This window comes from Pelophylax lessonae, assembly GCF_965119305.1.
Source record: "Pelophylax lessonae genome assembly, chromosome: 2".
Lineage (NCBI taxonomy): Eukaryota > Metazoa > Chordata > Amphibia > Anura > Ranidae > Pelophylax > Pelophylax lessonae.
Window position 1 is genome coordinate 612305211 of NC_138769.1, and position 60948 is coordinate 612366158.

Below are 60948 nucleotides of genomic sequence, written 5' to 3' on the forward strand. Positions count from 1 at the left end.
GGAGCAAAGGGGACAGCAAATCTTCCCTATCCTCCAAACTGGTGAAGCTTTATCCCTTCAAAGCTGAAGATGTAGCTCGCCTGGAATCTGCTCCCCTGGTAGATGCTGCAGTCACAAGACTGGCAAAGCACGTTACACTGCCCCTGGATGACGCGGTTTCCTTTAAGGATCCCCTGCCTGGATAGGAAAATAGACTTGGACCTGAAGAGAGTCTATGTTACGGCTGGGGCAGCCTGTAAGCCTGTTATGGTGCTAGCAGCCATGTCCAAAGCCATGGAGGTCTGGGTGTCTGATATCGAGGCCAAACTAGGGAGCATTTTAGATGAAGCAGTTGAGAACTCTCCCATCCATGAGCTCAAACTGGCATTCGTTTTTTTGGGAGAAACATCCATCAATGTTCTTCGCCTCTTGTCCAGGTCAATGCTGTCTTCGGTTACAGCGAAGCGGGCCTTGTGGCTGCGTCCCTGGCTTGCTGATCCAGCCTCCAAACAGGCATGGTGTAAAATCCCCTTTGAGGGGACATCTCTCTTTGGTAATAAATTGGACAGCGCCATAGCGAAGGCCACTGGCGGGAAATCGGGCTTCCTACCTCAAGATAGATGCTTGTTTGGCCAGAAGAAGCCTCAACCTAGGAGGCAATACTCTGAGAGATTAAGAGACGCTCGCTCCTACAAGCTGGACTTTCTGAGAAATTGGAGAGGAGGCCAATCATCCTCTCCAAGATTGTCCAGGAATCCAGCCCCCTCTGGGCAGGAGACCACTAAGTCTTTTTGAGATTGGGCCCGTTCAGACATGCCAGGTGGGGGCACTTCTACTCCACTTCCGGCATGTCTGGGTGGTCTCAATCTCGGACTTCTGGACCGTCAGAGCGGTCTCTACAGGTCACAAGTGGTCTTTTCTGGCGGCTCCCGTTCCCCGGTTTATTCCAACTCACTTGCCTTATCAAGAAGAGAGAAAAGAAGTCTTCCTCACTTATGTAGATGCTTTGGTGTCTCAAGGAGCAGTGGTCTCGGTACCCGATCAGGAGAAATTTCAGGGCGTATACTAACCCCTCTTCCTGGTACAGATGAAAAACGGTTCCTGGAGGCCCGTCATAGATCTCCCATATCTGAACAAGTTCATAAAGAACGAAAAGTTAAAGATGGAGACTCTCTCCACCATCCAAAAGGCGGTGCTGCCAGGAGACTGGCTCACCTCAATAGACCTCAAGGATGCGTATTTTCATGTGCCTGTAGCAGAAGACTTTCACAAATATCTCCTCTTCTGTGTCATGAACCGACATCTTTAGTTCACATGTCTTCCTTTCGGCCTCTCTACCTCTCCGAGAGTATTCTCCTGGCTGTTGTGGCTCACATAAGATTAAGAGGTATACGTCTACACCATTACCTAGACGATCTTCTACTTTTGTCTCAGGACAAAGATCAGTTACTGACACACAGGGATCAGGTCATGATGACCCTCATGGAGTTCGGCTGGCTGTTGAACCTGCAGAAGAGCCAGCTGGAGCCCACTCAATGCCTAGTCTATCTAGGGGCTCAGTTCAACACCGTCAAGAGTACAATCTCTCTCCCTGCGGAGAAGATACCGGTAGTGCGGGAGAGAATCCTCCCAGCCCTTTCTTCCTCCTGGCTAAGAGCCTCCCAGTGCCTCAAAATCATTGGCACCATGGTGTCCACGGCTCCCATGGTCAAATGGGCTCTTTGGCGAATGCAGCCTTTTCAGAGAGGTTTCCTACAGCAATGGAATCCGGAAAAGCAAGAGCAATTCATCCACATCTCCTCCAGCATGAGGACCAGTCTTCTTTGGTGGCTACAATGCAAGAATCTGCTCAATTGCCACTCTTTGATCCCAGCTTTGTGGACCATAATCACAACAAATGCCAGCAACTCGGACTGGGGAGCCCATTGTCTGTCGGAAGTGGCTCAAGGGAGGTGGTCTCCTCAAAGACACACTCCGGTGTCCAACATCTTGGAACTCCGAGCAGCCTATCACGCTCTTCGAGCCTTCCAACACCTTGTGGAAGGAAGATCTGTCATGCTCCGGATGGACAACACCACAGCAGTGTCTTATGTGAAGAGACAGGGTGGGACGCGGAGCCTTCCCCTTCTACGGGAATTAGACCAAATTGTGACTTGGGCTCAGGCTCATCTAGTCAACATATCGGCAGTTTACATTCCAGGACCTCAGAACGTCCAGGTAGATTTTCTGTCCAGGGTCCATTTGAACCACAATGAATGCTCTCTTCATGCAGAGTCGTTCAACTGGATTCTGTCTCTGGGAGTTTCTCCCGAAATCGACCTGTTCGCCTCTCCTTGCAACCACAAGCTGGAGAAGTATGTCACAAGAGGCAAATGCCATCAGGCCTACGGAACAGATGCACTAACCGACAGGTGGGAGTTCAGCAGGGTATATGCCTTTCCTCTGGTACCCATCATTGTCAAGTTCCTACAGAGACTTCAAGCGGAAGATGTCGAGGTCGTGATGGTGGCTCCCTTCTGGCCGAACAGGCCATGGTTTCCGCTTCTCCTACAGCTCAGCTATCGGGACCCAGTCCCTCTTCCCCTCAGACCAGACCTTCTCCTTCAGGGATCATCAGTGCACCCCTGTCTTGCAATACTCCGGTTGACGGTCTGGTTCTTGAGAGGGAAAGTTGGAATCGCTCGGCTGTCCACCAACAGCCATTCCCACTCTAATGAGCTCTAGAAAATCAAGCACAAATGTGGTATACCGCAGAGTCTAGACAAAATTTATGAAATCTGCATATCCGGAGGGAATGTCTTCCCCAGTCCCTGGGATTCAAGAAGTCTTAAAATTTCTTCAGATTGGCCTGGATATGCCCCTTTCAGTAGGCACTTTAAGAGTTCAAGTGTCGGCATTAACCGCCTTCTCCGGTGTCATGTGGGCCAAACACCCACTTATTCAACAGTTCTTTAAAGGAGCAGCCAGACTCAGGCCTCAGAGAAAACCCAGAATCCTGAAATGGGATCTTCCTCTTGTCTTGAATGCCTTCTCAAAATCTGGCCTAGTGTCCTCTTCTTCCATCAAAGACCTTACCATCCGGACAGTTTTCCTGGTAGCCATCACATCGGCTAAAAGGGTCTCTGAGATAGCTTCCCTTGGTTATAGAGAACCTTTTCTAACTTTCTTTCCGGATCGGGTTGTTCTGATACCCATGTTGAATTCAAACCCGAAAGTTACCTCGGTTTTTCACGAAAATCAAGAGATCGTTCTTCCTACTTTCCGGTCTTCTGATGAGACTAGTCTTCATCCACTGGATGTTGGTGAATCCTTGAGGATCTATCTTCAAGCGACTACATCGTTCAGACAGTCAGACAACCTCTTTATCTTATTCCTAGGAAAAAACAGAGGGAAGCGTGCTTCATCCAGAACCATTGCATCATGGATCGTTGCAGCTATCCAACAGGCCTATAGGGCAGAGGGTTTGGCTCCTCCAGAGGTGGTGACGGCTCATTCTACAAGGAGTATATCTATGTCCTGGGCGGCCTCGCGACAAGTGGCTCCAGATGTGATCTGCGGAGCGGCTTCCTGGTCTTCGGTCAATACTTTTATGACCCATTATTGTGTGGAGCCTGCTTCGCTGTCTTCAGTTAATTTTGGTCTGACTGTTTTGTCTGCTAACAGCATGAATTAAAGTTTCTTTGTTAAAGCATTCCCACCCATGTGGCGCGAGCTAGTTATTTCCCACACGTAGGCTGTCATGGAGACTGTCAGAAAAACGGAAAATTCCTATCAAATACTTACCGTAATTTTCCTTTCCTGATGGTCTCCATGGCAGCCGGAGTTCCCACCCTCTCGTCTTGGATTCGGCTAAGATATGGAACACTGGCTGTACCTGAGAGCTGAAATTTATGGGAGGGGGGTCCTATACCCTTGGAGTGGAGGCAGAATTAACCCACACGTAGGCTGCCATGGAGACCATCAGGAAAGGAAAATTACGGTAAGTATTTGATAGGAATTTTCCGTTTTCTCTTCAAGGTCCATGCTGTTCTCGGTCCACACTCTGTTCTCTAATTTCTTGACTGATTTGAAGCTATTTCTGATTTGGTGGAGATACCTCATTCTAGAGATTGAGAGGTACAGAGGTTTTTAAAAATGGAAGAGGTAAGTGGAGGTGATGACAAAGAAGAATCACTTCTTCTGCTATAAGTTGTGGATTAGAGGTTTAACATCACCTGATAACACTGTGTTCGGGGAGAACATGGGTGTCCCAGCCTTGATCCCCAAAGTCTAGTTCATTCCCTTGCCTTTGTAACTGTGAATCTGAATATAATGGAACTCCAAAACTTGGGGAGAGAACACCCTATATTACACTTAAAAATGGCAATGAAAAAGAACTAACGTAAGCATTACAATGGATGGTGTTTTCAGAATAAATGTTAATTTAATTCCACTTGATCACAGGTTCAATGATAAATGAACTTCTGTAAGGCTGCATTCACACCTGAGCATATCGTTTTCAGGCGTTTTTTGGGCGTTTTTGTAGGCGTTTTTTGAGCGTCTTTTGAGCGTTTCTCTGGCGTTTGTTTTGCATTATATGAGCGTTTTTTGGGGCGTTTTTTTTGCAGGCGTTTTGATTTATGTTAAAAAATGGGTGTGTTAAAAGGGGTAGAGAAAAAATAAGAAAAGGGTGGAGACCACCTGTGTGTTTAAAAAACGCCCCTGAAACACCTGTGAAACGCCGATAACGGCGTTTTAATGCATTCCTATGGGACCAGAACAGCTCTTGATCAGCCCAAAATCAAGCTCCTGTACTTTTTTGAGATACAGGCGTTTTGCTTCAGGGGACAAAACGCTCAGATGTGAACAGGGGCCATTGAAATTAATGGAATTTTGATTGTTGGGCGTTCTGGATTTTCACAGATGAGCGTTTTATGGGCTGAAATACGCTCAGGTGGGAACAGGGCCTACAGGAATTGGAGAATTCCCACCTGTAAAATCTACAGGGACAGCGAGGGCAGCTTTCAGACAGACCCTAGATGCTAAATATACAGAATATGTATCAGTAAGTTGTAGACTAGATCTTGTGTGTCTTGGTCCCAGAGCTCTCAGGAAGTGGACTGGTAAGTGCACCCTTAAGCTGGCAAAACATTATACTATTTTCGTGTATGATTTCTGTACAATTTCCTTTAGATTTACCTTCAAGTATGTAGTGCAAGGGCCTGCCTGGTTGGATACAAATTGAAAGTGTTGTTTAGGTTTGACCTCATATTTAATATTTTTTGGTAAATCTAAAGGAAAATTGTACAAGAAAATTGTATAATCTATGGCCAGCCTTAGTTTGTACAGATACTCTCTGTCTGAAATTGCCTATTGCAAAAATACCCATCTCACATAATATGATCTGAGGCTTTACATACACTTATTGGAGACCGCCCATTCTTAGATCAACAGTGACAACCATCTAACCAAGTCTTTCTTGATATTTTAAAATGGAGGAAATCATGAAGTAACTTTCTGATCTCAGGGAACCCCTCCTAATAATCCCTATATCTACAATTTACAGTATAGTACTTTGATAGTGATTAGCAAGAATTCTCCCTACCCTCTTGCAGAGAGCTAAAAATATCATTGGTGACAGTGGTTACTGATCTAAGAGGTAGAATATACTCATTACTCAAGCAACCTGGAGGAACCCTAGGGTTCCACAGAACTCTGGTTGAGAAAGACTGATCTAACATATCTAGGTACATTTAAATTACTTTTATTCACTGTCCAGTTGTTGTCGGACTATTACACAAAAGGTGAGTATCTCCAGTTAGAATGTTGGAACTGTTGAAATACTTGCTCCTGAAGCCTCCCCAGAGCTAGGATTTTGCTAAATGTATTGTGACGTACACAATATTCTGTGTTTGTGTGTACCTAGCCATTATTCATGTATTAGTTTGGCAAACCTCCCAGCTGTCAAGTGTCTAACATTAAAAAAATTATTCTGCATATAGTATAAGACATGACCGCAGTAACAATAGCTGACCTGCACTTCTGTATTGTTAGGAGATATTTAGATCTTGTAACATCCCAAAATAATAACTCCTAATGAGAACACTTAGTGACGTGAACTGTTTTTAATGTCGCACCTTTGTGATTAATTCCATTGTTCATCTCCATGTATTGTTGGAATAAAATGATTTGCTAATAGTGAGCTGTCCTTACATGAAGAGTTCTGAATGGTGGATGAAAACAGCTAATTACATAATGTATCCTACCAAGTGTTACAAATGTAACAATCAATGCACAGGGCAATGACAATGTGAAGAGTGTAATTGCCCATAGCAACCAATCAGATTTAGGCCTTTTATCTTTAGGCTGGGTTCAAAGTGGCTCACAGCAGGGTTCCTGTTCACCGTTTCAGGTCCGGTTTCAGTGCAAATTATTGGCTGAATTCAGACCTGAAACGGACCAGAAGTCGCACAGAACTCCTGTCCAATTCACACTGGAGATGCTTCGGAGATATGTGAGCCGGCTCCATAGAGAGCCAGTCACAATCTCCTGACATACAGTGGGTACGGAAAGTATTCAGACCCCCTTAAATTTTTCACTCTTTGTTATATTGCAGCCATTTGCTAAAATCATTTAGGTTCTTTCTTCTTCCTCATGAATGTACACATAGCACCCCATACTGACAGAAAAACACAGAATTGTTGACATTGTTGCAGATTTATTAAAAAAGAAAAACTGAAATATCACATGGTCCTAAGTATTCAGACCCTTTGCTGTGACACTCATATATTTAACTCAGGTGCTTTCCATTTCTTCTGATCATCCTTGAGATGGTTCTACACCTTCATTTGAGTCCAGCTGTGTTTGATTATACTGATTGGACTTGATTAGGAAAGCCACACACCTGTCTATATAATACCTTCCAGATCACAATGCATGTCAGAGCAAATGAGAATCATGAGGTCAAAGGAACTGCCTGAAGAGCTCAGAGACAGAATTGTGGCAAGGCACAGATCTGGCCAAGGTTACAAAAAGATTTCTGCTGCACTTAAGGTTCCCAAGAGCACAGTGGCCTCCATAATCCTCAAATGGAAGACGTTTGGGACGACCAGAACCCTTCCTAGAGCTGGCCGTCCGGCCAAACTGAGCTATCGGGGGAGAAGAGCCTTGGTGAGAGAGGTAAAGAAGAACCCAAAGATCACTGTGGCTGAGCTCCAGAGATGCAGTCAGGAGATGGGAGAAAGTTGTAGAAAGTCAACCATCACTGCAGCCCTCCACCAGTCGGGGCTTTATGGCAGAGTGGCCCGACGGAAGCCTCTCCTCAGTGTAAGACACATGAAAGCCCGCATGGAGTTTGCTAAAAAACACCTGAAGGACTCCAAGATGGTGAGAAATAAGATTCTCTGGTCTGATGAGACCAAAATAGAACTTTTTGGCCTTAATTCTAAGCGGTATGTGTGGAGAAAACCAGGCACTGCTCATCACCTGTCCAATACAGTCCCAACAGTGAAGCTTGGTGGTGGCAGCATCATGCTGTGGGGGTGTTTTTCAGCTGCAGGACGACTGGTTGCAATCGAGGGAAAGATGAATGCGGCCAAGTACAGGGATATCCTGGACAAAACCTTCTCCAGAGTGCTCTGGACCTCAGACTCAAAATAACGAAGGAGTGGCTTCACAACAACTCCGTGACTGTTCTTGAATGGCCCAGCCAGAGCCCTGACTTAAACCCAATTGAGCATCTCTGGAGAGACCTAAAAATGGCTGTCCACCAACGTTTACCATCCAACCTGACAGAACTGGAGAGGATCTGCAAGGAGGAATGGCAGAGGATCCCCAAATCCAGGTGTGAAAGACTTGTTGCATCTTTCCCAAAAAGACTCCTGGCTGTATTAGATCAAAAGGGGGCTTCTACTAAATACTGAGCAAAGGGTCTGAATACTTAGGACCATGTGATATTTCAGTTTTTCTTTTTTAATAAATCTGCAACAATGTCAACAATTCTGTGTTTTTCTGTCAGTATGGGGTGCTATGTGTACATTCATGAGGAAGAAGAATGAACCTAAATGATTTTAGCAAATGGCTGCAATATAACAAAGAGTGAAAAATTTAAGGGGGTCTGAATACTTTCCATACCCACTGTATGAATCAGATGCATCCAATTCGCAATAGTGTGAACCCAGCCTAAAAGGGCAAATGAAAAATATATCTCTGGTTCTTTGTAACTACATTAGCATTGCTCTTCTTTATGTAACAGGATTTTCAGGCATTGGGTATGATGTGGGTCTGCCATTGTTACCGGTAACACTTCCAACACATTTAAGTTGAAAACACAAGTGTGAGAGCTGAGACAATGACTATTCTGGCATCTTTGGTTTGTTTTGTTTATTTTGTGATGGGGATGGGAGAAGGGAATAAGTGGGATCCTCCTCTGGCTCAACTAGGTTTAACTGGGACACTTTGTAGAAAAATGCCTGTTTGCGGTTTTCTGACGCTGAATGCCGACCAACGCTTCCTGGCGCTTGAAAATACTGTTTTGCTAAAATGTGCTGAAACTTCAACTTTAACTCCTTGTTTAACTCAGAAGATCCAGGACTGTAGTAACTCTTGAGTCTTGCACTCTGTCTAGCTCAAAAGTCCTGCGAATGGCTCCCTCCAGCCCTTCACTGACTGAGGTAGCTCCTTGTAACTGCTTGTGCTGCAGCAACCCTTAACACTGTACACTTGACTCTTCAGGGCCCAACCGCTGGCGCCCTCTCTACACTTTCAGGGTCCTCTGACTAGGCACCCCCTCTAACACTTCAGGGTCCTCTGACTAGGCACCCCCTTTACACTAGCTGGCTCCTGGATCCCTGGGACCTTCACCGGAGGGGTCTCCTCTACACTAGGCAGACCCTCAGGGGCAATTCACAGTACTCACGAACTTGGAATGCTTTCCTGGAACTGAACCCCTCTATCTCCGCTGGTCCTCGGCACACCGGATCCTCTCTGCAGCTCAGCTCTCTCTGTACTCTCAGGCAGCCACCCGAGACACCCGATCCTTCTGGCAGGAGGAGAGACAGCCGTACTCTCCCTCCTGGGACTCTGCTTCCCGCCAAAGAGGCTGTGTCATGCACTCCCCTCAAACTTATACCCACTCCCAGAAAGCTGGGGTAGATACAAGCCTGGACGTGCCATTGGCTGGATTTCCTCCACTGTCCAATGAGAGCCCTCTCACTGAGCAGTGGGGAGACTCCCCAGTCTCAACAGCCACACCTGGGAACCATGACAACCTGACTAAAAATCATGGCCCTGCTGTTAAGCAGACAAGGCCCACTATACTTTACCTAGCACGTACCTTGTAGGGTGCTACATTTATAAATATGCACAAAGAGCTATCTATTTTATAATGCACTGATGTGAAACTTGAAAAAAAAACATTGTCCAGGCTGGTCTGCTTAGCTGATGGACAGAAAAGTGTTGGGACATAAGAAAGAAAGGTGTGTCACCATTTCATGATGTTCTTTAACCTGCCATTCTGCCTGCTGCATTCATAGCTCTCTGCTTTAAAGCTGAAGTTTAGTATTTTTTATACAGCTTTATTAGTTCTATCTTATGAACAAACCTGTAAAGTTTGATGAGACCTTACTGGACATTTTGTAATCTCATTCAACCCAACATAGGACCATAGTCAACACAACCAAATTTAAAGACTACAGACTAGGGATAGACTGATTATCAGCAAGGCCGATATATGGAGGGCCAATATGCACTTTCCCTGACTTATCGGTGTCGGCCCCAGAACTGGCCGATATTGCCGATATTTTTGTGAGGTCATTCTGCCTTCTTAGGCCGCCTCCCTCGCCTTGGACAGCCTCGTCTGGAGTCAGGACTAGTCTCGCGGGAGTGTATCACAGCCATACACCCACCCACAGCAGCCCGGTGCCAGCCAGCCACCCACATCCACAGGCCCTGTACCAGCCAGCCACAGGCACTGTACCAGCGAGCCAGCCAGCCACCCACAGGCCCTGTACCAGTCAACCACCCACAGGCCCTGTACCTACCAGCCACAGGCACTGTACCAACCAGCCAGCCACCCACAGCCCTTGTGCAAGCCTCCCACCTACCACAGGGTGTCAGCCAGCCACCCACCCACCCACCACAGGGTGCCAGCCAGCCATCCACCACAGGGTGCCAGCCATCCAGCCACCTACCACAGGGTGCCAGCCATCCACCACAGGGTGTCAGCAAGCCAGCCGCCCAACACAGGGTGCCAGACAGCCAGCCACCCACCAAAGGGTGCCAGCAAGCCAGCCATTAGCATTAAACAAAAATTATAGTGCTGGATATGTGTAGCGCTTAACCCATAAAAATATGTATCAATAACAACTCATATGTTCCAACAAATAATATCAACCAAATCAATAGTGATCACCAATAAGTCGATAAATAGTCCCAATATAGTGAATATACACATGGAAAAAATAAAAAAGCAAAAAACACCAAAAAATATATATATAAATTGTCCCTGCGACTAAGTGTTGCTAAATGTGAAAATGCCAATGTAGCAAGTTCCAATAAGTGGATGTTGTTCTCTATGGCGACTTTTAAAGCGATTTTTAGTAAACAGGGCTGCTTACCAAATGTAGTTGGTCTTCCAAATTAAAGAACAGACCATGGCTCACTTTAAAGAAGAAAATGGCAGGATCCACTCAGACTCCACACCAGTATGAGGGAGGAGAGCTCTCAATGGCAGGTGTTCGGATACCATGTATGGCAGATATATGAAAAAAATACCTTGAGGAATACGAGGACTCTCTGTATTCTGGGATCCCGCTTTCCGAATGTCCATATACCGCAATACTATACCTGGAGTATCCTTCGAGTGTCCACAATGCCTGGTGAGGTCTATCCCTTGATTGGGTGACCGTGCACATCTGGTAAGCGGCTCATTCAGCTGTTTTCTCTTGGTGATTATTCACGGGTGTACATTTGTTTTACAAGTGCCTAGTGTATGCTGTTTGCCATCTATCGGGATCTGTGGTTCTCCTTTCTTTGATTGTGGTTAGCAGTGATACACGGTATGAACAGGGATTACATGTGAGTGCAATTCTCTACCTCCTTTCCTTTTCCATTGCATATGCGGTATCACACTATGTTTTTTTCATATATCTGCCTTACATGGTATCCGAACACCTGCCATTGAGAGCCCTCCTCCCTCATACTGGTGTGAAGTCTAATGAGTGGATCCTGCCATTTTCTTCTTTAACTACCTCAATACTGGGCACTTAAACCCCCTTCCTTCCCAGACCAATTTTCAGCTTTTAGCGCTGTTGCATTTTGAATGACAATTGCGCAGTCATGCAACACTGTACCTAAACCAAATTTGTGTCATTTTTTCCCCACAAATAGAGCTTTCTTTTGGTGGTATTTGATCACCGCCAGGTTTTTTCTTTTTTGGTGCACAAATAAAAAAAAAAAGAAAAAAAAAGTTATTTTGTTTAGGTTATACAATTTTGTAAATAGATACGTTTTTTCCTGCACTGATGACGCCGCACTGACAGGCACTGATGAGGAGACACTGATGGGGTGGCACTGATATGCAGCACTGATAGGTAGCACTGATATGCAGCACTAATGGGCACTGATAGCACTGATATGCAGCATTGGTGGGCACTGATAGGCAGCGCTGATGGGCACTGATGGGCGGCACTGATGGGCAATAATGGGCACTGGTGGGCGGCACTGATAGATGGCAATAATGGGCACTGGTGGGCAGCACTGATAGATGGCATTGGTGGGCAGCACTGAGAGGGAGGGCACCACTGGCAGGCTCTCTGAGCCCTGTTTGCCATCCCTGGTGATCATAGGTGGGCATCCCTGGTGGCTCTAGTGGCACCCCCCCCAGGGGTGCACTGGTAATCAATGTTCTGATTACCAGCACAGACCCCCCCTGTGATCAGTGAGTAATTAGAAATACTCACTGATCCTCCGGCTGCAGTAGAGATCATCCCTCTTCTCCTCACTGACAGGATCTGTAAGGAGGAGAAGAGTTCAAAGCCGTTACAATGGCTGTGTTTACATTACATGACAGCTGTGATTGGACACAGCCGTCATGTGATCAGGAGGGCCAATCACAGGGCCCTCCTGCCGCAACTTGTTGCTCTGTGTCCGAGGGACACAGGCACATCGAGATCGCGCCGCTGCGCGTGCCCGCGGCGGTGCGATCTCGCTCCTTCTGAAGGACGTTCCGGAACGTCCGATCAGAAGGACGAGACTCCCACCCGGCTGTATATGTACAGTGGCCAGATGGGAGGTGGTTAAAGTGAGCCAAGGTCTGTCCATTAATTTGGAACACCAACTACATTTGGTAAGCAGCCCTGTTTACGAAAAATCACTTTAAAAGTCGCCATAGAGAACAACATCCACTTATTTGAACTTGCTACATTGGGATTTTCACATTTAGCGACACTTAGTCCCAGGGACATTTTATATATATTTTTTGCTTTTTTATTTTTTCATGTGTATATTCACTATATTGGGACTATTTTATGGACTTATTGGTGATCACTATTGATTTGGTTGATATTATTTGTTGGAACATAGGAGTTGTTATTGATACATATTTTTGTGGGTTAAGCGCTACACATATCCAGCACTATTACTTTGGGATTTTCTATATGTCCATGTGTGCAGCTTTCCACTTTAATCACAAGGTTATTTATTTTATATCTATCACAGTCACTATTTGTCACTAGGGATGATCGAAAGGTTCGGGTCGACCATTGGTTCGACCCGAACATTGACTGTTCGAAATTCGGCCGAATTTCAAACTTTTTGCTGAAAAAGTTCGGAATTCGGCAACCAGAACCGACCAAAATGCAATGGGACAGGAACTGGGCTTTAAAAGCCCGTGATTGGACCAGAACCATCAGTAAAAGCCAATTGAGGGGGCAGGAGGATTCTAGGAATGTAATTGGAGTGACTAGGGGGTCCAGAGGCCAATCAGTAGTGAATACGCCCCCCAGTATATAACATAGCCCCACCAAATCTCTAGCATAGTAATACAGGGACGTGGAAGAGAGTGGAAGCAGTTCTGTTACTCCTGCTTCAAAGTGTCATTTAGCAATTATTAGTGTGAGGAAAGGGATATCTAGTGTAGTTAGGGTACTATTTTCCACTATAGTTAGATTCAAAAATATAGTTTCTGTAGGGAAAGTGTTAAGTGTCAGGGTGACCATAGTGTAGTGTAGGGTTAACTGACTCTGACTGCTATGGCAGGGTGACAAAACCCTTCCATGTCAGGGTGACCGCCTTAGAAAAAAGATAATTTTTATTAGAATTGCAGTAGAACAGGATAGTGGCTTCGCTACTTTCACACCTGGCTGTTTTTGTAGCAGGTGTTTATTGGGCTTTTTTGTGGACGTGTTTGGAGGCAGGCATGACATCTGACCTTCTGTGTAGGGGTTTATATATACACACACACACACACGTATGTATATATACACATACACATATATAGGTGTGAAAGTAGCAGAACCCTATGCCTGCGCTAATGAAATAATTAGCAGGCATAGGATTTCGCTCCTATCACACCTATATGTGTGTATGTGTATAAATACATATATGTGTGTGTATATATATACCCCTATACAGAAGTTCAGATGTTATGCCTGCCTCCAAAGACTCCCAAAAAATGCCCAAAAAAACGCCTGCAACAACACACCTGGGAGTTTTTGTAGCAGGCGTTTTTTTGGGCGTCTTTGGAGGCAGGCATAACATCAGAACTTCTGTGTAGGGGTATATATACACACACACACACACATATGTATTTATACACATACACACATATAGGTGTGAAAGTAGCAGAACCCTATGCCTGCGCTAATGAAATAATTAGCAGGCATAGGACTTCGCTCCTATCACACCTATATGTGTGTATGTGTATAAATACATATATGTGTGTGTGTATATATACCCCTATACAGAAGTTCAGATGTTATGCCTGCCTCCAAAGAGGCCCAAAAAATACGCCTACAACAACACACCTGGGCGTTTTTGTAGCAGCCGTTTTTTTGGGCATTTTTGGAGGCAGGCATGACATCTGAACTTCTGTATAGGGGTATATATATACACACACACTTATATGTATTTATACACATACACACATATAGGTGTGATAGGAGCGTAGCCCTATGCCTGCAAATTATTTCATTAGCGCAGGCATAGGGTTCTGCTACTTTCACACCTAAATATGTGTGTGTGTGTGTATATATATATATATATATATATATATATATATATATATATATATATATATATACACCCCTACACAGAAGTTCTGATGTTATGCCTGCCTCCAAAGACGCCTGCTACAAAAGAACCCAGGTGTGTTGTTGCAGGCGTTTTTTTTTGGGCATTTTTTGGGCGTCTTTGGAGGCAGGCATAACATCTGAACTTCTGTATAGGGGTATATATATATATATATACACACACACACACATATATGTATTTATACACATACACACATATAGGTGTGATAGGAGCGAAGTCCTATGCCTGCTAATTATTTCATTAGCGCAGGCATAGGGTTCTGCTACTTTCACACCTATATATGTGTATGTGTATAAATACATATATGTGTGTGATCAGAGATCAGATGGTGACAGTAATAAAAATGATTTTGGTTTTAGTGGAGTAGAGCAAGGGTAGACCCTTGTCAGATTTTCTTCTCTTCTTTTGGGGCTGCTCACTCACTCCTGTCAAATTCTGACAAGCAGCTATGTCTGTGCAACCACTGCATGATGTGATACAGCCCTACATCAGGAAATCCAAGCCCTCCTGCAGTTTTAGGCAGGTCTATGATGACTTTATTAATTTGTGTGCCAATATTAATTTAGAGAAAAGGCAGTGTGTATTTGGTGGAAAAAACATCTGTGGGATAAATACAGGTAGCGCGCCTATATGAAGTATAACATTTTGGGTAATATATTAATTTTAATAATATTATACCTCCCAAGCCAGAAGAATGTGCCTGAACTCCATGGCTCCAGCTGCCATTAATCTGCTTTGTGAGGAGGGAGAGAGCCACTGTTATCAGGCACAGCGCTGGCTTGAGATTGGGCCCAGGAAAGTATAAGGGGGGGGGGGGGGGTTTGGGGGATACTCTGCACAGGTGTTTTTTTACCTTAATGCAAAGAACGATAATTAGAGACATAAAAAAAATTATCTTTTCTAATATAATTAGAGACATGAAATTTAGAGACATAAAAATATTCTTTATTATAAATTCATATTAAAAACCGTACATAGACATCTGTACATTTGCAGCAGCAGTTGAAGGAGATACGGTCATATAAAATAGTGCTGAATATTCTTCATATTTCTCAATACAGTATACATCGTTATAGTTTTGGAGAACAGCAAAACGAAAGAGCACTAATCGTTCATCATGGACAAATGTAACAGGTTTTCTTTCATTCCCAGGTTTCCCTTCCATGTCATTCAGTGCTGAGAGCTGAAGAAAATTCCCAGTACTTCTAGTTATGGAGGCAAATGAGAGTCACTCCATGTGAAAGCCCTGGGCCAATCAGCACTGTCACAGCGGAGTTCATAGCCCTGTGTAACCTATGACTTTGATGACTCTTAAGGCTTGTGCACACTAGAAGAAAATCAGGGGAACATTTATGTCTGAGGAACTTTCCTACGATTTTGGTAGTGTGAACACAACTTTCTAGACCCAATTCCAACTTTCTGAACAAAAATTCCCAAAGGGACAAGCTCCAAAATTATTTTTCGTACGGGAACATGTGTACTGTTTTTGTACGAGAAAAATCAGAAATGAAAGACTGTGTATGATCATAAACGATCAAAAAAAAATTTGTGGTACAATAATTTTCTTAAGAATGTTCCTTTAATCATTCGCCCAATTTTTTTATAGTGTGTACCCCACTTTAGCTTACCCAAAACGTTCAATTCACTCTCAGCCACTAAATGGAGAAGAAGGGGAGAGAAAGGAAGGCAAGTATAAGCATTTGAAGAGGTCGGCATTAAAGTGAAGCTGCTCCTTTTACTCACACAGAATGTAAATATACATTTTTAATCTAGGGCCAAACCGAAGACTAAAGCTGGCCAGAAACTGATCACATTTCAGCAAATTCCTGCTGAATCCACTGAAATTTGTTCATTTGGTGGCCCAGTCAGCACCACCTGGCTTAACAAATGTTGATCAGTCAATCGACTTTTGACAATTTTCGACCAAATAGCACCTGCATCCAGACAGAGGCAGCCATGCCACTGTTCAGGTATTCTGACCACCACAGGTTCCAGCTGTCCAAATGCAGTAGCCAACACTGCAGGTTCATCTATACAAGCTGATTAGCTTGGTTTGGGAAAATCAAGTGATTTCTCTTGTTTAGCCCATGGGGCAGAATGATAGAAATCTTATGGTGTATGGCCAACTTTAGATACCTGCACAATGAATTCAATGTGCATCAATCAGTGTGCATTCTTTTATCAATACCCTTGATGTTTCTTTTGCTGATTAAAAAGAGTACAACAGTTGTGTTGTCAGGTAACCTCCTATTAAGACACTGATTTGTAGGAAGTACAGGTTTCATGTTTTATTACATTGCAATATACTTTATCTCTGAAGATCCTGTTTCTGGTACAAGAGCAAAACATTAAAAATTGAATGGCAGAGTTGACAACGTTCATACAGTAAAACCTTGGATTGTGAGAATAATTTGTTCTGGAAACATAATCCAATGCACTCGTACTGTATAACATTGAGAGCTGTGGTTCTGTAGTCCTCAGTGAACAATATAACAGCACAGAAAAGCAACACAGAGTTTAAGCAACTCACAATATTTTGTTGGCACTATCAAGATATCTTTTAATTTAAAGGGTAACTCCACTTTCATAGGGGGAAAAAAAAATAGAAAAAAAAATAATAATACAGCATATACAATTGCAACACAAGTCATATTATAATTGAATGTTATTAAAAATGACCTTTCCTTTTCAATCTGCAGCTCTGTAATTTTCTGAAAATGCAATGCAATATGGTGACCTGGAGGTGTTCTGTACACAGAATGTATACAGAGCGCCCCCCCCCCGGAAACATTTCCTGCTTGTATGTTTGGCTCACCTATTTTCCCAGAAGTCTGCACTAAGATACAAGTCAGATTTTTGGCATCACCTGCAACAAAAATGTCCTTTTTGGTAAGATGCTCCTGATAGGAAATCACATCTAAAGGGATGCAGACCCTGCAATTTTCCTCATTAGAGCCCTGCAGGTGCAGTAGCTGGTTGATAATTATGAAACCACTCCTATTAGACTCACATAGCATAGGGGCACAGAGGAACAAACAATGCATTCTTCAGAATAATAAAAAGGTAGGAATCTGCAACAAAGGTTGTCATAATCCTTGCAATGTACATAAATCACCCAGAGGGGAATTTTGTCTCTCAAAAAAAGTGGAGTTGCACTTTTAACAGATATAACAAAATACTTTTAAACGGTATATTAAACATACCTAAAAGGCCCTAAAATAAAATTTTTGTTTTGGGGTTTTGTTATGCTTAAATGTTCCATCTGCCTGTACCAACTTCTTCACAGGGGTCAGAAATGTCCTATAGACCACTAGACATAAATCCTAGTACAGGAAGATAAAGGTTTAGACCCAAGCTTAAAGGGATATTGGTGGTCGCTGTACTGTGTTCTTAAATCTTCTACCGTATTGTGGGAAACCTGGAAATCATTTCTGAACAACAGATTGTGAAAGTCTTGGGAGTCCTGCGCTTGGCAATAGTACCTCTTTTGTAACAGCCCACCTTCATACATTCTTGTTAAATGTTTGTAAGCACTCCTCCCCCCCAAATATGCCACATTTGGCATATCTTTTTTTTTTTTTTTGGGGGGGGGGGGGGGGGCAGGTACCTAGTTTTGACAAGTACCTGCTAGGAGGCGAAAGTTCTTCTCTCCCCCTTCCTCCTTGCAATCTTCTAGGCCACGTCACAGGTCCCAGAAGATTGCCCAACTAATGGGGAGGTGCTGTGCGGCTCGCGCATGTGCAGTGAGCACCCGGCTGAAAAGCCGCAAGCTGTCATAGTCGGGTGCCCCCACTTGCAATGCCGGGGCAACAGAGAGGAGAGGTATGGAAGTGAGGCTTCAGGCGGCCGCATCGCTGGACCATGGGACAGATGAGTGTGTCTTTATTAAAAGTCAGCAGCTACACTTTTTATAGCTGCTGACTTTTAATAAACACAAAGAATGAGTAGCACTCCGCTTTAATGGCTGCCTACATGGAGCCCCGTGGCTACTCTCTATATAAAAGGGAACCTCAATATACACTTTTTTTTTTTTTTTCTTTTTACCTCAATATACACTTGTAAGCACCCATCTCTCCCCATCATAAGGAGAATTAATAGTAGAAGTGGGTAAAAGACAAAACAAAGTCATTTAAGACAAATGATAACAATGGTGTACCGCAACATGTATCAGCCATCCACAGATCACCTATCTGATGAGGGCTGTGAGCGGACTGGTTGCTATGGCTTTGATCATATCATTGCTCTTGGCTCAGGTCATAGAAATATGGCTCAGCTCGAATGAACACTGTTACATAGAACTTTTATCAATAAAAAAAAAATCATATTAGCGGAGTCCTTCTGTACTGCATGGGAGTTGTGTAAACCTCTAGACTGTGTAATGCCCATCTCTAGCCACAGCAGTACTGATTTACAGTATACAAGCAGGCGATTCAAAGTTACACCTTGGAGACAGCCAATGTTATTTTCTGAACAGCAGGATCCCATTGGTGTACTACAGCTCATCCTTGCTGTTCTTCTTTCTATGGCATTTGCAGATAGTAGTATTATCATCTGGCTGAGGAACAAGTTCCATTTTATCACGAACTTCTGGGCGGCTCGTTTGACGCTTTGCATACATCTGAAAAACAGAGATATTAAATAATTTGCCTAAATCAACATCTGGACATCATTGGTGACAGCAGATGTCACCTCTCTCTATACTTGTATCCCTCATGATCAGGGTTTAAATGCTGTTGACCATTTCTTAAAGACAGATAAATCTATCTCTCCTTCACATCGAGATTTCATTCTAGATCTGTTGATATTTGCCACCGGGAGGAATTACTTTTGGTTCAATCACCAATACTTTTTACAACAAAGGGGTGTGGCCATGGGGGCGAAGTTCGCCCCTAGTTTGGCCAACCTCTTTATGGCCAAATGGGAGGAGGATGTCGTCTTTCCTTATGACGCACCCGAGCTGGTTCTTTGGGTGCGTTATATAGACGACATCCTCCTCCTGTGGAAAGGGGACACCTCATCTCTCGAGACATTCATGTCATTCTTGAATGATAACACGAGAGGTATTCATTTGTCTTTTGAATATAGTTCCACTAATATCCATTTCCTAGACCTCAATATTTCCATAGTGGACAATCAGTTTGTCACCAGTACTTTTTTCAAGGACACAGACCGTAACTCGTACCTGCCTGTTGACAGCTGTCATCACAAGGCTTGGTTGGGTGGAATACCTAAGAGTCAATTCATCAGACTTAGGAGGAATTGTACTCATGAACATGAATTCCTCCAACAAGCCCAGCTGCTAAAGGATAGGTTCTTAGTTAAGGGTTATAATTCTGATGCTCTTGAGTCCACTATAAGGGAAGTAACCCAGATTGATAGAGCACAATTACTTTCTGGGTCTAAAAATAGAAATAAAACAAAAAACCAGTCTGATTTTGCTAAATGGTCCTTTTTTACCAATTTTTCTATTCAGCATAATTCCATCAAGAGAATTATATCCAAACATTGGGATGTACTTAGAAATGACCCCATTTTGGGTACCGTTTTACCTGTACGACCCTCGGTCACTTTCAGAGGTGCACCTGCATTAAGAGGACAATTAGCTCCCAATGTACCGGATGAACCAATTAAACCAAAAAAATTTTTTGCTGATCTTATTGGTTTTTATCCCTGCCGGAAGTGCAGAGTGTGCGAATATAATTGTGATAAAAGAAGGAAATTTACATCCTTTCAATCTTCTGTCACAGGGAGTCTTCACCATATCAAATTTTTCGCCACTTGCATAACTACTCATATTGTTTATTTGTTAACGTGCCCCTGTAAAAAGCAGTACGTGGGACGCACTATAAGGTCCTTTAATGTGCGTGTTAATGAACATATTACGAGCATTCTCACAGGCAAGGATAAGCATACTGTAGGTAAACATTACCTTCTTTATCACCACAAAGATCCCACTGGCACTTTATTTCAGGTCATAGACCAGTATGTACCTCCCTGGAGGGGTGGCTCAAAAATTCGTGGTGTCTCTAGGAGAGAGACATACTGGATCTATACTTTGAAGTCCTACCATCCTTTTGGGTTGAATATAGAGTGGGATATAAACGCCTTTATAAACACAGCTTAGCGTACTAAATATCCCACTCCCATCTGCCTTTCTGGCTATCTTTAGCCTTATATGTTCCCTTTATCCTCATTCGTTCTTTTATGTGATTTTATTATTTTTATTTACGATATTTTTTAAAATATTTTTATTATATTTGTCTTTTGGCTGTATACATCATGTAGTTATGTAATAAAAATATTTTTTGTTATAGATATCCTGTATTAAGGGTCACCTAATATGGAGATAGACTATGGACTGTATATAGACAAAATTTGTTATTATGTCCCTTCAACTGTGGACAATTGACATTTTTGTTTTTTTCAATATACTGGTTTCTCAATAAATGAGCCCACTATGTTGATATATTATGGTTTAGATAACTAAACCGATTTTTTCCTCTCCCCTTTTTTGTTGGCGCTGTTTAACTATAACGTCATCTTTTTATTCTCCCCCTTTTTTTGTTCTCTTATTGGCGATATTCACTACTCGCTGAATCGGCCAATCTGAGCTGTCTCCATTTCTGTTTTGTTGACCTGGTGTATTGATATGCTCCAACTTCCGGTAAAGTGGTCCGCCTTGCCGTGCTGACATCACTTCCGCCCAATCCCGGATGTGATGTCGGCATATCCGGTCTTACACTTCAGATGGAGGCTTGGGGTTGATGATGGTTAAATGCCGTCCCCCCTCGATGTTTTGACGCTGACATCACTTCCGCCTATTCCCGGATGTGATGTCAGCACTTCCTGTCTTACAATTCAGAAAGAGGCTTGGGATGTACGATGGCTAATGCCATCCCCTCCAGGCATTTCATCACTTCCTGTTTCCCCTTATGATTTAATAGACTTCATTTTTGGCGCTATACCATAGTGAGGCTTGGAACGCACGCCGGTTTTACTTCCGGTTTCCATGCAGTCCACTGCCTACTTCCTACAGGTGTACCCAATTAATTCTACCTCTATATATATATGAACACTGGCTACCTGCTGACTTTATCTTTTGAAAAAGGCATTTATGCCGAAACATGTAAAGAGGACTTGGTCAGCCCAGCTGTTTTACATCTTATATGCCTGTCTTTCACGGATGTCTGTAAGTGTATCAGCTTTATTGATATTAAATTGATTTTAGCAATATTACGCTATATGTCCCTCCATTTTTTTCGGTTTTACCACCCACCATGTGGAAGGGGAATCTCTGAACTATTCCATCTACCGGAGATTTGCATGGTTGCCGTTGGAATCGGTGAAAAATCTGTGGGGACACTCCATCATTTTTAAGCCTGTTTGACTCCTACACTATAAGGTGTTTTGGGGTCCCATCCATCTGGTGAGCGCAATATATTTCTACCTTCACTGGTGACGGGATTTGCTGCACTTATATATGATTTGCACCATTATATATTGGACTTTTTCTCACCATCAATTGTTTACGTTACTTGTGGAATGTTTCCTGCGATTGGACAATTTATTTTGTTGGGAATTTTTTTCTTCTAGCGCTGCACATATTTTTGTATTTCTGGACATCATTTTTAGTAAAGTAGAATACCTTAATTCGTTTTGGATAGAGCAGGGAAGGGTTAGATCTTCCGTCTGGTCATTCCTGTTTGGGAGATTTTCCCTCAATTTCTGTCCTGATATACAGATTTTTCGGCCTCCTCGTTCTGAAGGGCATTTTCTTATATAATACTTTAGAGAATTCACTAGGGTCTGCTGCAGACTCCAAAGGAACATATGAAAATGCACAACAGAGAGTAGGAATGTTGCACTCGGACAGAACTGTTTCCCTAGCCCTGGCCCACTCTAAAACTAAAAACAACTTTGGCTCGGGAACCACTCTAGCATTTCAGGAGAATGGAAATATGGATTTAAGTTTCAAATGTAAGGAAGATAAAAAAAAATGTATTAAAAGAAGGTAATGCGACAAAGCAGGAATAAGCTGAACGAGTTATAAAAGAAACAGAAAAAAATTGGTATTTTTGACAAACTTTGAATTTTGGCACACACACACGCAACCATTTTATTTTTGGACTCCGAAGGGGATATTTACTAAAAATGGTGCACACAGAATGTGGTGCAGCTGTGCATAGAAAACAATTAAAATCTCACTTGAATTTGTTAAATTACAGTGTTACTAAACCCACAACAGTAGAATCTGTGTGTATATGAAGAAAAGCATGCTTGTTATACTCACTGTGGAACCTAAGGGGTTATGCATTGTGTTTGATCCTGTCTTCTCTTGATCCTCACCTCCTTCCACTGACTCCTAATAATTTCCTGATAACCCGGAGTCTATGGAGTCAGGCTGCACATGCTCAGTTTGGTGTGTATTGCTAGAGAGGTTTTTGTATTTTTTTGGGAGGATGCATGTGATCGGCACAGGGCCAATCAGCACTGTCCAGACAGAGGGTCAGGGGTCTTGCAGTCTCATAGCACAGCTAAAAAACTCCTCCTACAAGCTTTAACCAGTGCTTGGCTGGACACTGTTAGAAGTCACAAGACTACTCTAGCTGCTGGTGAGAAAAGGTAATTAGCAGTTTATATTTACTGAAATAATTGCATTTCCATGTTTTGTGTACTGTGGGAGACCAGATATAGTGAATGCAGGCTCCTGGGTTTAGTAACACTTTAAGCTTTGACAATAAACCATAGAATGTAAAAGGCAAAATGACAAAGGACAAACAAAGACAAAACAAACAAAAAACGAAGACAGTTGGGACTTTAAATGAGGCGGTGCCCATCCAGGGCTGATAGAAGCTGATTGGTTACTATGCACAGCTGCACTAGATCGGATTCTGTGTGCCAGTTTTAGTAAATCTCCCCAAAAATTTGCTTTTGATAGAGCAAAGCAAAACTAAAGAAAACTCACTTTTTTATTTATAAGATAATAATACATTTTAGAAGAGCCTATTCTAATGCAAATCAACCTTATCAGACTGTGCTCATTAATAAAAAAAAAAAAAAAGAAAAGAAAAAGAAAACTAGTTCCATGCAAATTTTGTAATTAGATGCTGTATGTACATAGGGGAACCATATTTGCTCTTTACATATGCAGGTTTTGTAGTGCGGAAAAGTTGTTGTGCCTAATCCCACTGCAGGTGTATTAGGCAGGATCTTTCTAATTGAATACAACAATCTAACGTGTCCTATTGATGTGAAATGTCAATTTTAGCGATAGGCTCACTTTATTATCCAAGTACAGTATATTCTAAGAATCTGGGGACTGTAAAACTTTGATGACAATGGTTATAGTTGTATGTAATGTCAAACAGTAAAACTGAAGACTAAAAACAGACATATTTAGACAAACTGAAAAGTGAACAGCAATTTCTAGTGACTCAAAAAGAAAAAAAGTTGCATGATTCATAATGATGATTCATGATTTCCCTTTGGAATTAATAAAGTATTCGGAAACTAAATGATGGTTTCAGATCACTTACCTGAAAGACTTTATAATAATAGCAGTAGAGGCGGTGAGGCTGCAGCAGCTCCCTAGCAAGAGTCTGACCCTCTTTGGCAATCTTTTTAACTTCTTCATCATTTTCCTGGGAAAAAAAAAAAAGAAGTAGACAAGAACATTACAGCAGAATCTACAGTAACATCACCAAAATGGAGGAAATTAAGTGTGGCAAGTTCTTACATGAAGATTCATAATCTAGATTATAAGGCAGTGGAATGTAATTCTGCTATTAGCAGGAGATGTTCAGTTTCTATCTGATTTCTAAAATGTATGCACTGGATGAACTTGAATGCAATGAGAATTTCTGTTAGATAGGATTTAGAGAAACTTTTCCAAGCATCAATAGACACACACTACAGGTTTCTGTTGACAGGCTATTAATAACACTCATTAATATGTTAACAACAAAACTGAATTCAAATGTAAAGGTGAACTAACCTAGAAAGTATTCTGTCCTTGGTAGAACTATGAGTTACCATTTACATCCCAGGAGTGTACAATTGGTAGGCAGAGTTCCTCAGCTGTCAAAGCCTGGATCTGGGAGAAGGGGCTCAACACTTGAAAGTGTTTTAGAACCTGTGACATATGGGGGAATGCGGCCCTCTTGGCCCCCAGATTCAACAACAAACTTGACAGGTTTGTCTCCAGGTACGGAGATCCTTTGGCAGAAGCGGAAAATGCTCTGGTGGCTTAGTAGGATCAGTACAGTCTCATTTATGCCTTTCTCGTCTGTTCAACAGAATGAAGATGGAGGATATTTTAGTATTACTTATAGCCCTGGATTGGTGGTATTTGGACCTTTTCAGACTCCTGACAGATGCTTTGTGGGCTCTCCCAGCCTATTAAGACCTTTTGTTTCAAAGACGTCACAGACAGTCCTTGGCTTTAATGGCGAGGCTGTCTAAGCCCAGGTTTTGAAGGACAAGGGGCTCTCTGAATCGCTGATTCCTACCTTGATAAAATATAGAATGTCTACTTTCTGCAAGATATACCATCACACATGGAAGGCATATTTCACTTGAAGTGAGTATAGAAGCTTTCATCCCATTAAAAACTCTCTCTTCCTCACCATTTCTTTCCATCAGTCCCGGACCGTGGCCGGCGCTGTGCCACGGGTCCTGGGACCGTTCTCCACATCTTTTGGGATTTTCCCAAAAATAAAGCCTTTCTGGCATGCTGTTACTGGTATCATCCGTCAGCTCACCAATGTGGACCTCTCAGACAACCCTGCGGCTTGCCTGCTCCATCTCTCCCAGAGGCCCATTAAAAATATAAGGCATCTCTCATTATTCATTTATTGAATGCAGCAAAAGCCTGTATCCCGCTCTGTTGGAAGTCACCTGCCGCGCCCCCGAAGTCCCTCTGGTTTTCTAGGGTCAGATATGGAAGACCTCACAGCCACGCTCTATGACAAGGAGGAGTCCTTCTGTGACAAGTGGGCACACTGGCAGCATTTTGTCCTTCTCTGCAGGAATTCCTGAAGCCTGTTTGACACTGTGGGGGCCGGAGCTGGGGGGGCCCCGCACCATGCCCTCTCCCCCTTCTCTTGCCTCAGATTTTTTCTTTTACTTCTCCTCGCTGCTCCCCTTCCCTTCTTTCACATTTTCTTTTTGCCTTATCTACTGTCTCAGGTATCTTCCCATTGCTCTTCTTTGCCCTCCGGTAACTGATGTTGCCAGATATCTTGATTGAAAACAAAATGCACAATGAGGTCATTCTCTGCAAGAACGTTTCGCTGTTTCCCATTTATGTCCTCAGAGAAAGCAGCTATGCCACTGTGCTTTGATTTAATTTTACTGCTCTCAAATAAGGTGCTGCGACACTGCTATCTGTTTGGTTGTACCACATGCTTCATGTTACCTTTTTGATTGTTTCTACCATGTTTTGTGACCTTTTATTAAATAAAGAATTAAAAAAAAACAAAACTCAGTTTGGTGAATCTTGACCTTTGTGCAATCAGGCCTTCCTTATTACCATCAATGGTCAAATGTCAGCACTTGTGATCTTGTTCCAAAGACCGCTCATTTCCTATTTTCTGGTTAGAATCTTTGCACAGTGTGTATCTCATCCCCTGTGTGATCACCCAAGTCTTTGTGGGATCTCGATTTGGCTTTCTTAGTACTCCTAATGAACCTATCCGGGATATCTCCTTTCCACGCTTACTCAGAAGGTTGCCTTCCTAGTTGTCAGTCACCTCTGTGAGGTATGGGTCTGACGGCCTTGATCTGTAAAGCACCTTTCTACACAGGAACAAGCAGGTGTTGAGGCCCAGAGCCTCCATTTTCCCCCTAAGGTATTTTTGGCGTTTCACCTCAACCAAGGCATTGTTCTTTAATCCCTCTGTCCAGCTGTAGTATATCATAAAAATTCCTTTCATTGGATGTATTCCATGAATGGTTTACCTTACAGCTTCCATTAGAAATTAAGACTCTATGCGGTTGATTTACTAAAACTGAAGAATGTAAAATCTGGTGCAGCTCTGAATAAAAACCAATCAGCTTCCAGGTTTTATTGTCAAAGCTTAATTGAACAAGCTGAAGATAGAAGCCAAATGGCTACCATGCACAGCTGCACCAGATTTTGCACCCTCAGGTTTTAATAAATAAACCCGTATTTGCCATTCCTGATGGTCCCTGCAGGTGATGGTCTTCGTGGCTCAGACAGATTTTTATTTAATGTTACGGTCTTATGGATTGGGTTCCATCCTTTTCTTTCAAACCAAACTCTGCTAGCTCGGTGAGTGGCTCTTGAGCTTTTTGACATCAGGCAACTATTTCCTAGATTTAGTGAAAAATGTGACTCTGAGAACCAGTAGTGATCTAAATTAAAGCTTCAGACATGAAAGTGAAACCTCACTCAACACGTGTATAAAAATATGATGTGCTGATTCATATACACTTCGATTTGACATCATGCCCCCAATGACGACAGAACAACAAAATGGACGTGGCTTGGAAGCACTCCGAGGTTTCCATGCAATGGGGGGGAATTTGTCTATTGCTGATGTTAGCGCCATCTACCCATGAAGAATTGAAATGATTTTAAAGTGATTTTGGATATTTTATTCAGTTATTATGTGACTGCATTTTTTTCCCTTCATTTTTTAATAATAATACCTCAGTGAGCACTATGTCAGTTTTTGTATCCTTTTGAGCATGTATCCATGCTTTACCACCTAAGCTGAGAGAATTGCTGGATTTACAGGGTGAGAGTTCAGGGGAAGATTGCTTAAGCCCTGAGAGAGTTGCTTAGCCTTGTTGCCACTTCCTATTCCCAAAAACATAGGAACTGGGGGTGCAGAAAAATGGCAACAAGTGCTGTGGACTGAAGCGTCAACATTTGAAATATTTGACTAGCAGGAGGATTGATTTTGGATGTCCCAGTGGTCTCTGAATCCTGTGACCCGCAAGGAAATTGGATGTTTGTACACATCATAAAATCTATTTCAAAGGGCTCATTTACACTTGCTTCTACTTCAACACACATTAAATGTGTTTTTGATGCTTTTGCAATGCTTTGGTGGTGCTTTTTTGAAGCATTAATGAAGCTTGGCAGAAGCCCTGTGTGTGTTAATAACTCTTAGCTCCAAAACCAAGCAAAGCTAAAGCAGAATAAATGCCTCTCAAAAGCTGCAGGTGTTTTAAGCAAGCTTTGCCATAGACTTCTATGGAGGCTTTAGAGAGGCTTTGAAGCACCACTAAAGCGACATGGGGTATACATTTGAAGCGAAATAAAGCAAAGCAAACAATGTATGAACAGGCCTGTAAGATAACCATTTTATTTAGTGATAGGAGCTTTGACTGGCATTTGGAGTGCTTTAAAAAGTGTGTTTAATGCCATGTTTTGAAGCAAGTGTAAACGTGCCTTTAGGCCTGTTTTACACAAGCTTCGGCTTGAATAAGAGCAACATGAACAACAAGCTTTGACAAAGCATTTGCAGAGCTTTCAGCAAGATTTGTTTAAGCTTTTAAAGTACCATTAAAGTCTAGTTTATCAATGCTGAACACAGAACCTAATGGGAGTGTTGATTGCCACTAAGCACGCTGCTAGCAGGGTTCGGCAGGCTTTCAACAAGCTTCAAGAATTTCTAAAGGCTGCTAGCAGCTTGGTTAAAGTGGCAATTAACAATCTCATGAGGATCTGCGTGTGTAACATTTACAAACTGGAGCTAAATGGTACTTTAAAAGCTTCAACAAAGCTTGCAAAAAGCTCTGCAAATGCTTTGTCAAAACTTGCTGTCCACACTGCTCTTATACAAACTGAGGGACACAGGTCTCACCCATTGTGTCCATGATCTTGCTCCTAGCATTGCTCTGCTGCAAAACTGAGGCATACTGGGAGTATTAGGGGTTATACCAGGATTGTTTTTTTTGCCATTGTCCAAAGCATCCAGACGGCAGTATAATCCAGCTGTCTCTAAATCCTGAGTTTCTTAATGAACTACAAGAAATGAACTTTAGGGCAAATTAAAACTCAATTTTTAGGGTTTATTTGCTGATTAGCAGGACAATGGTGTGGAGTACAATGACATTTTCACACCTGCCTGTAGTCCTTTTTTAAAGCAGTAGTAAACTTTGGGGGGGGGGGGGGGGGGGAGAATCCCCTGCAAGGCAAAGGCATAATGTGCTAGTATGCATTGCATTATGAGACTTACCGTGAAACAAAGCCCTCCAGCGGCACGTTGTCACCACTGCAAAAGCTTCCATCTTTACCCAGTCTTCCTTCAGGGTGAGTCGCTTGAGTGGCTGAGCTGAGCGGCCGATTGAATGGCTGAGCCACAATGTCATGGCTGCGGCACTTAGTTCTGAAGGAATGGCACAGGTATGCCATTTCTTCAGAGCGTGAGGTCACCAGCTGCTGCTCACTGGAATATCTCTTAAATGGTGCAGGATTAGGAGATATTTATTTTACCTATAGATAAGCTTAATTATTTAACAAAAAAGGAGTTTACTACCACTTTACCCACTTCTCGGCCATCCAATAGCAAAATGGCAGCCAGGTTGTTGCTGTCATATGATGTCCTTCAGAACAAGACGCTCGTGTGGTAGGCTCTTTACCATATGTTCAGCTGTGTCTAATCACAGTGTAACTAGGAAGTGCTGGTTATCGGCATTCCTCTATTTACGCTGACACCACATGAGTAGAGGAGAGCCAATAGGTGGCTCTCCTGACAGGGGGATCTGCACTGATAATCAGTGCAGAGATTATCAGTGCAGCACCATCAGCAAAGCCCACCTGTAATGCCCACCAGTGATACCAATTGGTGCCCATCAGTGATGCCGGTCAGTACCACCTATCAGTGCCTATCCTTACTGTCTGTGTCCATAAAGGCTGCCCATCAGTCTCGCCTATCAGTGCCGCATTTTAGGGTTGCTCATCAATGCTGCATATTAGTGCCTCCTCATCAGTGCTGCCTCATCTATGCCTGTCAGTGTAGCCTCATCAGTGCACATCAGTGAAGGAGAAAACGTACTACAAAATGTTCTAACAGAAATGAATAAAAACTATTTTTTTCAGAATTTTTTTTTTTTTTTTTGTTATTTGTGTAGCAAAAAATAGAAAAAAAGAAGTGGTTATTAAAAACCACCAAAAGAAAGCTCTATCAGCTTAAAAAAAATAAATAAATAAATAAATAATTATATATATATATATATATATATATATATATATATATATATATATATTTATGTTTGGGTACAGCATTGCATGACCACACAATTGTCATTCAAATTGCGACAGAAATCTGAAAATTGACCTGGGCAGGAAGGGGGTAAAAGTGCCCTGTATCGATGTGGTTAAGGTATAAAGTGATTGTCTCACCTTTGCCCAACGTATCTTTTCTAGGAGATCCCCCAGGTTGCGTTTGATGGGAATGTAGTGCTTCCCTGGCTTTAGCGCACTGTAGAAGTGTTCATAGTAGGGAGAAGATTGTTTAAGCACCAGGCTGTCACCAAGCATGAGATAGGGGAATCGGTATGCTGCCACTGTCCCATCCACATTCACCTGGTACTTGTACTGTGGAAACACAAGAATCAGATATGACAAAACAATATTTATGTCTCTGCCTTTATAAAATTGGTCATTATGAATTATACTATGAAATCTTTAATATAGATAATACACCCATTGTAAATAGCAGTATTATTGTAGATAAAATGCACCTTAAAAAGGAAAAAGCTACAGACTTGGCTAAAAGTTTTAAGAATGACACAAATAATAATTTTCACAAAGTCTGCTGCTTCAGTGTTTTTAGATCTTTTTTGTCAGATGTTACTATAGTATACTGAAGAAAAATTACAAGCATTTCAAAAGTGTCATAAGGCACTTTACGTTACGGTTAAGTCAATATTTGCAGTGTTGACTCTTTTTTTCAAGACCTCTGCAATTTGCCCTGGCCTGCTGTCAATCAACTTCTGGGCCACATCCTGACTGATGGCAACCCATTCTTGCTTAATCAATGCTTTGTCAGAATTTGTGGGTTTTTTTTTGTTTATCCGCCTCTTGTGGATTGACCACAAGTTCTTAATGGGATTGAGGTCTGGGGGGTTTCCTGGCCATGGACCCAAAATTTCCATGTTTTGTTCCCCAAGCCACTTAGCTATCACTTTTTCCTTATGGCAAGGTGCTCCATCATGCTGGAAAAGGCATTGTTCGTCACCAAACTGTTCTTGGATGGTTAGGAGAAGTTGCTCTCAGAGGATGTTTTTGTAGCATTCTTTATTTATAGCTGTGTTCTTAGGCAAAATTCAAAATGAGCCCACTCCCTTGGCTGAGAAGCAATCACACCCGAGTGGTCTCAGAATGCTTTACTGTTGGCGTGACACAGGACTGATGGTAACGTCCACCATTTCTTCTCCGGACAAGATTTTTTCCGGATGCCCCAAACAATCAGAAAGGGGATTTATCAGAGAACATGACTTTACCCCAGTCCTCAGAAGTCTAATCCCTGTACCTTTTGCAGAATATTAGTCTGTCCCTGGTGTTTTTCCTGGAGAGAAGTGGCTTCTTTACTGCCCTTCTTGACACCAGGCCATCCTGCAAAAGTCTTCACCTCACTGTGTGTGCATGAATACGCTCACACCTGCCTGCTGCCATTCCTGAGCAAGCTCAGCACTAGGGATGCACCGATCCGATATTAGGATCGGATATGGGCGCCGATATGGCCATAATAGCTGGATCGGGGGAATTGGTAAAATTAACCGATCCAGGGGCAGATCCGGATTTGCTCTTTACATAGCTGTGAGGGAGCAGAGAACAGCTGTCAAAGAAGAAAAAAAAAGAGCCTCCTGCAAATGCCTGTCAGTCTCCCGGTTAAGTAAACACAATGAATACAATGTATCTTTTCGTTCTGTCTGCTGGAGGAGGGAAGTTTAACCTCTTAAATGCACAATTGTTGGGTATCTGCCGATACCGATCCGGAAGTATTATTTTGTTATAAGCTCACAAAACAGTACTTCCAGATCGGACTCGGGATCGGCAATTTCATAAAGCTAAAGATCGGCATCGGGATCGGGACCAAAAGAGTCGGATCGGTGCATCCCTACTCTGCACTGGTGGTGTCCCGCTCCCGCAGCTGAATCAATTGTAGGAGACGGTCCTGGCGCTTGCTGGACTTTGAGTGCCCTGAAGCCTTCTTCACAAATGCAGTAAAAATTTGTTTTTAATGGTATTCAGTTAATTTGCATAGCAAAGAGGGACCTTGCAATTAATAGAAATTCATCTGATCACTCTTCATAACATTCTGGAGTATAAGCAAATTGCCGTCATAAAAACACTGAGGCAGCAGACCTTGTGAAAATGAATATTTGTGTAATTTTTTGGCCACGGCTGTATTAACTATACCTTACCTTACTCTGGCTTCTGGCCATGTGAAATAAGTCACTGTCCTACTGGCAAAATTCTGGGGAATTGTCAAGTACCCGAAATCTCAAGAAAAGCCGCTCTGTGCTGGGACCTGTGAGATTTCATGTACTTGGCTTTTCATAGGACTTCACTGGAAGGATAAAGAAGTCACCCTTTTCGGTACAGAAGCCAGTTTTAAGGTTAGTATATTTAATATTTTTTTCTCTTACAGGTGTTTTTTTTTTTTTTTTACACATTAATGCTATTTACAATTGGGGAAGGTCCATTAAAGTGGTTGTAAACCCTTACCTATACCCAGTGAAGTGCCTGATCTCAGGTTATAAACAGAGATGAAACAAATCCTCTTATATACAGTGTCTTGAAAAAGTATTTATACCCCTGAAATGTTCCACATTTTGTCATGTTACAGCCAAAAACTTAAATGTATTTTATTGGGATTTTATTTGATAGACCAACACAAAGAGGCACAGAATTGCGAAGTGGAAGGAAAATGATAAATCGTTTTTAACATTTTTTACAAATAAATATCTGAAAAGTGTGGCGTGCATTTGTATTCAGCCCCCCGAGTCAATATTTTGTAGAACCACCTTTTGCTGCAATTACAGCGGCAAGTCTTTTAGAGTATGTCTCTACCATCTTTGCACATCTAGAGAGTGACATTTTTGCCCATTCTTCTTAGCAAAATAGCTCAAGCTCTGTCAGATTGGATGGAGAGCGTCTGAACAACAATTTCAAGTCTTGCCACAGATTATCAAATGGATTTAGGTCTGGACTTTGACTGAGCCATTCTAACACATAAATATGCTTTGATCTAAAGCATTCCATTGTAGCTTTGGCTGGATGTTTAGGGTCCTTGACCTGCTGGAAGGTGAACCTTTGCCCCAGTCTCAAGTCTTTTGCAGACTCTAACATGTTTTCCTCTAAAATTGCCCTGTATCCCCTCCATCAATCTTCCCATCAACTATGACCAGCTTCCCTGTCCCTGCTGAAGAAAAGCACCCCCACAACATAATGCACCCACCACCATGTTTCACAGTGGGAATGGTGTGTTCAGGGTGATGTGCAGTGTTGTTTTCCGCCACACATTCATTGCGTTTTGCTTTTAGGCCAAAGAGTTTCAATTTTTGTCTCATCTGACCAAAGCACCTTTTTCTGCATGTTTGCCGTGTCCCCCACATGGCTTCTCGCACACTGCAAATGGAACATCCTATGGCTTTCTTTCAAACAATGGCTTTCTTCTTGCCACTCATTCATAAAGGCCAGATTTGTGGAGTGCATGACTAATAGTTGTCCTGTGGACAGATTCTCCCACCTAAGCTGTGGATCTCTGCAGCTCCTCAAGAGTTACCATGGGCCTCTTGGCTGCTTCTCTGATTAATGCTCTCCCTTACTGGCCTGTAAGTTTAGATGGATGGCCATATCTTGGTAGTTTGCAGTTGTGCCATACTCCTTCCATTTTCGGATGATGGATTGAACAGTGCTCCATGAGATGTTCAAAGTTTGGGATATTTTTAATTTATAACCTAACAATTAAAAACTTCTCCACAATGTTATCCTTGACCTGTCTGGTGTGTTCTTTGGCCTTCATATTGCTGTTTGTTCACTAAGGTTCTCTAACAAACCTCTGAGAGCTTCGCAGAACAGCTGTATTGATACGGAAATTAAATTACACACAGGTGGCTTAATTAGGTGACTTCTGACTGCAATTGGTTCCACTAGATTTTACTTAGGGGTATCAGAGTAAAGGGGGCTGAATACAAATGCACGCCACACTTTTCAGATATTTATATGTAAAAATTTTAAAAAACCATTGATCAAAATCCCAATAAAATACATTTACGTTTTTGGTTGTAACAAAACAAAAAGTGGACAATTTCAAGAGGTATGAATACTTTTTCAAGGCACTGTATGTTGTACCTGCAGCAATTTGTCCTGTACATCCTTGTAAAGCTCAGGGATTAAAATAATTTTTCATAGACTCACAAAGCAGGGGGCACTATAGAAATATGGGCTTTAAAGCACTTTAATATTAAGCAGACCTTGCTTTTTACTTCAAGTTCAATTTGAAGTAAAAGATACGATATCATTAAGAGTGGATAAACTGGGGCACTGAAATGCTCTGCTTTTTTACAGATTTGTTTTGTACCAGAGATTTGAGCCTATATAAGTCTCACTAGTGGCAACTGGTAACATCGGAAACAAGGAAGGAACATGGTGCTACCCACAGCAGCCAATAAAATCTTTCATCACATTACTACTCTAGGTAACCAATATCTGGCATTTATGAAGCAGAATGGAGGTGCAGATAAAACAAGCAAAAATGTCTGCTCAATCAACATTATAAAACCGGACTATAACCCACTCTAATCCGTGATCTCCAACTTTTCTGATTAGTTATATCTATCTGATCCAACTACCTGGCCAGAAAAGAGTTCGGACTTGGACCCTGTGAAGGTCTGCCATAAGACTCACTTTAAAGAAGTCAAAGAATCCAACTAGTGAAGCTTTCCCCAACTGCTTCTCCATCTCACGGAAGAAGAAATATCCAGTGATACCGGCATCCAGAAGATCGGGGTATTTTTTGGACATTCGGACAAGCTGGAGACGTTCCTCCCGGCTGTCCCGTCCTCTGAAGAAGGCCTGCTCGGTTTTGTTATTCCAGGATGGACCTTTAGCATCAGGAGGAAAAATTAGGTATTTAGGATTATAAAAACATAGAAATCCCAACGTTAGCAATCAACAGTCCTTTATCGGTGTCTGTGCCAAAAAGCACTGTGAAACGGGCAGGTAAAAATAAAACAAAAATAAAAAAAGTATCCAAAAGTCACCTGAAGAAAGTGCGCATGTCCGTTGCGGACCTAGCGCATGCTCAGAAACGCGTGGTGCTTTCCGGGCCCCGGGATACCAGCGAGTGTCACGGACGTGACCCCTCCTCCCTCCACTGCAGCGTCAGCCTTGCCGGATAACCGGGACATACTAAGACTAAGGTCGGCAACCTTCTCTGCTGTTCCACAGCCCCACCAGTTACAGGCACACCGCGCGTCTATCAGAGGGATGGCAGCACCCGGTGGATCGCTACACACATGTCTGATGACCTATTAATTTTGTGAGTTGCTGCTTATCATTTGATTTTATATAATTTTATTAAAGTATTCTGCACCCAGGAGCGCTTTTTCTGTTTCTGTTTTATTTATTTTTAATAAGTCTTTCCTAATTAACTCTTAACCCTTTTTTTATATTAGTAATTACTTCTAATTAACCCCTTCATTTTTGCTGCTCTCTAGCCAGTGGCGTAGCGTGGGTTGTCGGCACCCAGGGCAAGGAAAATTATATGCGCCCCCTAACCCGTGGACCTTTAGCTCTGGTCACGTGATCCCCTGTGTCAGTTAGTGGTGGCTGCAGGGGAGAGGAGAGAGCGCTTGACAAAGGCTAGTAAAGTCTGGAGCGAGGACATCATCTATAGGTTCCCATGTCCCATCTGTTGTTGGCGGTTGTAAGGTCACATACCTCGGAACCCCTAAACCTTGGGTGTTCCATTATGCAAATCTTGACCAGCCACTGTTGGAGAATGCCCGCCCTTTCCACCCTACTGGTAAGGGAAGCCATCAATTAAAGTTATGAAAGAAAAAAAACCATTGGAGCCTGACCACTTCCTCTGGCTGGTCTAGATCAGTATATGATAGAGCTCTTGGGGGGATAGGTAACTGGAATGCAGCACCTACAGAGCCTCTTTTTATGCCCTGAGATAGTTTGGAGGGCTTAAAAAGTCCACTGTTTTTTCACTTTATGCTAGGAAAGGAAGGGGGGGCAGAGGAAGGGGAGTAGAGAGGATGGGGGAAGGGGAAAGAGGGGAGGGAGGAGAGAACAGGGTGGGGGGAGAGGACAGAGAGAGGGAGAGTGGGAGAGAGGACAGTGGGGAGAGGACAGAGGGAGGGGAGGGGGTGAGAGAGAGGACAGAGGAGACAGGGGGGTGAGAAAGGAGACAGAGGGGGGTGAGAAAGGAGACAGAGGGGGGTGAGAAAGAGAGAGGACAGAGGGAAGGAGGGAGGGAGAGAGAGGAAGGAGGGAGGGAGAGAGACATCTCTGTCCAGCGATGTCTACGAGTCCCTCGGCCGTCTGGGACTCTTTCTCCTGATTGGCTGAGACACAGCAGTGGCGCCATTGGTTCCCCTGGCTGTCAAAGTCAGTCAGCCAATCAGGAGATAGAGGGGGCAGGGCTGAACGGAAGCTCCTTGTCTGAATGGACACACGGAGCTGCAGCTCGGCTCTGGTGCCTCCATAGCAATGTGGGGGCATTCGACTAAAGGGAGGGGCTAGGATCAGCAAAGAGGGAGTGGAGAAGAGGAGGATCCAGGCTTGCCCTGTGCAAAACCACTTCACGGGGCAGGTATTTCATGTTTGCCATTTTTTAAATGGGATTTTTGACTTACCGTAAAATCCATTTCTCGATGTTCATTGATGGACACAGCTCCTTAGGATTCTTGACCAGTGGGTTATACTGCCCCCTACAGGAGTAGAACACTAGGCAGAAAAAAAACTTGACTATGCCCAATGAGCAGAAGGTATACTCCCCCTCTCTGCTATAGGTACTCAGTTTTGTTACAAGCAGTGTCAGAAGTATTACAACTTCATGGAGGAGTGGGTGCTGTATCCATCAATGAACACCAGAGAAATGGATTTTACGGTAAGTCAAAAATCCCATTTTCTTTTTCGTTCATTGACAGACACAGTTCCTTAGGATTCTTGACCAGTGGGACGTCCCAAAGCAGTGACAAACATGAGGGGTGGGAACAGCAAAAAATTCCCAAGGCTAAACATTAGCCAATCAGGTAACAGGATCTCAATAAAAAAACTACTGGAGCCCACCAGACCATCTAAACAGCAGCTTGCAAAACCTTGCGTCCAATGCCAACACATCCACTTTATAGAATTTTTTGAAAAGTGTGCACCGACGACCAAGTGGCCACCTTGCAAACCTGCATCACTGATGCTTGATGACGAAAGGCCCAGGAAGCACTAAGTTCACGGTGACAGGGAAAGGAGGAACCTGACCCTTGATCGAATAGGCTGTCTGTCTGATCCATCTTGAAATGGTCACAGAAGAGGCAGGCAGTCCTTTTCTTGGCCCATCCATGAGCACAAATAGGGAGCCTCACTTCAGAAAAGACTCCGTAGCTGCCAGATATACCCAGCCATGGTTTGGGCTGTTTTCTTGGGCTAGGGAATGGTGCTGTAATGGGGTTTGGGGGTGTACTCTAGGCTATCGGCTGGGGGGGGGGGCTTTCTGCCCGGTTCTCCCTTCCCTTTGGTTCTGTTCTTGGGCCCCAGGGATCCCTCCTGGGTCTTTGAGAGCCTCGTGGCCATTTTGTTGTAGCCTGTATGGTCTATGGCCGGCGGCCTTGTTTGTGTAGTCCGGCGGCCATTTTTTGTTGGTCGGGCAGACTAATAAGTCGTGGCCATTACAGGCTCTGGTGGTGTAACCAGCGCGATGGGGGTGTCCCTTAGCGGTGTTTGACACTTTTTGTGGGGGCCCCCATATTTAATAATGGATTCTTTGGAGCACATTTCCCCACCTGACCCCCTCTCAGAGGCTGCGGGCTCTCAGAGTCCCAACCACTGACGGTGGTCCTGGAGTCCTTTGTGTCCCAGGTGGAGGTGGCTTTTTGGGCAGCGGTCTAGCAAAAAGCCCCCCGACTTCCCCTGCCTCATCTGTCTCCTCAGATCCTGAATCAGATTTGGCCGCCGCGGACGTGGCCCACCCTGTGGTGTCTGCGGGCACGTGCCCTCGGATAGTGAGGATGATTCCTCCACACCTGTAGCTGCGCACAAAAAGGCACTGGTGGAAGCACTGATTGGGTCTGTGCGTAAAAACTTTAAAAAATGGAGCATGCAGCTGAAATTTCAGTCCTCTTAGACACTCACAAGCCGTCTAGAGCAGGGAACGGGTTTCCTTTTCCCTCCTATTTTGACAGATTTGCCACAAAAGATTGGAAGCGTACAAAACGTCCCTTTGTGGTTCCTAAACGCTTTGCTATGTGGCCCCTTTGGGGAGTCCCTCCTTAAAAAGTGGACTGTTCCACCAGTGGTGGTCCCCCAGGTTTCCATGTTGAATAAGGTGACCATGATCCAGGTTGAGGAATTGCCAGCCTTTAAGGATCCGGCTGACAGAAATGCGGAGGCTGTGGCACAGCTCCAGACAGAACCCCTTGCCATCAAAATGGGGGGGGGGGGGGGGGGCTGTCAGGCAGTAGAAATGCTGCGACGTAGGCCAAGGCCCGGTCGTACGCGACCTCGAGAGGCATTTAACTCGCAGGACAGCCCCCGTCTGATGGGGCTATGTCGCGGCCAACCTAGCGCGGAGCTTTAGTCTGAGTGCGCTCGCTGGCCAGACTGGGGTGACCACTGTATGTAGATTACCCAGCCCGTCGCCCAGTCTGGCAGTTGATTGTAGATCTCGCAGGAAAAAAAAAGGGAGAAAAAAAGCCATTTAAAAAGAAAAAATTGCCAAGATCAGAGATCCCAGGAAGGAACTAGGTACCTATAGCAGAGAGGGGAAGTATACCTCCTGGGACTGCCAATAGGCGTAATCAAGTTATTTTTCTGCCTAGTGTCCTACTCCTGTGGGGGGGGGGGGGGGGGGGGAGTATAACCCACTGGTCAAGAATCCCAAGGAGCTGCGTCTGTCAATGAAGGAAAAAGAAAACAAAAAACTTTACAGTTACTTTAAATAAAGAACATACGTATTCTTGTACCTTAGGCATGCTATGTACAACCCAAAAAATGACACCAAAGTACACAGAGCGTAGGCTGCATGCCTTGTATCCCCCCACCCACTGCAGCTTACGCTGCCAATGTTTCCTGGAGTTCCCGGTTTGGGATAGGTTCACACTCTGGCATTCCCTGTGTGCCTCATTTGCACGGGCACAGCAGCCTATTCATTTAAACACAACACAATATTATATATATATATATATATATATATATATATACACACACACACACACACACACACACACATACACACACACACACATACATATATACACACACACATACATATATACACACATACATATACATACATACATATATACACACACACACACACACTTAGGTTTAGGGTTCTGTTGACTTCAGGGCACAGAGAAAGCACAGAGAAAGTATTTTCGAACCTCAGAATTCTGGGTTTCAAAGGAGGACTTATTAATCCTAAGAGAACCTGTCAGCCAGTCCTCTCCTTTTCAACCAGACTACCCCAAAACCCCTCACGCTGCATGGATGAGAACCCCTGGGTACTCACCAATGGCTTCAAACCATCCCCCTTTAAAAGGGACCACAACCACACACACACACACACACACACACACACACACACACACACACACACACACACACACACACACACACACACACCCCTCACATTTTTGTAAATATTGTATTATATCTCTTCATGTGACAACACTGAAGAAATGACACTTTGCTACAATGTAAAGTAGTGAGTGTACAGCTTGTATAACAGTGTAAATGTGCTGTCCCCTCAAAATAACTCAACACACAACCATAAATGTATAAACCGCGAGCAACAAAAGTGAGTACGCCCCTAAGTGAACATGCCCAAATTGAGCCCAAAGTGTTAATATTTTGTGTGGCCACCATTATTTTCCAGCATTGCCTTAACCCTCTTAGCATGGAGTTCACCAGAGCTTCACAGGTTGCCACTGGAGTCCTCTTTCACTCCTCCATGAGGACATCACAGAGCTGGTGGATGTTAGAGACCTTGTACTCCTCCACCTTTCATTTGAGGATGTCCCACAGATGCCGAATAGGGTTTAGGTCTGGAGACATGCTTGGCCAGTCCATCACCTTTACCCTCAGCTTCTTTAGCAAGGCAGTGGTTGTCTTGGAGGTGTGTTTGGGGTCGTTATCATGTTGGATTATTGCCCTGCAGCCTAGTCTCCGAAGGGAGGGAATCCTGCTCTGCTTCAGTATGTCACAGTCCATGTTGGCATTCATGGTTACCTGAATGAACTGTAGCTTCCCAGTGCCGGCAGCACTCATGCAGTCCCAGACCATGATACTCCCACCACCATGCTTGACTGTAAGCAAGACACACTTGCCTTTGTACTACTCACTTGGTTGCTGCCACACACGCTTGACACTATTTGAACCAAATAAGTTTATCTTGGTCTCATCAGACCACAGGACATGGTTCCAGTAATCCATGTCCTTAGTCTGCTTGTCTTCAGCAAACTGTTTGCGGGCTTTCTTGTGCATCATCCATCTTTAGGGATGACAGCCATGCAGACCAATTTGATGCAGTGTGTGGCGTATGGTCTTAGCACTGACAGGCTGAAGCCCCCCCACCCCTTCAACCTCTGCAGCAATGCTGGCAGCACTCCTATGTCTATTTCCCAAAGACAACCTCTGGATAGGACGCTGAGCGTCTTAGCCACCGTGCTGCAGCTCAGTTTCAGGCTCTTGGCAATCTTCTTATAGCCTGACCAACTTTATGTAGAGAAACAATTCTTTTTTTCAGATCCTCAGAGAGTTCTTTGCCATGAGGTGCCATGTTGAACTTACAGTGACCAGTATGAGAGAGTGAGAGCGATAACACCAAATTCAACACACCTGCTCCACATTTACACCTGAGACCTTGTAACACTAACGAGTCACATGATAGCAGGGAGGGAAAATGGGTAATTGGGCTCAATTTGGACATTTTCCCTTAGGGGTGTACTCAATTTTGTTGCCCGCGGTTTAGACATTAATGGCTGTGTGTTGAGTTATTTTGAGGGGACAGGAAATTTACACTGTTATACAAGCTGTACACTCACTACTTTACATTGTAGCAAAGTGTGATTTGTTCAGTGTTGTCACATGAAAAGATATATTAAAATATTTACAAAAATGTGTGGGGTGTACTGGTGCCCCTTCTGGTTGCAGGCTGTGTCCGTGCCAATAAATCCCCCTGCATGACATATTCTGCTCTTCAGTCTCTTGGATCTTGAGAGGCCACTTGACATTCCATAAGAAGTGTTCACATCACAGCAATGTGGACACACAAAGAGGGAGGCTACCACTTGGCAGAAAGGAAAAAAGAAGATTTGGGACCTGGGGTATCATGTGACCGCAGAGTCAGTTACATTTTTTGAACTGCAGCGATTAGTTACATGGGGTATGGTTTAGGGGGGGTTGCGAGTGTCTATAATTGATTTTTAGGTACTACTTATTTTTCCTATAAATATAAAAACATGCCCATGGTATTCCAAAGACATCACCTTAATAAAAAAAAGCATTGATTTATGATGTATATACAATATGGGATTCTGTGGTCAACAAAAGAGGATAATCTTACCAGTGTGGCCCTGTATAGAGAGGAGGTCATTGGTGACACCACGGAGGGTTTCTAAAGTAGAGTGAGTGATGTCATATGTGGGAAGTATAATGTCTCTGGAGTCAGTAGATCCACACCAAGAAATCATCGGCAGTGGCCCAGGAGTGTCATTGACTTTTCTGTGTTCCACTGGCCAGTCCCCGACATTGATATAGAATTCTACATCAGGCAGTTGCACCTAAAACAAGTGATTTCACATTATTCGTTTCTCAGAACTTCAGACACCACTGCAACTGGGTGAATCATACATACAAGCATCTGCCCCCTAGGCACCAATCACATTTCTATTAAATGTAAACTGTCGAGATCTAAAAATAATCCGCCAAGCCTTGTTCACTGCTTGGGGAAAAGAACAAATAATTTGATATTGGAAGAAATCTTGGTATACTGGTACCTTTCTTGCCAATGAGTGCAATATCTCATCGGAGAACATTTTGAAGTCTGTGTACTTGCCCAGGGAGCGCCGATAGATTTGGTTATTGAGAATTGTGTAATGTACAATGGCTCCCCGATGTTCGGCGAACCTCAGAGGAACTTCCTCCAGCATTCTCTTCAGGTCTATACTGGGAAAAGGTGCAAAGTCATTGGAGATCTGTGACTCTTTGGTGGGGCATGACAGAGTTTGTAACCAGATTTCGGGGTCTTCTTCAGGACAGACACAGTATTCATGATAAACGGGTCCTAAAGGAAAGAAAAGCACATAGAACTTTTACATGGCAAGTATCTTAAAGTTCACCTACCATCAGATGTACTCTTTTCATATCAAAGTAATGCGCAAGAGTAATACTTAAAGATAATCACCTCAAACAGAGATCACAGTACCCCTACAGACAATTCCTTCATCTGCTTTTCTCCCAAGATGGACGGAGCCATCTAGGTTCAAGCATTGTGCAATGTTGGCATCTACTTATTGGTCTTACTCAGGGAAGTAGAATTGGATAGTAACCAATCAGCTTCTACCTTCAGCTTGTTCAAATAAGCTCTGACAATAAAACCTAGAAGCTGATTGGTCACTATGCACAGCTGTACCAGAATATTTGTGCACAAGTTTTAGTAAATCTCCACTATTATATATTATGGCCTGGTGTCTATGCAGTTCTTGGTTGTATTCAATAATGTATGACACAGATTGGCCTCTACATTAACCTCTCACTCTTATAATGTTACAGTTTGACTGGGGGAGAGAAGACTGAGATAATGGATTATTTTGCATGTAGCGGACCGAATGCGTCATATTAGCCTAGGCAAAACCACAAACTAGAATTCAATGACTGCTTTCTAATGATAAATATACAGCTTTAGTTGGAAATTAAAGTGTTGCTTAATATTATGACCAGTCAAGAATACATTAATGCAGACTAGTAAAGTTACTGAAAGTTCCACTTTTAAGTGATAATAAAGGATAACTTTTTTTTCAAATAAAATTATTTATTTACCTGCTCTCTACAATTATATTTCAGAGTTCTCCCTTACCTCCTGTTTGGCAGTTCCCCACTGATGCTGACCACTCCTCCCTCCTCTGGGTTCCCCAAAAGCAAGCCAGATGCATACGCGTTTCAGAGCAAGGCTGTGTGCATCCATAATCGCACAGCATTTGTAAGCCACACCCCCCGCTTCTTCTTCCTTCCCCCCCAGACTTTGACTCCTGCTGCTCTTAGTTTCTCCTGTGAGACCAGGAAGTGAGAGGAGCAGCGCTGTATCCGAGACAGTGCTGGAGTGGTGAGAGGAGCCAGGTAAAAGTTTAAAGGACAAGGAAAGAGGAGGTGGGTAGGGCTACACAATTATTCATTAAAAGATTACGATCTCGATTCAACCCCCCACATGATTTTAATCCAGCATTTCCATGATTCCTGTAACAAGTGCAGAGCAGTTCCCTGCTCGCAGCTGTCAAAACAAAAAAAACAAAAAAAGCAGCCAGCAATGTTTATCAACAACATTGCTCAGCACTGAAAGAAAGAAAAAGAAACATTGTATCTTTCTGTTCATTTACAGATCAAAAGGGATGAACTTCAGTCCACAAATGAAGTCAGTTTAAAGTAACCTTGTCAAGTAAAAAAAAAATTTTTTTGCTTTTTATTAAACTGTTCCTCAGTTTAACCACTTCAAGACTGAGCCTATTTTTGACATTTTTTGTTTACAAGTTAAAATCAGTATTTTTTTGCTAGAAAACTACTTAGAACCCCCAAACATTATATATATATATATATATATATATATATATATATATATATATATATATATATATATATATATATATATATATATATATATATATATATATATATATTTTTTAGCAAAGACTGTAGAATAAAATGGCGGTCATTGTAATATTTTTTGTCATGCGGTATTTGCGCAGAGGTCTTTCAAACGCCATTTTTTTGGGGAAAAATTACGAAAAAATCACATTTCACTGCATTTAAAAAAAACGAAACAGTAAAGTTAGCCCGTTTTTTTTGTATACTGTGAAAGATGATGCCACGCCGAGTAAATAAGATACCCAACATGTTACGGTTTAAAATTGCGCACACCCGTGGAATTGCGACAAACTACAGTCAATAAAAATCTCCATAGGCGAACCTTTAAAACATTTTAACGGTTACCAGTTTAGAGTTAGAGTGTAGCTCTTTTCTTTTTAATTATTGTTCACGCTCTGGCGATCGCGGCAATACCTCACGTGTGGTTTGAACAGCGATTTAATTCGCAGCGCAACTTCGATATACGTTTTCTTTCGTGCAATTTTTTTATTTTTTTTCCCCTATTTAATTTATTATTATTTTAGTTTTAACACAGGTTTAAAAAAAAAAAAAATAAAATCTGATCAAATGCATGGCCGCTCGGTACCTAAGCCGGCCGGAAGACTGCAGCGTGGCGTTGGGCGTAACCAAGATGACCGCATGCTCACACCCTTACGCATTTAGTCATCAAGGACTTCTACGGAGGGCGTGCGGCAGCCGTACATCTGAGTGAGCAGCGTTGGACTAACGGCTATTTTGATACAACGCCTGATGTTTGTGAAATATTGCGAATAGCATTCTGATGGGAACGGGGTTTTATTCATTGTGTGATGTATAATAAACTTTACAAAGTTACGCTATGAGTCCCTGCTCTTGTGCTTTCACCTACATGTTAATGCTGGCGTGAGTTGTACTCGTTTTGGGACACAAATCTGTATTGGAGTCGAGGTGCAGCTGATCCTTATCCTCTGGTGGATTATACCATATACTTGGTTCATACAGGCGCATACTTATCTACCTTTGGTGAGTGCCCATTCTGACAGGGGTGGCACTGAGTGACGGTGGAGGTGCACTGGTGTATAGAAGAAGCTTATATTTCCATTATAAAGTCTAAGGATCTTGCACTGTTGTTGGACTTTCTTTTGCATGGGAATCCAGCCATTGTGGACTGGACTACAGTGTATTTTCACACTTGCATGCTGCACAATAATACTGTGTCCCTATTTTACTTTGACATATTATATTTATTTATGCATGTCATTATTTTAGGGCTGCTAGTGTCACTGTGTTTGATACTAATCATCTGAATGAGTAACACCTGTTTTGCGTATTAAAGTGCATTGTGGCATAAACCATAATAATAGTCATAAAAGTGCATACAAGTAAAAAATAATGATTGAATGCATATAGTCCATCCAGTTTAAAACGGTGAATATATACAATGTTGTCTGTAGGAAAGTCCACCAAAAGTGCAAGGTGCAGAATCTCCTTTGAATAAAATATAGTGATCTCTGGTATATGTGACCACCACCGGTAAATGAGGTAAGTAGGGGGCTTACCAGATGCATAGGACCCAATAGAGTATACACTCTTTAGGTCACTCACACATTTGAGGAGAAATAGTTGTATTGCTGACGCTGGAATGCCTTCAGTACTCCGGGACCACCTTCAAACGCATCGCAACATCCATATGGAAAGATCAATGGGTAACTGCTTGAGACCATGGCCAAGCTATCCTCCACAAGAGCTCAATAAAATAGAAAGCTCACAGTGTGTAGTGTGTACCAATAAAAGAACCATTTATTTTAAAACTAGTAACACTTACAGTATCAATGAGAAAAAAAGCGCTTGAAAGTAGTAGACAAAGTAGATGCAACACCTGTAGCTGACCCAACGCGTTACGTCTCACAAGACCGCATCTGATCTCATCTTTAAACTGGATAGACTATACGCATTCAGTCATTATTTCTTGTATGCACTTTTATGACCATTATTATTTTTTATCATTAGCAGGTAGTGAAATATGTTTTACCTTAATGCAGGGAATGCAAAAATGTTGAGTTTAGAACCACTTTAAATACATCTCTAGCCAAACGTACCAATTATGATAAGAGGTTATTTATGGCATCTACATAACAGGGGGTGAGGGTGTTGGGTTTTATGTAATCCACCACTGCAAGAAAAAAAATCTCTCCTATATAGGAATTTCAACAGCTCCTCCTTTTTAAATCAGTATGCCGTGTTTTCAATAACCTGCTTTCCTCCTTTATTAATAGAGTTCACCCTCTCTAAATACTGGAACAAGCCAAGACAAAGGCCAAAAGATATTAAGTAGCAGGAAATGTTACTGTCTTACCACACCTTTAAAAATTATTGTTGAGAGACAATGCTGAAATATTAAGTTTCAAAGCAGCCTTTAAATAATTATCTGTATGGTTTCGGATTATTTGGAGAAATCATTATGCAACGCACAAAACCACTTTAATGACTTGAAAGGACAGAATAGCAGATAGTCCTTTAGCACTCCTGCCTTGCAATTCTTGGGTCCTGCAGTATTCAAAAGCATGCTGGTGGGTCGGCAACTTAACTTTAGTGAGTGTGTGTCAGCATGTTCGAACAAAGTTTGCAAACTTCTTTGGTCTGATAAAATACACCGCTCAAAAAAATTAAATGAACACTTTGAAAACACATCAGATCTCAATGGGGAATAATATCATGCTGGATATTCAGGGCCAGATTAAGAGCATTGTGCGCCTAGTGCTGAGGATTTTGGTGGGCCTTTTTATGGAAATAATTAAAATCAAAACTCATTTTCATTTTAATTATTGTCTTTGAGTTCAGCCCTCAGTAGGTTGATCATGTGGCATCCTTTCGTTCCTAACACATTACCCAGTCCATATCAGTATAGATATCCAGCATGATATTCTTCCCCATTCAGATCTGAAGTTTTTTTCAAAGTGTTCCTTTAATTTTTTTTGAGCTGTATATGTATAGGTAAACTTTCTTTTTCCATTTTGTTTAGGATAACATAAAAGAAGAGTTTTTTTTCTTTGAACTATTGTAGAAATTAGAGATGGGCCGAACACCCCCCCAGTTCAGTTTGCACCAGAACTCCCGAACAGACAAAAAGTTCTGACCCGAACAGCAAACCCTATTAAAAAGTCTATTGGACCCCAACTTGAAAAATCAAAAGTCCCCATTTTGAAGGCTTATATGCAAGGTATTGGCCATAAAAAGGGGTATGGGGGTCCGAGTACTGCAAAAAAAAAAAAAAGGGATCCATTTTTACAGAAGTGATTTTAATGATGCTTAAGTGCAACAATAAAATAGAAAAATTATTTTAAATATAGTGCCTGGGGGGTCCCCTTAGTCTGCCTGTAAAGTGGTGCATCTGTACCATGGAAAAAAAACCTACTGTAGCAATACTGAAATTTCTAAGGAAAAAAAAAAAATGAATGAAATACAATACCATTGCCGGCATTAGAAAAATGGTTAAGAATGCTTAAAGAAAATGTCCCCCCCCCAATCCATACCAGTCTCTTACCCAAGCATGCAGCCACCCCCTTTTTTCCTGAACCATACCAGGTTACGTGCCCTCAACATGTGGGGGGGGTGCTTAGCCCCCACACTTTAAAGCATCCAGTCACCATGTTCATGGGGACAAGAGCCTCACCCCCCACAATCCTGTCCGGGCAGATCCCCCCCTGCCCCATCTCCCCCCCCCCCCATTTCCTGGCCTGCATGGCTGCATGCTCAGAGAAGGGTATGGTATAGATTTTGGGGGGCCACACTTTTTTTATTTTGGCGCGGGGTTCCTCTTAAAATTCATACCAGACCTGAAGGGCCTGGTATAGACTGGGGGAGGGGGGGGCGGGGGAACCCCACGCCATTTTTTTTTCACTTTTTTATTGCCGGCAATGTTTTTTTTTTTTTTTAATCCAGCTGTCAGTGGGGAAGCCCATTGACAGCTGCTGACTCATCGGTTGTTATGGCTGCGGCGGCCGGCTCCTTGGCCCCGTTCCTTAACAACCAGCTATTTACTGCACGCTGATTGGGCAAGACTTAGGGCTTAGAATGCACCGTGCAGTGCACAATGCATTGCAGGGCATTCGGCAGGGCAAACACCCTGCAAATTCGGGTGTTCACTGAACAAACAATGTTTGGGCAGAACCGTTCACCAAACTCTAGTAGAAATTTTTATTCACTTCCTGTCCCAGAAATACAACAGGAAGTCAGAGGGAATCTCTTCAAAGTGAGGGGAATTCCCCTTAGACAGTTGTCTCCAGATTAGCAGTCCCCATTGAAAGATTTCTCCACACCTCTTGTTTTGGTGACAACTCTAGAATAGATGTTGTATTTTCAATCATTTTCTTCTTCTGACTATGGTCCCCAAAGAGAGGATGACCCAGTAAAGACACCACTAAAATCATTAGTTACACAGTTGGTAAAGTTGAAAAAAGACACTGGTTCATCTAGTTCAACATGTGTGCGTTAGTGCTAAAATGTCCACCTTTTTCAAAATTATCAACACTCCCTGCTGAACACATCCTTACTGCTCTAACAGTAAAGAACCCCTTACGCAGTTTAACATTAAACCGCTTCTCATCCAGCTTCTTTGAGTGTCCACACATCTTGATAAGTGGCCTGAGACTGAAAAGATTTCTCCCTATGCTAGAATAAACATTTTGATATTTGTAAATTGTGATTATATCTCAATATAGAATAAGTTTAATTTTAGTATTCGTTCCTCAGAACTGAGGTCCTCCAGTACATTATTTGTTTTGTTCCCCCTCTCTGGACTCTCCCCAGTTCTAGCACAACCTTCCTGAGGACTGGTGACCAGAACTGAATGACATATCCAAGATGTAGCTGAACAAGAGTTTTGTAAAGTGGTGGAATTATAGTTTTATCTCTTCATTAAATATCCTTTTTATTGCATGATAAAAGTCTGCTAGCTTTGTTTGCTGAAGGTTGGTATTGCATGCTATTGCTGAGATCTGTGATCTACTAGGACCCCCAGATCTTTTTCCAACATTGATTCCCCCAGAGGTTCTCCCCTAGCGTGTAACCTGCATTTATATTTTTAGCCCCCAAGTGCACTACTTTACATTTGTCAATATTAAACCTCATTTGCTACATAGTTGCCCACCTCTCTATATGTCATCCTATGTAATCACTTCCGGTATCACTTCCAGCTTACTGGAGTCTTAAAGGCGACCAGTTTTAAAAATGTAAAAGTATTCAAAAACGCCGATCTTGGCGTTTTGAATGCTTTCAAGTGCAGAGGAGAGGTTTGAGGTCTCAAAGACCCCAGATCCCTCCATAAAGAGTACCCGTCGCTGCCTTTTACTGTCACAAGGGATGTTTACATTCCTTTTGACAGAAATAAGAGTGATCAAAAAATTAAAAGGGACAGTGTAAAAAAAAAAAAATAAAAAAAAAATGTAAAGTGCCCCATCCCTCCATTCACACGCAGAAGTGAACCAGACAAGGTATCGTCGCGTTTATTAGAACAAGAGCAATAATTCTACCACTAGACCTCCTCTGTAACTCTAAACAGGTACCCTTTAAAACATTTTAAAATGTCGTCTATGGAGATTTTTAAAGTACCGTAGTTTGTCCCCATTCCACGAGCGTGCGCAATTTTAAAGCATGACATGTTAGGTATCTATTTACTCAGCGTAACATCTTTCACAGTATATAAAAAAAATTGGGCTGACTTTACTGTTTTTTTTTTTTTATTCATTAAAGTGTATTTTTTCCCCAAAAAATTTGTTTGCAAGACTGCTGCGCAAATGCATTGGGACATAAAATATTGCAATGACCACCATTTTATTCTCTAGGGTCTCTGATTAAAAAAATATATAGAAATGTGAAATATATATATATATATATATATATATATTTGGGGGTTTTTATGTAATTTTTCTAGCAAAAAATACTGAATTCAACTTGTAAGCAACAAATGTCAGAAAAAGGCCTGGTCTTCAAGTGGTTAAACAGAACTGGTTCCAGGACAGAGCCCTGGGGCTCTTCCCCCCACAACTCCAGACCATTCAGAACACTATTTATAACCAGCCTTTGGACATGCTCCTGTCACAAGTTTTTTATCCAGGTACATACACTGTTCTCAAAGCCAACTGACCTCAATTTGTAAATTAAGCATTTATGGTGTACCGTATCAAATGCTTTGGTGAAATCCTGATACACCACTTCCACAGGCCTTCTTCTATCCAGGTACAGCTCACTTCCTCATATAACCTTAAAGGTTTGGTTTGGCATGAACCATCCTTCAGAAATCCATGTTGGTTACTACTAATGATACCATTTATCAACACATTTTTGAATATAGTTCCTGATCACCCCTCCAGAAGTTTACAATTGATTGATGTTAGGCTGACTAGCCTGTAACTTCCAAGTATGTATCGTGGCCCTTTTTTGAATATTGGTACCATTACCATTCTGGTCAGTAAATTGTCCTTAAAGATTAGGAATAACAGTCTAGCAATAGCTTGGCTAAGTTCTTTGAAGACTCCCAAATGTCTCTTAGATTAGAATGGTGCCACTTTCCCAAAGGGCATGCCTAGTAGCTTTCTACTTTCTAGAGGTCATTAGCTAAAGCTTTTTAGGTAATGCCCCTTAGATAGAAGCTGGCCAAACGTCTGGCTCCTGTCGGACCAGCTGTAGTACACAGGACAAATGTCGGCTGGTTTCTTTTAAACCAGTCGATGCTGCCCAACACTCGGCCGGTGTGTGTGGCGCTTTACCTTAATCTCACCTAGATCTCAGGGTCGTCGTATTGTTTACAATCCCCCACCTACTTCTTAACCCAGTGTTTACGTTTACAGTCTATTGCTACGGTTTAGAAGTCTATGGGGCTGGTAGATAGATAGGTGTCAATCTGTTTACCAGACCTTCTTGGGAACTGAACCAGGAAGCCTGAGGAGAAATGCAAACAATACCATTAAGTCAAGAACTAGGTAACAGGTCGGAGTGGGATCTTGGTAAATAGGACAATTTGGGGGGTGGGCTACGCTAGTTTAAGGGAAAGGAAAAGCTTTGCTTCCTTACCCTTTAATACAGTAGGAAGGAAGGGTAAGGAAGCAACTTAGATATAAAGAGCCAAAGATGGTGGCCTCCTCTGCAAGATGGTGGCCTTCACAGACACAGTGCAGAACAACACATGGTAAGTCAGTAATGGGGGAAAAGATCAACTGCATGGAGAGCATAGACAATACTGGTAACTAGTCATTAGCCCTCTGCACGCCTTTTTCGAGTAATGCTTCAACAGATTAGGTGCTTTAAAAGGGTCAGTTCACCCAAAACAGACATATTCCATTTTGGTAGATGCTGCAGCGATAAACCATCTGGCAGTTTCTAATATCTCTTGGTGACTGTTGGTGAGTTTGCAGAGTTGAATTCCAGGTCTGCATATATGCTGTGGCCATTATGAGAGTTTCTACCTGCTGATTTTTTCTTATTCATTTTATGTTATGAAGAGTATCACAGGAGGAATTAAATACGTAGGTTGGGGCCCTCAAAACTCCGAAATGAACAGGAAAATGGAAAGGAATTGCTGGAAGTGTCCCAAACATATAAAAAGCCATGGATTGTGCCAGCCTACAAAAGCTCCACCTACTATATAACTAAAATTTACTTTTAACCCTAACCCTTGGTGGGCTGGCCCTTTAACATACACAGTCACAATACAATAAGATCCTTTTAAAATACCTTTAAGTATATAAGGAGATTGAGCGACATGCTTGTCCTTGTAAAGGACTTCGATCAGTAATCCCTCGATGGCACTGCCGTACATTCGATACCTCATTAGGAAAGAGCCGTCATTCCTATCCAGGGGGTCAGGAACGTGGATTCGGATGTATTCCTTGTTGGAGAGGGCTTTGATGGTTACTTTAAATGATTTACTCCCTGGAACAAAAATCAAAGAAGGAATATTATATGGATAAAAGGTCATTTATCAATTCGTTTTGACTCCCTTGCCCGATAGTTCATTTCAACAATAATTCCCATAAGGGCTCATTCATACCATCTACACTTCACAGAAACTGCTTTCCTAAAACTTAGGCTCCATGTACACGGGACGTTAGAAAAAAAACGAGCTGCGAAGCTAGTTCTGACGCCGGGAAAAAGCAGCTGTTAAACATGCTTTTAGTAGCTTTTTCCATTGGCGTTCTTGCACGTTTGGCCACGTTGCTTTTAGCAGCGTTTTTTTCTGCCTCCATTCAAAATCAATGGTTCCCTATGGGAGCCTATTGATTTGAATGGAAGGCGCACCGCAAGTCGGATCAGGATGATCCGACTTGCAGTGCGACTTGCGCTGCGAGAATCTTGAGGGGGAACTCCACGCCAAAAATGGGAAAAAATCTGCGTGGGGGTCCCCCCAGGTTCCAAACCAGGCCCTTCGGGTCTGGTATGCAATTTGAGGGTAGACCCACTCCGAAAAAACGGCGTGGGGTCCCCCCCAAAATCCATACCAGACCCTCATCCGAGCATGCAGCCCGGTAGGGCAGGAATGGAGAGGGGACGAGCGAGCAGCCCCCCCACCCCCCTGGACCATACCAGGCAACATGCCATCAACATGGGGGGGTGTTGGTGCTTTGGGGCAGGGGGAGCTCTGCACTCCCCACCCTAAAGCACCTTGCCCCCATGTTGATGAGGACAAGGGCCTCATCCCCACAACCCTGGCCGGTGGTTGTGGGGGTCTGCGGACAGGGGGGCTCATCAGAATTTGGAAGCCCCCTTTAACAAGGGGGCCCCCCAAATCCCGGACCCCCACCCTATGTGAATGGGTATGGGGTACACTGTACCCCTACCCATTCACCCCATAAAAGGCAGTGTATGTAAATAACGACAGGAGATGTTTTGGAAAGTTTATTAAAAATCTTCATCCGGTCTTCTCTGCTCTGGTCTTCTCCCTCTCCGCGCTTTTGCTGTCCGCTCTTCTGCCCTCGGCTCTTCTTCTTCCTCCTGTCCTTCTCAGACAATGTCTCCGGTGATTATGCCGGTCTCCGGTCTCTGCAGCTTATTATATAGCCATTGTGGGCGTGTCTGCCAGGTGACGTCATCAGGAGGCCCCGCCCCAGTATGTCACAGATGACGTCATCTGTGACATAAGGGGGTGGGGCCTCCTGATGACGTCACCTGGCAGACACGCCCACAATGGCTATATAACAAGCTGCAGAGACCGGAGACCAGCATAATCACCAGAGACATCGTCTGAGAAAGACTGGAGGAAGAAAAAGAGCCGAGGGCAAAAGAGCAGAAAAGCGGACAGCAAAAGAGCAGAAGAGCGGACAGCAAAAGAGCGGACAGCAAAAGAGCGGACAGGGAGAAGACCAGAGCGGAGCAGACCGGATGAAGATTTTTAATAAAAACTTTCCAAAACGTCTCCTGTCGTTATTTACATACACTGCCTTTTATGGGGTGAATGGGTAGGGGTACAGTGTACCCCATACCCATTCACATAGGGAGGGGGTCCAGGATTTGGGGGGGCAACATGGGGGCAAGGTGCTTTGGGGTGGGGGGTGCAGAGCTCCCCCTGCCCCAAAGCACCAACCCCCCCCCCCATGTTGAGGGCATGTTGCCTGGTATGGTCCAGGGGGGGGGGGGGTGTGGGGCCGCTCGCTCGTCCCCTCTCCCTTCCTGCCCTACCGGGCTTGGATAAGGGTCTGGTATGGATTTTGGGGGGGGGGGGACTCCACGCAGTTTTTTCGGAGTGGGTCTACCCTCAAATTACATACCAGACCCGAAGGGCCTGGTTTGGAACCTGGGGAGGGGGCCACCACGCAGATTTTCTCCCATTTTGGCGTGGAGTTCCCCCTCAAGATTCTCACAGCGGAAGTCGGATCATCCTGCGCCTTCCATTCAAATCAATAGGCTCCCATAGGGAACCATTGATTTTGAATGGAAGAAAAAAAACGTATAACGTGGCTGAACGTACTTCATCACGTTCGGTCGCGTTCGGTCCCGTTTTTGCGTTTGAAACGCCGGGAAATACACGTTTGAACGCAAATAATTGCGTTCCAAAAAACGTCCCTGAACTCAACTGCCTGCAAATGACTGTAAACGACCCTGTGTACATGGACAGATAAGATAACATGTAGGCGGGTTCAGGGGCTTCTGAAAAAAACGCCCAACTGCTCCTAAACGACCATTTACAACGTCCCGTGTACATGGAGCCTAACAAATGGTTTACTAGCGGGTAAAACCATTGGTCAGTATTCTGCACTCTTACACTTGTACCTCTCTGCTGCTTTTGACATAGTTGACCATCCCCTCCTGCTCAAAAAATGAGACTTCCTTGGTCTCCGTCACTGTACTCTTCATTCATTCTGCTCTTACCTATCTCACCGCACCGTCTGTGTCACTTACAACTCTACCTCCTCCTGTCCTCTTCCTTTTTCTCTCAGGGTCCCCAAGGCTCTGTTCTTGAACTTTTCGATCTACGTCTCCTCCCTGGGTCAGCTCACGGCTTCCAATACAATTTCTATGTTGACGACACCCAAATCTATCTCCCTGCCCCTCAGCTCACTCCTTGTGCATCATAAATTTACTAACAGATATATCAGTATGGATGTCACACCACTTACTCAAACTGAGCTCTTTATATTTCCTCCCCCACATGCCTCTTCCCTTAACTGCTCTGTCAAGATAGATGACACAACTACCAGTCTGTCCCCGTATGCCAGGGTACTAGGTGTAATCCTGGATTCTGAACTATCCTTTCAGCCCCACATCCAATCACTGTCCAAAGCCTGCCGCCCCAAAATATGCCCCTTCCTAACCAATGACACCACAAAGCTTCGAGTTCACTCCCTGGTCACCTCTCACCTCGACTCCTACAACTCCCTCCTCATTGAATTGCCTTTACATAGGCTAGCCCCCTTTACTTCATCATGAATGCTGCTGCCAGACACATCCACCTTACCAACCACTTAGTGTCTGCTACCCTCTCTGCCAATCCCTCCATTGGCTGCCACTTGGCCCCCAGCTACATCACTAACCTAGTCTCAAAATACCAACCAAACTGTTCTCCCTGCTCCTCCCAAGACCTCCTACTCTCTAGCTTCACCATCACCTCCTCCCATGCTCGCCTCTAGGACTTCTCCTATCCCCTTGAACTCCTTTCCTCAACTGGTCCAACTATCCCCTACTCTATCCACCTTTAGACAATCCCTGAAAACCCTTCTATTTAAAGAAGCCTATCCTGCTTCCACCAAACAAATACAAATTTTTCTCCATCACCACATTTCCCACATTTATTAACTTTTGAATCACTTGACCCTTCCTCTTAGATTGTAAGCTCTAACGAGCAGGGCCCTCCGAATCCTATTGTATTAAATTGTATTGTAACTGTACTGTCTGCCCTCACTTTTTAAAGCGTTGCCCAAACTGCTTGCGCTATATAAATCCTGTATTGTCATAATAATCTGCAGTGACTGGAATTTTACTGCACTAGATCAGAGGTCTATAAGCTTTCTAAAGAAAGGGCCAGTATATTGCCCTACAGACTTTAGGGGGGCGGACTATGAAAGTAGAAAAAGTCCCAGCAATAGTAGGAGTAAACAATGTCCCATCTTTGGTGTCAGTGAGAGGAATTGTGCCCCATTGTTGGTGTCATTCGGAAGATTTGTGCCCCTTTGTTGGTGTCGGAGGATTAAATATAACCCAAGGGCCGTATAAAAGCAAGCAAAGAGACAACTCTGGCCCTAGGGCCGCAGTTTGGAGACCATTGCACTAGATCAATGCCAGTCCCTGCAAGAGCACCAAGAAAGCAACCGTGCCCCATTCTAAGGCCTCATGTTAACAGGACATTTATTTAACTCTCCTAGAAGCCAGCAGCGTTTTTGCAGAAAAAATTACTGACTTTTGTAAAAGTGTCTTAAAGCAGAGTTCCGGCCACAGAATCTTTTTTTTTTTATGTCCCCCGAACAGTGACCCTCCGACCTCTATATATCCTCTAATCCTGTTTTATACAGTGGAATAATATTTTTGCAAGCATAAAATCTTACTTTTTAAATTTTCTGTAGAGCGCCGCCATCTTTGTGCTGGTCCGCCGAGTCCGATGTGGGGAAATGTGTGCCCTGCCTGCTTCCTGGATGTAGTGGGCGGAGGCCGGTGAATCCAGCGCGAAATCTCGCGCATGCCCAGTACTATGCGATCGGCATAGTATAGGGATGCCTATCATTGCGTTATTTCCTGTTTGGAAATAACGCGATGAGAGGAGCGGCTGGCCGCCTACGTCACTGCCAATTGCATCCTGGGAGCGACGAGTAAGAGCTCCCAGGACGCATTGCAGGACAGGAAGTGACGGCGCGGGCCGTGTCTGAGGAAGGAGGAAGTGGATGTAAAGGTGAGTATATTATCCTCTGTAAAAAGGTAAGTAAAAAAAAAAAAAATGTAAAGGCATGATTTTCTGCCCGGAACTCCGCTTTAAGCTTTTACAAGCTTTTAGGAGCCTAAATAGTCCTAAAGCTGTTGGGTGTTAATTCATTTCATTGGCCAAAATAAATCATTTATTCTGGTCATTGAAATGAATTGCTGCTCAAACTCTAACTGTTGCGATGTGCAGTGTGGGAAAAATGCAGATATCCGCCATTTTTCTGCAGCACACTACACAGGGTGAAGAGACCTGAATGAAGTGTACAATTTGTACACTTCCAATAAAGTTACAAAAAAAAAATAAAAAAAAAAATGTATACAGTGATGCTACACATCGGACAACAAAATGTATCATACAATATACATGGGAATTTACAAACATGGGAATCTATAGGGAATAATTCATTTTTGACAAATCTATATCCCTTCCATCACAAGTATGTAAAGCAACAGTGAAAAGGGAAAATTATGACCAGCATATTTTGGCACCAACACATATGTAAAAAAAAAAATTACAAATAAAAAAAGAATCTTTAACCACCTAACTACTGGGCCTTTTACCCCCTTCTTGCCCAGGCCAGTTTGCAGCTTTCAGTGCTCTCGCACTTTGAATGACAATTGCGTGGTCATACAACACTGTACTCAAACTCCATTTTTATCATTTTTTTTTTTTTTCACAAAAATAGTGCTATTTTTTGGTGGTATTTAATCACCGGGTTATTTAATTTTTTTGCTAAATAATAAAAAAAGAACAAACATTTTGAAAAAAAAAAAAAATAAAAAAACCCTTCTTTGCTTCAAAAAAATGATAAAAATTTAGTTTGTACTCAAACTAAATTTTTATCATTTTTTTTTTTTTTCACAAAAACAGTGCTATTTTTTGGTGGGTATTTCATTTTTTTTTTTTGCTAAATAATAAAAAAAAAAGAACAAACATTTTGAGAAAAAAAAACAAAAACCTTCTGTTAAAAAAATGTTCATTGTTGGAAAAAAAAAAAAATTTTCAAGCAAATATTTGTTATTCATAATTTTAGGCCAGAATGTATTCTGACATTTCTTTGGTGAAAATAACCCACATCTGTGTGTATTATTTTATCTGTAGGAACATTATAGAGTCCACAAACTATGGTATATAGCTGAAAATTGATCAAGAGAGAATTGATTGAAAAAAGAAGATACAAGTGTTTTCTTCAAAAAAAAAAAAAAAAAAAAAAAAAAAGAAAGTCATACAATACACAGGACACAAAAATATAGAAAGGCAAGAGCGGAGACAGATTGAGGCTTTTCATTCTTTGGCCAGTGGAGAGGACAGCGTTCTGCCAATATTATTATGTAAGGGTTTGTTCTATCAGAGAGGGTCAGCCAAGGAAATGTGGGAGCAGTCTGTAGAGGAAAGAAACAGAGAACGTGGTCAGGAAAGATCTGGACCGCCTGTATTCACGGACCATTCCGCCATTTCAGAGATCCTACATGGTAAAATCTGTATACAGCACCCCGGAGGACGTATGGGAGCTCTCCTTCCAGGAATCCTCTACTAAAGAACACTGCCATCCGCTTCTCCTGAAAATGCTCTCTGCCTGGCCATCCTGCTGATCTAATGTCCTCTGAGCTTCCTGAGCCACAATTCTGTAACATATGTGCAGAGCAGGAATGTCACCTTTCCTCTGACTTCTTCACTTGCATGCTTGTCCTGAGTCAGAAGAGGTGTTCGAATATTCCTCTTTCCAAGCCTCAGACCTCACTCACACTAATGCCTCGTACACACGCAACGATTGTTGGCCTTGAATTTTCGGCCAACGTCCGATCGGCCAATTTTCGGCTTGTTATGCCTCGTACACACGCAACGATTATCGGCCGACCGATCGGCCGTCTTTTGTCCAGTGTTGTTGTGTTGGTTGAAATGTGCTCTAGACTGCACACGAATTTTCTCAGCCAACAACAACCAACTTCAGAAGTGATGTCATGTGCTGGTTTACTTTCCGTGTGTTTTTTCATCTCTGAGCATGCCCAGTCTTGTTCATCTGATTTTTGTTTGCCGAAATCTGTACTGACTGAGGAACAATCGGCCGTTGTGGTGATGTGGTGACGGCCAACAAAAATTTTATAGCATGCACACCAGATTTTGTTCAGCCGAAAAGTCGCAGTCGGTTGTCGGAAGCATCATACTAACAAGCTGACAATCGGGCGATCGGATGTTGGCCGAAAATTCACGGCCAACAATCGTTGCGTGTGTACGAGGCATTAGTATGATGCTTCCGACAACTGACTGCGACTTTTCGGCCGAACAAAATCTGGTGTCCATGCTATAAAATTTTTGTTGGCCGTCAACAGAACGGCCGATTGTTTCTCAGTCAGTACAGATTTCAGCAGACAAAAATCAGATGAGCAAGACTGGGCATGCTCTGAGAAGAAAAAACACACGGAAAGTAAACCAGCACATGACATCACTTCTGAAGTTGGTTGTTGTTGGCTGAGAAAATTTGTGTGCAGTCTAGGACCACATTTCAACCAACACAACAACTCTGGACAAAAGACGGCCGATCGGTCGGCCAATGGTTGCGTGTGTACGAGGCATTAGAGTTTTTCTACAAACGGGAGAAGCGATCACAAACAACTTTTATGCCTTCCAGATGGCTTTTTCCTGCGTTTAGATCTTCCTGTAGGTTTAGTTGCATTTATAGTTTCTAATCAGATCCTGGATGCACAGAATTTGATTTTCTCTAAGGCTAAGTTCACATGTAGGCGTTTTGGGGAGTTTTTCAGCTCTAAGGATCAGCTCAAAAAACGCCCAACAAGACAAATCCTATTTATTTCAATGGCCCCTGTTCACATCTGAGCGTTCCGATGCCTTGAGCAAAGCGCCCGATGCTCCAAAAAGTACATGAGCTTCTTTTTGCCCCATAGACTTAGTGCAAATGCTGGAAAGGCTATATAGAGCGTTTTACCTGTAAAATCCAAAATCAAAATGCCTGGAAAACGCCTATAAAATAGCAACGCCTAGATGTGAACGTAGCCTAAAGGCCGGTTCACACCGCAATTTCTGCACTGCGGATGCGTTTCTGCATGCATCTTTTTGATGCATTTTATGTTTTTTGGTGCATTTTTTCTGCTTTTTGATCTGCTATGGTGCATTTTTTCACTCTTTTTTATTTTCTTCATCTTCATTCAGGCAGAGATGTATAGTAACTAAGTAGAACTACTTCACTACTGTACTTAAGTACCAAAAGGCAGTATCTGTACTTTCCTACAGTAGAATTTTTTTTCTCCTATTTCCACTTTTACTTCACTACATTTTTTCGATGATTTCAATACTTCTACTCCGATATTTTTTTTTTGTGCTGCATAGTTACTCGTTACAATGATAAAAATTACCACTGCCAGAACAGTAGATGGCAGCTTTCATGAAGCTCAAAACATGTGTATTATCAGCGCATACGAAAATAAATGTTACTGTATGTATAAATAAAAGCTGCATTTGAAATAATAAAAAACAGTATGATGTTCAAACTTTTGACTTCTTTCTTTAATAACTACATAACACAGTACTTGTACTTTTACTTTCAGTACTTGAGTATCATTTTTTTTTTCAAAACTACTGATACTTTTACTTTCAGTACTTGAGTAGCAAAATTTTTAAAAAAACTACTTGCAATACTTAAGTACAAAAAATGTTGAATACTTTAGTACTTCTACTCAAGTCACTTTTTGATCGAGCACTTGTACTTTTACTCAAGTATGGGTTTCGAGTACTTTATACAACTCTGCATTCAGGACATGTGCGCTTCAGTGTGTTTTTGATGCCTTTTGCCGCGTTTCAGATCTGTTCCATACAGAAAAAATGCAGCATGTTCTACTTTTGTTGCACAAGGCACTGGGGTGAACTAGGGCTACTGGAATCCATGTTAAACACTGTTCATGCGTTTTTGATGCAGAATAAAAACACACTGGACCGCACCGACCTTTAAGGCTAGGTTTTACACCTATGACGTTGGTCAGTTTTCTTTATGCATTTTGCAGTGCATTTTACTTTTACCTGCATTTTTCATGCGTTTTGCATTTTTGTGTTGGCCAATACAATCATTTTGCAGGGCAGCATGGGAAGTCTGTTTTCAGTAGGAGGAGTTTGCAGTGAAGCACGGTCAAAAACGCAGACCACAAAATACAGCAGAAACGCAGGCAAAAACGCAGGACACACGCAGCACTTGCATTTTGGATGCAGGCACATTGAAGTCTATTGGTCAAAAATGCTGCAGGGAAAGAAGTCTCAGAACCTTTCTAAAAATGCATCCGCAGGAACCACATAGATGTGAATGTTACCCATAGAAAATCACATGAAATGGATGAGCCATAAATAAAGCAGTCATTTCCTTCCTGGCTGTCACTCTATACCATGTAAAGTATGAGGATCAGCATGACAGCCAGGCGGAGGGGAGTCAGTATGCAGTGATCAGACATGGATCAGAGGGAGGACACAGAGTGTGGAGCAGGGAAAGAGTTAAATGTCAGGAATGAGGAAGGTGACGTCAGAGGGGGGCGGAGCTGGGTGTCCCTGGCTATGCTGGGAGGATCCATGGATCACCTGGGATGGGATAGGACCGGGGTTGATGATCATTACCTGGGGAGGAGGTGAGCGGCCGTCCTGCGCTGTCCACCGCCTGGATGTAGAAGTATCTGACCGGGAGGGTGATGGAGGATTCCAGCCCCGGACCCCACACCAGGCTCCGCTCCGGGCTCAGCGGCTCTGCCCCGGCACACACACACAGGGCCAGGAGGAGGAGCGGGGGCCCCGGAGGGAAGGACAGCCCGGAGAACGCCATGTGTGCCCGCAACTCTGCCCCGCTCCGCTCCTCCAGTCATTCAAACTTCTCAGGGGGAGGGGGCCGGAGGATCTGCCCGCTTCTGATTGGTGCTCTCTGCGGCCAATCAACACACCGTCCTGTACTGTGGAGGGGACAGTCTGCAAAGATCCCACTGACTGAGGGTAGACATAGGACCAGTATAATGGTCTGCCCAGAAAGTACTATTCCCAGTATAATGGTCTTCACAGTATGTACTATTCCCAGTATAACAGTCAGCCTAGAAAGTGCTATTCCCAGTATAATGACCTTCCCAGTATTTATTATTCCCAGTATAATGGTCTTCCCAGTATGTACTATTCCCAGTATAATGATGTGCCAAGTATGTAATATTCCCAGTATAATGGTCTGCCCAGAAAGTACTATTCCCAGTAT

At 43.0% G+C, this 60948-nt stretch overlaps 1 protein-coding gene across 1 annotated transcript; it reads right to left on the reverse strand.

Annotated features, from left to right (window-relative positions):
* Positions 1-18638: 18638 nt before the first annotated feature.
* Positions 18639-60613, reverse strand: POGLUT3 (protein O-glucosyltransferase 3). The gene is made up of 8 exons (XM_082248443.1): positions 60333-60613; positions 51047-51244; positions 41476-41762; positions 41043-41259; positions 34160-34356; positions 29645-29839; positions 23805-23909; positions 18639-18886 (listed from the first exon to the last, which is right to left on the reverse strand). The coding sequence occupies exons 1-8, from the start codon at positions 60532-60534 to the stop codon at positions 18761-18763; spliced, it is 1527 nt and encodes a 508-aa protein (XP_082104569.1). The 5' UTR covers positions 60535-60613; the 3' UTR covers positions 18639-18760.
* Positions 60614-60948: the final 335 nt, after the last annotated feature.

What these genes read in the sequence shown, in the direction of transcription:
- POGLUT3 (XM_082248443.1), bottom strand. Translation starts at nt 60,534, where the DNA reads ATGGCGTTCTCCGGGCTGTCCTTCCCTCCGGGGCCCCCGCTCCTCCTC. An exon ending in GCCGCTCACCTCCTCCCCAG is followed by an intron (nt 51,245 to 60,332) that starts GTAATGATCATC and finishes TTTTTGTTCCAG; the next exon opens with GGAGTAAATCATTTAAAGTA. An exon ending in CTCTATACAGGGCCACACTG is followed by an intron (nt 34,357 to 41,042) that starts GTAAGATTATCC and finishes CTGATGCTAAAG; the next exon opens with GTCCATCCTGGAATAACAAA.